Raw genomic sequence first — 72089 nt, 5'->3', positions numbered from 1 at the left:
CATGGGCTTCCCTAGTGGCTCAGCAGGTAAAGAACCCACCTCCCAGGGCATGAGACATAGGGGACGCAGGTTCAATCCCTGAGTCAGGAAGATCCCCTGCTGAAGGAAATGGCAACCTGCTCCAGTGTTCTTGCCTGGGAAATCCCGTGGACAGAAGAGCCTGGCAGGTTGCAGTCTATGGAGTCTCACAGAGTTAGACACAACTGAGCAACTGAGTGTACACACACACTCCATGCCACCCACTGCAACTAGCAAGCCAGAGTAGTGCCAGTGTTTCATTCCAGCCTGAGTGGGGGTACTTGGAGGCTCCAGTTTCTTCCGTAGTTGTCCAGAGGGACCTGGAGACCAAGATGGAATTGTTGAGGAAGTTAAAGCCCAAAGGAGAAAGTTAAAGCTCAAAAGAGATTGGTTATCTCTTTGACCAATAAGAGATGGAAGACATGATCCAAAGAAAATCTGCTCACCCATCCTCTTGCATAGATTCCACCTAGTGGGGCTTTCATTCTGTCTTGTGGAAAGGAGAAGCACCAGGATTTCCTTGAGAAGCTGTGCCAGTTCCGAAGCAGATCATCTTGTACTTCCTTCTTCCCTGTCTCAATTATTTTGCCCCTCTCCTCTCCCCTCAATATTCAGTGTTAGCACTTTGGCTTTGCCTTCTATTCTGATGTTTTAGAAACCTGGCCTGAAATATTGCACTTGAGGCATGTTGAAGACTTGAACTACCTGAGTCACAGTGCAGAAGGTAAGGAGGGGTAGATGGTTGAGTTAATTCAAGAGAAGAACTGTCTGCATTTGCTATTGCTCTGGACTGGAACTGAAGAGCTGAGGAAGAGAGGCAATTATAAAACCTTTGAAGTTGATGGTATTGGCAACTGCTGAAATGATGTGTTAACGAAGATTTCAAATATTAAATGTTTGGAGAGAAGGTAATGAGCCGAATTTTGAATATATCCTGCTTGAGGTGCTAGGAGGGCAACATCCAGGTGTTGAAGTCTAGGAGAAAGTTGGAAAAGCATTCTTGCAGTTAAGGTGGTGGCTTTGGTAAATGCAAGGTTGAGGTCAGCTTGCTACAGTGTAAATTTTTTATACACACAGATTTTTATGGCCACATTTCTGGCAGACATGGAGGTGTGTTTCAGCAGTGAATATAATACCTTTTGGAAAATAAATCATCCAATAGCATTTATTTGAATGTCCCCTGCCCTAAAACATTTTAACACTCCTGTCATTTATTTCTTCCAAATCATCTATCATTTATCCTTTCCTGGCTAAGGCCACATTTATCCACAGGGCTGGCTATGATGTGCTATCAGAGGTACCAGTAAGGCTGCTCTGTTTCAGGAAGTATCTCTTTACTGCCTTGCTCAAGCTGGATTTTCACAATTAGTGGTTCTACTATTGAGATGAAGGATGTAATCTGTCAAAATTTGGTAGGTCATTAGTGGATTTGGAGAGACTGAAATTAATAGATTCTCTCTGAGGGAAGATTGTGTGCGTGTGAGAGAGAGAAAGGTGGTGTCATCAATGGTGTAAAATAGTGGTTCTATTAAGATTCTTGTGTCAGTCACTTGGGTTTCATCCTAGACCTGTTGTCTTTGGCTCTTGGAAAAATTACTTCGCTAAGATTCAGTTACACCATATCTATAAAATTGAGCATAATCATAATAAATACCTAAAGGGCTGTTATGTGATTTAAATGGAAACATGAATGAAGGGTACTTCATTTATGCTGCTGCTGCTAAGTCGCTTCAGTCGTGTCCGACTCTGTGCAACCCCATAGACGGCAGCCCACCAGGCTCCTCCGTCCCTGGGATTCTCCAGGCAAGAACACTGGAGAGGGTTGCCATTTCCTTCTCCAACGCATGAAAGTGAAAAGTGAAAGTGAAGCCGCTCAGTCGTGTCCGACTCTTAGCGACCCCATGGACTGCAGCCTTCCAGGCTCCTCTGTCCATGGGATTTTCCAGGCAAGAGTACTGGAGTGGGGTGCCACTGCCTTTTCCATCATTTATGCTAAGCTCTCAAAAATTATTAATAATATTTTTAAAAGTATGAATTGGAAAGCCAAAGACAAACATTACCTAATTAATAATTCAGTTCAGAAAAGGGCTTTTGGATAATGGATGATCATTGTTAGTAAATTTAGATTTGGGATACATTTTTTTCTCTTAACTCGTATTATTCATAATTTAAATAAACTGAATGATTCCAAGTGACCCCTCACCCCCACCCCTGTGGAAGTGCCATTCTCCTGCCTTGCTTTTTAGCTCTCTGAGAAAGTGGCTTTTCAGTGTTAAAGTCTTACTCATTCACTTGGAGGTGGATGGTCTGCCTTACCTCCAAAACACACCTTAGATTGTCCATCTCTCACCATCGATTAATACATGGCTTTGACAGTGGCAGTGACCTTCTGATGGGGCTCATTTTCATTTTTTCCCCTACAATCTGTTCTCCCCTTAACACAGAGATGGCATTGAGAACAGTTCAATTGATTCCTGTTTTAGTTCATTGGTGTTAGTTAATGTTAGTTGCTCAGTCGTGTCTGACTCTTTGTGACCCCATGGACTGTAGCCTGCCAGGCTCCCCTGTCCATGGAATTCTCCAGGCAAGAATACTGGAGTGGGTTAGCCATTCCCTTCTCCAGGGGATCTTCCTGACTCAGGGATCGAACCCGGGTCTCCTGCATTGCAGGTAGTTTACCGTCTGAGCAACCAAGGAAGCCCTTGTTTTGATTAGAGTAAAATTGAAACTAATCATGACTTCCAATGTCTCCCATTAGTAGATTTCTGTTACATTGATATCATTAAAAGCAGCCACAGATCTTATTCTGTTTTTCAAAATATCAAGCCCTTTTTGTTTCTTTCTTGGTTGCTTTCTTATTCGGGGCCTTTTCACTGGTCTCATCTCTCCCAGCTCATGACAAGTCACAAATTTGTGCTCAAAATGATCACCCCTTTCTTTTTCTTTATAGACTTATATCACAATTTTATTATCTTATTTCTCTATTATTTCATTTGCATAAGCCTCTCTCTTCTATAAGAGCTACATGAAGCCAGAAGCCTTATTTCTATCTTGTTTAGCATTGTATCTGCAATGTTAAATGAGCCTGGCATGGAACAAGTACTCAGTAAATATTTGTTTGGTGAGCAAATGAGTGAACAAATGAACACGAGGCAGTATTATTGACCATCCATGTTTCCATGACTAAGAGAGTTAGAAAATGAAGTGATGATGACCACCCACAATGATGATAATATGCAAGATGTCTCTGTGCCTGCGGGTAGTTGAAAAGAAGTAAATGTGAAAGTTTTAACAGTTGAGAAAGTAGTGCATAATAATTGCAAACATATTGTTTTTGTTTGTCAGGCATTGTTCTAAGAAAAGGAAGCATATTAATTCTTTAAGTCTCACTATAACCCCACCAAATAGAAGCTGTTATTAGCACCCATATTTTATAGATGAGGAAATAGTTGCAAAGGAGTTGAGTAAACTGATGCTCAAGATCACACAGTTAGCAAACGTGAGGGGAGGATGTGAATCCAACAATCTTGTCCACATAGCTACCCCACTCTATGACTCTCTAAAGTAGTCTAACAGGCTCATCAACATGATACGGATACTGAATGATGCAAGCAAGGATCATAGCTCATAACTGTTCATATCCACTTAGCAGTTAATTCTCTACCTTACATGTGCTGGTCATATATCAGGTTGAATCGGAATTCAGCAGGGTAAGTGAGGAAAGAAAAGTCTTAAGCTAGACCTTAAAAATCAACACGTTAGTTGAAAGAATATTCTAGAGGTCATCGGGAAAAAAAGATGATAAATAAAAACAGGGAACATTTTGATAATACAGATTATAAGATTTTTATAGAATCCAAAAAAAGTAGGATAAATGAATGTGTTTCCAGGGAAAGAACAGCATCCCAAAGAAAGAGGGTAGCTTGACTAGACAACACAAATACATGATGAAATTGGCAAACAGAACCCTTCAGTGGAGAGGAATGATTCATGAGGCTTCATAGCTTGATGAAAATATCGTCTCTAGGGGCCATGCAATTTTTAATTCACTGATTCCATACAGTGACTTCTTGGTATCCACGGGAGATTGGTTCCAGGACAACTTCACAGCCCTGTGTGTGTGTGCTAAGTTGCTTCAGTTGTGTCCAACTCTTTGTGACCCCATGGACTATTGCCTGCCAGGTTCCTCTGTCCACGAAATTCTCCAGGCAAGAATACTGGAGTGGGTTGTAATAATGCCCTCCTCCAAGGGATCTTCCTGACTTACCCCATGATACCAACAATTTCCAGATGCTCAAGTCCCTTATATAAAATGGAAAAATATTAACACATAACCTATGCACACCCTTCTGTATATATTACATTATCTCTAGATTACTTATGAAACCTAATACAATGTAAATGCTATGTAAATAGTAATAAATACAATGTAAATGTCACACTGTGAATTGTTGCCAGTTTGCAGCAAATTCCAATTTTGCTTTTTGGAACTTTCTGAAATTTTTTTCCAATTATTTTCAATCTGCAATTAGTTGAATCTGTAGATGTGGATCCTGTGGGTACAGAGGGCCAGCTGTATTTACCAAGCAACCTTCAAATTTAAATTCAATTTCTCAATGTTTCCTGACCTGGAAAAGAAAGGTCCAAGATCATAGGCAGACTTGTTGTTGCCAATAGGGATGTGGGTATGGAAGGGATGGATTGGAAGTTTGGGATTTGCAGATACAAACTATTACATACAGAATGGATAAACAGCAAGGTCTTACTGGGAACTATGTTCAGTATGGTTCTGTAATAAACCATAATGGATAAGAATATGAAAAAGAATATATACATGTATGCCTGAATCATTTTGCTATAAGCAGAAACAAACACAACATTATGGTAAAGAATCTGCCTGCAATGCGAGTGGCCTTGATTGGATCCCTGGGTTGGGAAGATCCCCTGCAGAAGGGAATAGCTACCTGCTCCAGGATTCTTGCCTGGAGAATTCCATGGACAGAGGCTAACTGTCCATGGGGTCACAAAGAGTCGGACACAGCTGACCAGCTAACACACACTATACTTTTGCAGGAGTAGAGACTCAGATATAGAGAACAGACAAATGGATACAGAGGGGGAAGGATAGGGTGGGACAAATTGAGAGAGTAGCATGGAAATATATACATTACCATATGTAAAACAGATAGCTGGTGGGAAATTGCTGTGTAACACAGGGAGCTCAACCTGGTGCTGTGTTATGACCTAGAGGCATGAGATATGGGGGCCGGGGACTGATAAGATAAGAGGGAGGTTCAAGGAGGGGGGTCGTATGGGTGCCTATGACTGATTCATGCTGATGTATGGCAGAAACAAACACAACATTGTAAAGCAATTATTGTCCAATTAAAAATAAATCAATTTTAAAAAGAGTTTGTTTTCAATCAAGAATTATGTATCTTGATCTCTCTAGTACACACACAGACACGCATGTGAGCATACACACTGCCTTCTCCCAGCATACAGTTATATACTATTCTAATATTATCATCCCCCTGACACAGACCACACCCATAGACATCATAAGGGGTGAGAACTGGGAAAAGGAGCATGGGGTGACACTGATTGAAAAGACTTGAATGAATTTGTTTATCCAACATGGTCTGATTTTCAGCATTATCCCAAGAGTTTTGTTGCCTGGGTCCCTCCCAAGGCTAACATTAATCAGTTGACATAAAAACACTCATAATTACATAGATCTTAGATAAAAACTGGGGATACAGATAAAACACATTCTAAAATAAAGGCAGTGCAGTTCATCACAGAAGGGCTCTGTTCAGTGGATAGGAAATACAGGCTGGATGGCTGTAACATTACTGTATACTCTTGGAAATATGACCTTGACACCCTGGACTGTGTGGCAAGGCCTCCAGTCTTTCTCCAGTCTTAATTGAAATCAAACTAAACTAAATGTAAGGCTTTTCCTTCCCTCCCCCCTTTTCTCCTTCATTCCATTACTTTTTCATAGTTAATGTCTATGTGGAACTAACTGGCTGCACTGTTTTTCAATTCATTCTCCCCAAAGCCTCCTCTGGAGCCATAAAACCATGAATAAGAGGAATTAGCAAACAGAAAGCCTATGATTTTAGAGTATCTGGGGTAAATGGGAATATAATTAGGCTGGTGCTGGTTTACAATTAGGAGAGGGATTATATCTGCCTTTGCTCACTGTCTACCAAGGTAACCTGGAGAAATACGACTAATTTGGAGGAGAATTATCGCGTTAGCCCATAGCTGTCGTTCAGCGTCTCTCTCCCCAGCTGCGGTAACTCCACCAGCCCCTTCTTGCAGAGAAAGCCCCCTCTACCACCCCTGCTGCTTTATAAATGCTCTCTTCAACCCAAAGGGATTGTGCTCACAGCACAGTGCAATTTTCATTTAGAAATGGACTTCCAATCGTGTTGACACACCTCATTAGCTAAGACCGACCTCTTAAGTCAGGGAGTTTCATACAGGTGTTAAGTACTGGAGGAAAAAAAAAAAAAAACCCTAATAAGTCAACGAAGAAAAGCTTTATTCTTCACCCAAATAAATAAGGGAAGACAGCGTTTCTTACTCCAAGTCCCTTGTACCGTGTAATTCTAAGCTTAATCATCTTCGCTGTTGCTATTGTTTTATTTTATTTTCTTTTTCTCCACTCTAGGGTGGAAAGTCGCATTATTTGTAGATGATGCGGGTGCGGTTACACACGAGTTTGGCTTTCTAGAATTATAGAAAAATGGCGCAATATTGTTTCTCTCTCCATGGCTTCCGCCCATGTGCGCTCTCCTCATTGTCAGGTGTGCCATTTGGAAGTATTCAGTTAAATTTATTTAAATGTTTAATTTTATCAGCCTCTGCTGAGCGTGCATTTGGCACTTTATTTTACTTATTGGTTTATCCGATGAGCTGTTTCTCAGTTGTCTAAGGGAGTATGTGTACTGATAACTGTGGCAGGTGTTTAAGCGTTTGGCAGGATTTGTCACTTGGAAGAGAACCAACCCAGCTTGGGCCCTGTCCTGTGGTAGTAAATTTCAGCTCCGCTGTAGGTTTCTCCCGCTCATCGATGATTTACTTGTCAGGGAAGAGCCTCTAAGAGGTTCTATTGAGTTAGATGACTCTGCCATCCTCAGAAATATTTAATGAATCAGTTCCCATTATAAGAGTAGGCTGGAGACAATCGCTTGTCTATTTTGCTCTTTTTCTTCCTGTTTCTTTCTAAGCCTTTTCCTGACAAAGAAAATTGCATCCTAAACCTGCCCTATGCAATTAATGTGTGATCTTTGTCTTTTTTTTTTTTTGGACATCATTTTATGTTTCATGATGAGCGTTTGCTAACAGCAGAAATGGGATGGAGGATGTCAGGAGAGAGAAACTACTCGAAAGGCTTTATGTGATGAACCACATTGTCAAGCATTACTGGAAAAAATACGACCGCAGAACAATGACAAAACGCAGGGGAGAGACACCAATGACACCCACAGATAACCATGTGCATTTAAGTTCCTCTAACTTCCTTATTCACAGGTAGACCTTCTGCAAAGCAGATTCTGGAATGCTATTGGGGTAAATTGATAGCTTTTAGAACCAGGATGCTTTTCTTAGTAAACTTGGTGTCCCCTCTCCAGGTTTCATGGAATCATTTTTGTTTTAACTCTCCTTCTAAGTCTTTTTCACTTAACCTATCTGTAATCTTGCTTCATTCTAACTATAGACTATCTCTAATGATATTTCCAGAGATGTGAAACAATGACACTTTGGGGAGCTTTTGTTTTTAAAATTTTATTTCTTTTAAATTAATTTTTTACTTCGTTTTTAAACTTTTGGCTTTGTATTGGAGTATTAACAATGTTGTGATAGTTTCAGGCAAACAGCAAAGGGACTCAGGCATACATATACATGTATCTATTCTCTCCCAAACTCACCTCCCATCCAGGCTGCCACATAACATTGAGCAGAGTTCCACTTGCTATACAGTGGATTGTACCACCTCACTTAAAACAAGCAGCGACTAGCCCACTTCCTGAATCACATACCCTGTTCTGTTCAGAAACATTTTCTGTGATTCAGGATTGGTGGCTCAGTCGCTCAGCTGTATCTGAATCTTGTGATCCCATGGACTGTGGCCTGCCAGGCTCCTCTGTTCATGGGATTTCCCAGGCAAGAATACTAGGGTGGGTTGCCATTTCCTTCTGCAGGGATGTAACCCACATCTCCTGCACTGCAGGCAGATTCTTTACCACTGAGTCACCAGGGAAGTAGTGATGTTAAAGTTTTTATTTGCTCACTTAAGACGCTCAGATATCATCACAATTCTAGTTGGTTTCAGATTGTGTTCTGGAAAGAAATGCTCTAGTGCTTTGTTACTGAAGCTCTAATAACTCTAAGAGTGATGCTGCTGCTGCTAAGTCGCTTCAGTCGTGTCCGACTCTGTGCAACCCCATAGACGGCAGCCCACCAGGCTCCCCCATCCCTGGGATTCTCCAGGCAAGAACACTGGAGTGGGTTGCCATTTCCTTCTCCAATGCATGAAAGTGAAAAGTGAAAGTGAAGCCGCTCAGTCGTGTCCGACTCTTAGCGACCCCATGGACTGCAGCCTACCAGGCTCCTCCGTCCATGGGATTTTCCAGGCAAGAGTACTGGAGTGGGGTGCCAGTGCCTTCTCCAACTGTAAGAATAACCTTCTTGAAGAATGTAGATTCTAGCCAGAAACTAGATTGACTTGGATCAGAATCTACAGAGGGAGGAGCCCAGGAATCTATAACTTTGACAAAGGCTTACTTTTACTATCAGACAATTTTGGGAAACATTGCTGTGTGTGTGTGAGCTGTTGGTCTAGGGGAAAGAAAATGGTCTATGAAGACGTGGACTTGAGTCTCGGCTTTCTCATTTCCTAATTATGTGGCCTGGCAAGTAAACTTCTCTGATCCTCATTTTTCTAATCATTAGATTAAGGATAATACTAATAGAGGCTGATATTAAAAATATTTGACAGCCTGGTGGCATGGCAGCCACTGATTAGAGTCAATACTAGCCAGAGCTGTGTGCCAGGCATCGATTTCTTTTTTAAGTCTTTATTGACTTTGTTCAATAAAAACTTGGACTTTATTGCAAGTCCAAGGGTCCAATAAAGAAGATCCAACCAGTCCATCCTAAAGGAGATCAGTCCTGGGTGTTCATTGGAAGGATTCATGTTGAAGCTGAAACTCCAATACTTGGCCAGCTCATGCGAAGAGTTGACCCATTGGAAAAGACCCTAATGCTGGGAAGGATTGGGGGCAGGAGAGAAGGGGACGACAGAGGATGAGATGGCTGGATGGCATCACTGACTCGATGGACATGAGTTTGAGTAAACTCTGTGAGTTGGTGATGGACAGGGAGGCCAGGCGTGCTGGGATTCATGGGGTTGAAAAGAGTCAGGCAGGACTGAGCAACTGAACTGAACTGAACTGAATTTGTTACACCTGTTTCTGTTTTGTGTTTTGGTTTTTGGCCATGAGGTATGTTGAATCATAGCTCCCTGAGTAGGGATCACACCTGCACCCCCTGAACTGGAAGATGTAGTCTTAACCAATGGACCATCAGAGAAGTCCCCAGGCATCAACTTTTCAGTTCTCATTCATGGGGAGAGCAGTTGATGGCAAGAGAGCCTGGGAGTTGAGTCAGGTGGGGAGCACTTGGAAGACTAAGGCCGTGGGTATTTACTAACCCATGAGAAAATATTATAGTATTCCCATAATTGGGAAGGCGATGTCTATGCCTATCAGTAGGCTAGCAGCTCTCAATAAATTCAGATGGTTGGGAATATTAAAATAATGCTTAACATTGCAGTGCCTAGAATCCTGTAGGTATTCAAAAAGTAAAAGTTACTATTAGCGTTCATGCTTTTAATTACTTATTACATATATTATTGTGGAACTGAACCAGACCAGAGAAGATCAGGTCCAAGAGTCCATAGACACTCCCAAAATCTCTAGAATAGGATTATAATCAAGTTATTGATCTAGCCTTGGGAGGGCAAGGATGTGAGTACAGAAAGGGGACTTGAAATTGGGAAATGATTCCAAGTGTGGAAAAACAGCTAAGATATGAATGAGGGTTAGAGGGAACCTCATGTGTCACCTTAAGCAGAGACAGAGCAGATAGGTACAGGGTCCACCGAGACCCCAACCCTGTAGAGAGAGCTACCAAGAATCTAAAGAGACATGTATTCAGATACTCAGTAGTAGATGCCAAGAGCCTAGCTGCAGGGATGGGGTGCAAATTAGGTGAAAGACTAGATGGTAAAGGTGACGCAGCAACTAGAATCCAGCCTTGAGGAGACTTGGCTGCACAAGTCACAGGGTCATAGTAGCAAAAGAAATTGATGTAATGTGGTGATAAAGCTTCTTAAAAAGGAACACGTCGTCCTCTGCCTAAGGACTGGGCTGATTTTGCCCTATGGGTCAAATTGTAGCCTACAGAGGAAGGCTAAGTGGACAATTATCCAAGCAATAACTCTGATCTATGTGATGATGGAGAAGCCCAGTGTTGCAAATTCCAGCGAGAGACTGAGAAAGGAGTGGGTGAGAGAGGATGGCGGTGATTTGCAGAGGTGGGGGCAGGGAAAGAGAAAAGAGGAGAGCTCAGCAGGCAAGGAGATGTCCTTCAGAGACCTGTCAGTCTTTTTCCTCCCATACTCACCGGCTGTCTCTGCCTTTAGACTGTTTTCCTCTCATCCATTGACATTTGCTCCCCAAATAATGTAATTGTGGAAGCCAATCTCTATTGCCCTAGGAAAGCATTATACACATTTATTAAATGGAAACAGAGCTATTTGTAGAGAGCTTAACTTAAAAAAAAAAAAAAAGAAACTACTACTCTTCAGGTGATGACCACAGTGCAGCCTGCAATCCTGTCATTGAGCCACTGCTGGAAGGAAGAACCCAGCTGTTGGCACTTCTGTGGGGCTAGGAGAAGCCCAAATTGAGAAAACTTCATGTTTTGTAACCCACAGCAGTATTGATTATTCTCTGCTGCCTTCTGTGGGAATCAGAAATGATTTTAGCAAGAAGGCTGGCTGGGGGCAAATAGAAAAACAGGTTTCTGAGTAGTTCAAGAAGCACCAGAGAGGGAGCACTGCCAAGTGGGACTTCTGGTTCTCCCGCTGCCTTTCACAACCACCATTTCCTCCGTTTACCTCTGGCCAATGTTGATGTGGAGCCATTGGGAACATTAGCAAACCCCAAAAGGAAGAGTTACCAAACTGCTTCTTGGTTGCCCTCATTTCTAAATGTTGACACTGTTGACTTAGAGTGATTTCCAAGATGGGGACCTGGTCCTTCAGGACTTAAATAATGCATATTTATTTATATCTTTAAATAAGTTTCTTTAGGCACCTCCTATTCTCAGAACTGTCACAGTTAAGCTGAAGGGGGTGAGTTTGGGCTGGAAAGACAGTTTCTTTCTCTGGAGTTTAAATTAAATCCTTGACATTATGAAACATTACAGATCCATTACCATTGTCGATTGTGTACTCTTCCTATGTTTTTCCTATTGCATTATTCAGAATTAAGTTAAGAATTCTTTTTATTGTGTCTTAATGTTTCTGGGATGTGGACAGATCAATATTTCCAGCCTGTGCACACTCTACCTAAGGGCTGTGAGTCATATCTGCTTTGAAAGAAATAGCACTTAAGGACTGTCAGTCAAGTCAGTTGTAAGAAACATAGAACTCTTTAAGAATTACTCTGCCTCCTCCTCACATCTAAATATAGCCAACTAGTTGGAGTGTCTAAGGCAGATAGCTAAGCTGTATTTTTAAAATGGTACAATTGCAATTAATCTACACAAACAAAAAGCTCAATGTCTTATTACCTATGTATAGCAAATATATAATCTTTGTTAAACTAAAAACTATATAACAATATGAGTAAGGAATATAGGTAACAAAATGACCCGGTTTCCTAAAGTCTTTTGGACGTCAATATTAACAGTATATTGTTTTACTAGGTCCTTGTGCCTGGGTTGGAAAAGCACTGGGGCAGGGTATGTGAAGATGAGATTCCTAGTCTCTGTTTGGTCACTGCTTAACTGCATGACCTTTATAAACTACTGCCGTCGACGCTTCCTTAACAAGGTCTGAGTCTCCTTTCAGACTGCAGGTTAAGGACTACATATTAAGAATGGACTGTGTATTTTCAGATTCACTTGCTGCTTCTTTGTGAGAACTTGGAGTTCATATCAATCAGCTTGATATAGAAGAAATCCCCCTTTAACACTCAAACCGGCTTGCCTTATTAGAATTTGCTCATTGTTCCTGGAAGTAAATAAAAGCAAAATTGTTCCTCTGGTATCTAATATACTAATAACATAACAAGTATTTATTCAGTGATGACTTACCTTAAGCTCATCTCTGTGCTAGGTCTGTAGTTAATTGTCTCTCTGTATGAGCTTCCACTTACTGACCACATAATTTATATTTGCAAAGTGATATTTGGATTCTTCCGGCACATTATTGCCAAGAGCACCGATAAAGGAATCATACTATGCCCTAATATCCCTGATTATATTTGTATCAGTGTCATAGAGGTTGTATCAGCAGACAGAACAATGGACTGTACCATTAAATTAGCACAATTTTGCAGCACCGTCTGGCAGAAGCTCACACTTAATCCAAGAGGTTATTCAACCCTATCCAATATGATTACTCTATAAATATTTGCCCAAGCTCAGCACCAGCCGTTGTATCACTAATCACACACAGGTTGGTTATAGCGAAGACCCCCAGTGTCAGCAATTTGAAAAACAAAGCTAATTAGTTTTGATTTAGGGATGGGAAGACTTATTAAGTTGAAAGTGGGGAGTTCGCACAGTATAGTGGCTATTTAGAGCACATAGGAATATGAAAGAGATTTGCTCTTATTTGCATAGGATTTTGAGAAGGAATGGAAGGACTGCCAGGCTAAGAATACAGGCATGTGTGACAATAAGTGGGCTCAGTGTAGTGATGGCTGGGGGGTTGGGGTGAGCAATAGAACAACCCTATTAAAATAGAACAACCCCCTAAAAATATGATCCCAAATGAATATTCATTAAGTAATCAGTGTGTTTCTATATATACCAACTTTAAGACAAGTCCTTGGTTTCCATTTCCAAACAGAGTACTGATCCTAACACTTCAACAGAGAATCCTGGTACCAACTACAGCGTTGACCCATGAGGGTTGATATGGAGGGTGGCAAAGGAATCCCTTCTGCCTGCATCCTTGAACCACCAGTCTACTGTGGTATTTGGGTTTATTATTATTATAGTCTTTCCATCCTCTAAGAATATTTTGAGTTGGAAAAATTTTACTTAGTGACATTTTTTACTTAGCCCTAAACAATGCAGAGCTATTAGCTATTTATTTCACTTTTTGAAAGGCTATTGTTTAACAGAAAGACCTCCTTATTTTTTTTTTTTTTTGTTTTTTTTGTTTTTTTTTAGAAAGACCTCCTTAGACACTAAACCCTGGATAAGGGAGCCACTAGAGGCAAGCACTCCAGTGCTCTTGCCTGGAGAATTCCATGGGCAGAGGCACCTGGTGGGCTACATTCCCTGGAGTCACAAAGAGTCAGACAGGACTGAGACGTTAGCAGTCACACACAGACACTAAAGGAAGAGAAGGAACATTAATCAGCCCTTAAATGGGACCAAGCTGGGACTTCCCTGGCAGTCCAGTGGCTAGGACTTCATCTTCCAAAGCAGGGAATACAGATTTGACCCCTGGTCAGGGAGCTAGGGTCTCACATATCTTGGGGTCAAAACACCAAAAAACATAATACAGAAGCAATATTGTAACAAATTCCACAAGACTTTAAAAACAGTCCACACCATTCTTAGGTGTTTAGGTGTTTTTAGGTGTTTAGGCCAAAAATTGGAGTAAACACTGTATTACCCTCTTTAAATATTCTCTCATTTAATTTAAAACTCATTACAATTTTCTTTTTAAGGTTCTTAATTTCCCCTTTAAAGATGAGGAAACTGAGACCCAGTGGGGTTAAATAATTTGGCTTGGGGCACTTCATACTCTTCCACTGATTACCAGATTTTTCTACTCACAGTTGAGATCTTGGGAAAGTCTTTCCTTTCTTTGGTGTCACTTGCCTCCTCGGTGAAGTAACAGGAATAGCTAAGATCATCAGTCTCTCAACTTTTTTGATTATACTATCTTATTAATTTAAAAAAATCTTGGAGCATTTATAGACAAATACGTATTTACAGTAAGTCACATGTATAGTAGTGTGAATCCATTCATTAATTAATGAGCTTATGGCTTTCTTAATTTTACACTGAAAATATAAATCTTTGTATTTTCCCCTCAGGATTGAATCAAGATATCAAGATCATATGCACCCTACTTTGTAAACTCCAGGACTCAATGATCTCCACCAGCTTTCAAAATCTACGATTCCAGGCTGTCCATTCAGCTTTGTAAATTATAGAAAGAATACTTTGATGAAAATCTTGGCATGAGTAAATTATGATTGAAGAGGCAGAAGCAACTGAAAAAACTAGGCCAGGAATGCTCAGTTGAAAGCCCTGGGCAATGTAATGTAGAAAAACTGGAAACTCAATAAATGGTGAGGAAGAAGAAGAGATGGGAGGAGATGATGATGATAATAACAACACAGTAGAATACTTGCTATGTTTTGGCCCTAAGTCATTTTACAAATATTTCTTTATTTTTGTAATCACCACCACAACACTGCGAGGTAGGAGCTACTGTCTTTAAATGGGGAATGGAGGAGATGGAAGTGAGGAACAGAGAAGTCAGGTATCCTCATTGATTGTATATCTAATAAAAAGCTGAGCTGAGATTCAAAGGCAGTCTCTGAGTCTCAGAAATGAGACCATTGTAGAAAATTGCAAAGTATTAGTGGACATTTCTTCATTGCCTTATTATGAGCAACTCAGTGATTGTTTTAGTCAGAGTTCTCTAAGAGAGAAGGGTAGATAAGTAGACAGATAGATAGATGATAGATAGAGTTATTATTAAAAAAACCTGGTTCGTGTGATGATAGAAGCTGGGAAGTCTGTAATCTTCAGTGTGGGCTGGCAGCTTGAAGACCCGGGAGACCAATCGTGCAGATGAAGACCAGAAGCAATTGGCTGAAAAAGTCCTTCTTAATCTGGGAGGCCAACTTATTTTGTTCTATTTAGGTCTTCAACTGATTAGATGCAGCCCACCCATATTATGGAGGACAATATTCTTATTTGGTATTCATCAATTTTAAAATTAATCTCATTCAAAAATATCTCCCAAGTTGACCTTACCACCTCATCAGTGTAAGCCATTCAGTGTATTTCATCTACACTATTTCTGAGATTACAAGGTAAGGAGAGTGGCTGTGCTTTGCTGGAGCAGCCGTGAAGAGATACCCCATGCCCAAGATAGGAGAAACCCAAGTAAGATGGTAGGTGTTGCAAGAGGGCAGACACACTGAAACCATAATCACAGAAAACTAGTTAATCTAATCACACTAGGACCACAGCCTTGTCTAACTCAATGAAACTAAGCCATGCCCTATGGGGCCACCCAAGATGGGAGGGCATGGTGGAGAGGTCTGACACAATGTGGTCCACTGGAGAAGGGAATGGCAAACCACTTCAGTATTCTTGCCTTGATAACCCCATGAACAGTATGAAAAGGCAAAATGATAGGATACTGAAAGAGGAACTCCCCAGGTCAGTAGGTGCCCAATATGCTACTGGAGATCAGTGGAGAAATAACTCCAGAAAGAATGAAGGGATGGAGCGAAAGCAAAAATAATACCCAGTTGTGGATGTGACTGGTGATAGAAGCAAGGTCCAATGCTGTAAAGAGCAATATTGCATAGGAACCTGGAATGTCAGGTCCATGAATCAAGGTAAATAGGAAGTGGTCAAACAGGAGATGGGAAGAGCCTCGACATTCTAGGAATCAGCAAACTAAAATGGACTGGAATGGGTGAATTTCACTCAGATGACCATTATATCTACTACTGCAGACAGGAATCCCTTAGAAGAAATGGAGTAGCCATCATGGGCAACACAAGAGTCCAAAATGCAGTACTTGGATGCAATCTCAAAAACGACAGATTGATCTCTGTTCATTTTAATCAAGTCTATACCCCAACCAGCAATGCTGAAGAAGCTGAAGTTGAACGGTTCTATGAAGACCTACAGGACCTTTTAGAACTAACTCCCCCAAAAGATGTCCTTTTCATTATAGGGGACTGGAATGCAAAAGTAGGAAGTCAAGAAATACCTGGAGTAACAGGCAAATTTGGCCTTGGAATGCGGAATGAAGCAGGGCAAAGACTAATAGAGTTTTGCCAAGAAAATGCACTGGTCATAGCAAATACCCTCTTCCAACAACACAAGAGAAGACTCTACATGTGCACATCACCAGATGGTCAACACCGAAATCAGATTGATTATATTCTTTGCAGCCAAAGATGGAGAAACTCTATACAGTCAACAAAAACAAGACCAGGAGCTGACTGTGGCTCAGATCATGAACTCCTTATTGCCAAATTCAGACTCCAATTGAAGAAAGCAGGGAAAACCACTAGACCATTCAGGTATGACCTATATCAAATCCCTTATGTTTATACAGTAGAAGTGAGAAATAGATTTAAGGGACTAGATCTGATAGATAGAGTGCCTGATGCACTATGAAATGAGGTTCATGACATTGTACAGGAGACAAGGATCAAGACCATCTCCATGGAAAAGAAATGCAAAAAAGCAAAATGGCTGTCTGGGGAAGCCTTACAAATAGCTGTGAAAAGAAGAGAAACAAAAAGCAAAAGAGAAAAGGAAACATACAAGCATCTGAATGCAGAGTTCCAAAGAATAGCAAGAAGAGATAAGAAAACTTTCTTCAGTGATCAATGCAAAGAAATAGAGGAAAGCAACAGAATGGGAAAGACTAGAGATCTCTTCAAGAAAATTAGAGACACCAAGGGAACATTTCATATGAAAATGGGCTTGATAAAGGACAGAAATGGTAGGGACCTAACAGAAGCAGAAGATATTAAGAAGAGGTGGCAAGAATACACAGAAGAACTATACAAAAAAGACCTTCACAACCATGATGATCAAGATGTTGTGATCACTCACCTAGAGTCAGACATCTTGGAATGTGAAATCAAGTGGGCCTTAGAAAGCATCACTATGAACAAATCTAGTGGAGGTGATGGAATTCCAGCTGAGCTATTTCAAATCCTAAAAGATGATGCTGTGAAAGTGCTGCACTCAATATGCCAGCAAATTTGGAAAACTCAGCAGTGGCCACAGGACTGCAAAAGGTCAGTTTTCATTCCAATTCCAAAGAAAGGCAATGCCAAAGAATGCTCAAACTACCACATAATTGCACTCATCTCACATGCTAGTAAAGTAATGCTCAAAATTCTCCAAGCCAGGCTTCAGCAATACATGAGCCGTGAACTCCCTGATGTTCAAGCTGGATTTAGAAAAGGCAGAGGAACCAGAGATCAAATTGCTAACATCTGTTGGATCATGGAAAAAGCAAAAGAGTTCCAGAAAAACATCTATTTTTGCTTTATTGACTATGCCAAAGCCTTTGGACTGTGTGGATCACAATAAACTGTGGAAAATTCTGAAAGAGATGGGAATACCAGACCACCTGACCTGCCTCTTGAGAAACCTATATGCAGGTCAGGAAGCAACAGTTAGAACTGGACATGGAACAACAGACTGGTTCCAAAGAGGAAAAGGAGTACGTCAAGGCTGTATATTCTCGCCCTGCTTATTGAACTTCTATGCAGAGTACATCATGAGAAATGCTGGGCTGGAAGAACCACAAGCTGGAATCAAGATTGCTGGGAGAAATATCAATAACCTCAGATATGCAGATGACACCATCCTTATGCAGAAAGTGAAGAGGAAGTAAAAAGCCTCTTATGAAAGTGAAAGAGGAGAGTGAAAAAGTTGGCTTAAAGCTCAACATTCAGAAAACAAAGATCATGGCATCTGTTCCCATCACTTCATGGGAAATAGATGGGGAAACAGTGGAAACAGTGTCAGACTTTATTTTGGGGGGCTCCAAAATCACTGCAGATGGTGACTGCAGCCATGAAATTAAAAGACGCTTACTCCTTGGAAGAAAAGTTATGACTAACCTAGATAGCATATTGAAAAGCAGAGACGTTACTTTGCCAACAAAGGTCCGTCTAGTCAAGGCTATGGTTTTTCTAGTGGTCATGTATGGATGTGAGAACTGGACTGTGAAGAAAGCTGAGTGCCAAAGAATTGCTGCTTTTGAACTGTGGTGTTGGAGGAGACTCTTGAGAGTCCCTTGGACTGCAAGCAGATCCAACCAGTCCATCCTAAAGGAAATCAGCCCTGGGATTTCTTTGGAAGGAATGATGCTAAAGCTCAAACTCTAGTACTCTGGCCACCTCATGTGAAGACCTGACTGATTGGAAAAGATTGATGCTGGGAGGGACTGGGGGCAGGAGGAGAAGGGGACGACAGAGGGTGAGATGGCTGGATGGCATCACTGACACAATGGACGTGAGTCTGAGTGAACTCCAGGAGTTGGTGATGGGCAGGGAGGCCTGGCATGCTGCTATTCATGGGGTCGCAAAGGGTCGGACACAACTGAGCGACTGAACTGAACTGATTTCTGAGATGGATTCTTGAACTGATTAAAACCAATTAAGGCCAAGAAAGCTTATCTCTGTGATTTAATGTGTTTCCAGAGACAGGACTCTCTTGCAAATACGAGGGAAGAGGTTGCCTGGAGCGCAGCCAGCACCAAGGAAGCAGAGCAGAGTGGCAGAGAGACATCCCAATTTTATCTTAAGAAACTTGATACAAGCATTGTAGAAGCTAGATATACCTGTGGACTATCCAATTATGAGACTTGATAAATCTTTTCTAATTGAATTTGAGTTGAGCATTCTGATACTTGCAACATAAAAAGTTCTAACAAATATATAGAGAGAAGTTTGGCAGGGAATGATCCCAAAGGTGTTTAGATCAACTTCAGGTTATAGGCAGCTACCATGATTTATTGGGCTTCCCAGATGGTGTAGTGGTAAAGAATCTGCTAGGAGATGTAAGAGACGCAAGTTCAATCCCTGTGTTGGGAAGATCCCCTGGAGGAGGAAATGGCACTCCGCTCCAATATTCTTGCCTGGAGAATTCCATGGGAAGAGGAGCCTGGTGGGCAATAGTCCATGGAGTCCCAAAGTGTGGGACATGACTGAGTGACTGAACATACCCCCCACCTCCACACACACACACCATCAAAAAGACTGTGGCAGCTGACTATTAGACAGGTCCAAGAAAGCATTGCAGGCAGTTTTGTGTATTTCTAGGTTCAAGGAAAAGCCAGGCTGACCTTTTCTGCCAGATGAACTATTGCCTGCTTCATGGTTTCACCTAAGACTCACTTAATGACAACAAATAAAGAGAAGGATGTGGCCATACATCAATAAAATAAAACCAGAATTTTTTGAAGACTTGGTGACTAAAATTACTTTAATGTACTCTAGAAAACAATTCTTCTTAAGCTGCAGCAAAAATAATCTTTCACAAGTCCCTTTTACAAACATTTTCCCTTTTTTCTCAATCCTGGTCAATCTCACTGTATTTCAGACTTTTCTTTTGCTCACATTGTCTCCCTGCTAACTGTCTATCTGATGGTACCAAAAAGTGCTGTCCTCTTCAAGAGCATTTTCCTGTTTGTTTTCACTCAGATTGATCTTTTTCTAAAACCATCAAGGTTGGTATTGCCTTTTCTACTCATCTGAGCACTTAGTCATGTCTTGTATGATTACTTTGTGGACTCGTGTCCATGAAAGAAAAAGAGAGATGAACCACTCCAATTCATTCTTAGAAGACCAAATTAGAATGCACTCAAGGATTTGCCCTATAGGTCAGGCAAGAAAGAAAACAGAACGGGGAAAGATCTAGATGTATTGCTTAACCTTAACTTAGAGATAGGCACATGGAGACTGGAATGCTTTCAATTGCAAAATCAGACCATATTAGACAAAAAGGATGTCAGTCCCTTCAGGTTCAAACGTATCATCAGTCTCTCAAAGGAGGAGCAATGTAGTGATGAGCACGTGATGACAAACCAACAAATCAGGCATGGAGAACAAGCCCAGAAGTCAGGAAATAGCCAGAGTGACAGAAATTTTTGGCAAAGAAGACTTACGTGGAGTCTGAAATGAAACCAAGACTTTAGGCATTGAGATTAGGGGCATAAGCAGAGGGTAAGTACTCTCTGATTTAAATTAGATATAGGTCTTAATCTGGAGTTAGGTCAGAGAAATAGAATGCTCTAAAATAATCCTTCCCCCCCTCCCAAATAAAATAAAATAATCCCAAACAAGAATCATGACTGCACAACATAAAAGCTGGAAACTTAGCCTTAGAAAATGTAGGATCTAGTTTACAGCTGAGTGATCTTGAACAGGCATTATAACCTCTCTGTGACTCAGTTTCCTCTCTGGTAAAATGAGAGGGTTGGGCCAAAGGAACCCAAGGTTCTAAGGGGGTGATTCAGGGTTCATATTTGTTCCAACCAGTAAAGATTTTAGACCATCTAAGAATCCGCACCTTGCTGAAAATTATTTTAAATATTAAGGTTCTGTGTAAGAGTTCGTTTGAAAATAGAACTCTACTGAAAAAAAAAAAAAGTTTGAAAACCACTTGAACAGATGCTACTAGAGTCTGATTTTATGCTATAAGCTAGAATTATTTATCCTTCCACCAAATAACCCTAGATGATAAGTGATTTGTGTTTTATTTATATCATTTGAGAATGTCTTGTGAAGAAAAGGGCCTAAAGTACCTTTGGCAAAGGAAGAAATCAGATATTTGGATTTCTGATCATATATATTTACAATCGTATTTTACATTAAAAAGTAGGACACATTCTGATGTATTACATATAATACATTTTTTTTAACAGTAAAGAGAAATATAAGGAAGAAGATGGAAATTATGTGGATGCTTTTAAGCTGGAGAAAATAATCATCACCATTTCATTTATTTTCTTCCTGTCTTTTTTGTGTCTGTGTGTGTGCATGCCCACACCACAATGTTTTTCAACAAACTTAAGGCCCTTTATTTATATTCTGTACATTTTAAGGTGAGTAGGAATAGTGTGGTAGGAGTGTTAAAATATTACAAAAGTAACCAAATTACAAGACCATGTCAACATGCCATAAAAGAGAGAAATATAAGCTGCTACAAAAGTTAAGCAGAAGGCTTCTCTGGTAGTCCAGTGGTTAAGAATCTGCCTTGCAATGCAGGGGACACAGGTTTGATCCCCGGCCTGGGAAGACTAGAGATCAAAGGTCCTCCATGTGGAGGAGCAACTAAGCCCAAGCACCACAACTACTGAGCCCACACTTTAGAGCCCGTAAGCTGTAACTGCTGAGACCATGAGTGACAACCGAAACCCAGGTGCCCTAGAGCCTGTGCTCTGCAACAAGAGAAGCCATGGCAATGAGAAGCCTGCACAGTGCAATGAAGAGTAACCCCCACTCGCTGCAACTAGAGAAAGCCCAAGTGCAGCAATGAAGAGCCACTATAGCCAAAAAATAAAAATAAACCTTTTTTAACAAAAAAAGTTCAGCAAAAATGAGATCACTTTAAAGAAAAGCAATATTTTATTTTTTGGCTGCATCATAAGGCATGCAGAACTTCCTCCTTGTCCAGGAGTTGAACCCATGAACCCACTGGAAGCATGGAGTCTTCCCTACTGGACCACCAGGGAAGTCCCTGAGATCACGTTTAACTGGGTAGAAGTTTCAGAATTAAGAGAAAAGAAGCCCAGTGGGTTTTAGATAGACTGATGTGAGAGAGAAGATATTATCAGATAAGAGGAGAGGTTATCGAAATGGAAATGAGGGGAACATGTGTTGATTGATCAATTCCAGAGTGAGAAATCCATCTAGGCTATCTCCCTAGTCTCTGCTTTCTGTTCCTGGCTTGGCATTTCACACACAGTCAGGCCTTGTCTTATTGTGCTTCACAGATGCTGCACTTTTTACAGATTAAAGGTTTGTGGCAACCCTGCACTGAGCAAGTCTATCAGTTCAATTTTCCATCAGCATTTACTCATTTCATGTCTTTGTGTCACAATTTGATAATTCTCACAATATTTTAAAGCCTCCACCAGCAAAAAGATTACAGTTCATTGAAGGCTCACATGATGGTTAGAATTTTTAGCAATAAAGTGCTTTTTATTTGAGGTGTGTACATGATTTTTTTTAGACATAATGCTATTGCACATTGAAGAGGCTACATATAATCCAAATATAACTTTTATATGCACTGAGAAACCAAAATATTCCTGTGACTTGCTTTATTGTGATATTCAGTTTATAGTGGAAGTCTGGAACTGAACCTTCAATATCTCCAAATTATATCTCTATAGCTAAAATAGCAGCATTATTTATAATTGCCAACATATGGAAGCAACCTAGATGTCCATCAACACATGAATGGATAACGATGTACAATATATATACAACTTATGTACTGTATATATACACAATATATGCATACAATATACACAATGGAATATTACTCAGCCATAAAAAATAATGAAATTTTGCCATTTGCAACTACATGGATGGACTCAGAGGGTATTATGCTAAGTGAAATACATCAGACAAAGACAAATACCATATGATATGTGGAACTTAACAAACAAGACAAACTAGTGAATATAACAAGAAACAAGCAGACTCAGAGAACTAACTAGTGGTTACCAGTGGTGAGTGGGAAGAGGGGAGGGGCATAATAGGGGTAGGGCATTAAGAAGTAGAAACTACTATGTATAAAATAAATAATCTATAAGGATATACAGCCAACACAAGGAATATAGTTAATATTTTATAATAACTATAAGTGCAATATAACTTTTAAAATTGTGAATCATTATGTTGCACACCTGAAACATATAATATTGCACATCAACTATATCTCAATAAGAAATAATTTGTATACTGGTCCCATAACTGTTAACATATTTTGGCTTTCCTAAGCCACTGCTGACATAGAATAGAAGATTCACAGTTGACACAAAGAGCCCTGCCAATGTCAATGCAGGGCACCTCTTCACAGCTGCTCCAGCAAAGCGCAGTCGCTTCTCCTGACCTTGGACACGGCGTATCTCCTCTCACGCTCCAGCACCACTCAGTGCCACTTCAATATCATGGTTATCCAAGTCTATGCCCCAACCAGTAATGCTGAAGAAGCTGAAGTAGAACGGTTCTATGAAGACCTATAAGACCTTCTAGAACTAAGGCCCAGAAAAGATGTCCTTTTCACTATAGGGGACTGGAATGCAAAAGTGGGAAATCAAGAAACACCTGGAGTAACTGGCAAGTTTGGCCTTGGAGTACAGAATGAAGCAGGGCAAAGGCTAATAGAGTTTTGCCAAGAGAACGCACTGGTCATAGCAAACACCCTCTTCCAACAACATAAGAGAAGACTCTACCCAAGAACATCACCAGATGGTCAACACCAAAATCAGATTGATTATATCTTTGCAGCCAAAGATGGAGAAGCTCTATACTGTCAGCAAAAACAAGACCAGGAGCTGACTGTGGTCCAGATCATATATCCCTTATTGTCAAATTCAGACTTAAATTGAAGTAAGTAGAGAAAACCACTAGATAATTCAGGTATGACTTAAATCAAATCCCTAATGATTATACAGTAGAAGTGAGAAATAGATTTAAGGGACTAGATCTGACAGAGTGCCTGATGAACTATGGATGGAGGTTCGTGACATTGTACAGGAGACAGGGATCAAGACCATCCCCAAGAAAAAGAAATGCAAAAAAGAAAAATGGCTGTCTGTGGAGGCCTTACAAATAGCTGTGAAAAGAAGAGAGGTGAAAAGAAAAAGGAGAAAAGGAAAGATATACCCATTTGAATGAAGAGTTCCAAAGAATAGCAAGAAGAGATAAGAAAGCCTTCCTCAGTGATCAATGCAAAGAAATAGAGGAAAAAACAGAATGGGAAAGACTAGAGATCTCTTTAAGAAAATTAGAGATACCAAAGGAACATTTCATGAAAAGATGGGCACAATAAAGGACAGAAATGATATGGACCTAACAGAAGCGGAAGATATTAAGAAGAGGTGGCAAGAATACACAGAACTTTACAAAAAAGATCTTCACGACCCAGATAATCACGATGGTGTGATCACTCACCTAGAGCCAGACATCCTGGAATGTGAAGTCAAGTGGGCCTTTAGGAAGCATCACTACGAACAAAGCTAGTGGAGGTGATGGAATTCCAGTTGAGCTATTTCAAATCCTGAAAGATGATGCTATGAAAGTGCTGCACTCAATATGCCAGCAAATTTGGAAAACTCAGCAGTGGCCACAGGACTGGAAAAGTCAGTTTTCATTCCAATCCCAAAGAAGAAGTGAATTCGCTCAGTTGTGTCCGACTCTTTGTGGCCCCACAGACTGTAGCCTCCTAGGCTCTTCCATCCACGGGATTTTCCAGGCAAGAGTACTGGAGTGGGTTGCCATTTCCTTCTCCAGAGGATCTTCCCGACCCAGGGATCGAACCCAGGTCTCCCGCATTGTAGGCAGATGCTTTACTGTCTGAGCCACCAGGGAAGTCAGTGGCCACAGGACTGGAAAAGTCAGTTTTCATTCCAATCCCAAAAGAAAGGCAATGCCAAAGAATGCTCAAACCACTGCACAATTGCACTCATCTCACATGCTAGTAAAGTAATGCTCAAAATTCTCCATGCCCAGGCTTCAACAATATGCGAACTGTGAACTTCTAGATGTTAAAGCTGAATTTAGAAAAGGCAGAGGAACCAGAGATCAAATTGCCAACATCCGCTGGATCATCAAAAAAGCAAGAGAGTTCCAGAAAAACATCTATTTCTGCTTTATTGACTATGCCAAAGCCTTTGATTGTGAATCACAAGAAACTAGAAAATTCTGAAAGAGACAGAAATATCAGACCACCTGACCTGCCTCCTGAGAAATCTGTATGCAGGTCAAGAAGCAACAGTTAGAACTGGATATGGAACAACAGACTGGTTCCAAATTGGGAAAGGAGTATGTCAAGGCTGTATATTGTCATCCTGTTTATTTAACTTATATGCAGAGTACATCATGAGAAGTGCTGGATTGGATGAAGCACAGGCTGGAATCAAGATTGCCAGGAGAAGTATCAATAACCTCAGATATGCAGATGACACCACCCTATGGCAGAAAACGATGAAGAACTAAAGAGCCTCTTGTGAAAGTGAAAGAGGAGAGTGAAAAAGTTGGCTTAAAGCTCAACATTCAGAAAACTAAGACCATGGCATCTGGTCCCATCACTTCATGGCAAATAGATGGGGAAAAAATGGAAACAGGGGCAGAATTTATTTTGGGGGGCTCCAAAATCACTGCTGATGGTAACTGCAGCCATGAAATTAAAAGACGCTTACTCCTTGGAAGGAGGGTTATGACCAACCTAGATAGCATATTAAATAGCAAAGACATTACTTTGTCAACAAATGTCCATCTAGTCAAGGCTATGGTTTTTCTAGTAGTCATGTATGGATGTGAAAGTTGGACTATAAGGAAAGCTGAGTGCCGAAGAATTGATGCTTTTGAACTGTGGTGTTGGAGAAGACTCTTGAGAGTCCCTTGGACTGCAAGGATATTCAGCTAGTCCATCTGAAAGGAAATCAGTCCTGAATATTCATTGGAAGGACTGGTGTTGAAGCTGAAACTCCAATACTTTGGCCACTTGATGTGAAGAGCTGACTTATTTGAAAAGACCCTGATGCTGGGAGAGATTGAAGGTGGGAGGAGGAGATGACAGAGAATGAGATGGTTGGATAGCATCACCAACTCAATGGATATGAGTTTGGGTAAACTCTGGGAGTTGGTGATGGACAGGGAAGCCTGGCCTGCTGCAGTCCATAGGGGTGGGGACATGACTGAGTGACTGACCAGAATTGAACTGAATGTCAATGTAGAGCAATCTATTTTCAGATACTGTGTGAGGTAAGAAGCAGCTATTTTTATCATAATGGGAGTATAAACCCCACCCCTATCTCTCTTAAGCCATGTGAGTACCAGAATAGAACATCATTGATCTTACAGAGATGGCAACATGAAGATCATCCTTGTCTGTAGTCAGTCAGCAATTTCCATACAGACTTTCATACATATATGTGCTGTACTATGAGCAAGTAACCAGGTAAAGACTGATACATCACCTAAGGTTTCCAAAACAAGATGAAGCATAGGTTTTGCTGGACAAAACAGAGTAGAACATGTAGGCAGAAAATTCAGTCTGAATCAAGTTATTGCTGGTTACTGAGCCACTGAATCCGGTGACTGCCAGGTTCTTTCCAAGGAAGAACTGACACTGGGATCAGAGCCTGCTGCGAGTTCCTTGTGTATTAGTTGTTTGATGAAGACATGGCTATGCTTCAAGGGGATTTACATTCTGAACCTGTTTGGTAGAGCCCAGCTCAGCACCTCTCATGAGTCCTTAAAGAAAAACCAACTCCCTAAGTCTTTAGAGAGTTGGATTCTTTATTGAAGACTAATGGGAAAAGAAAAGGAGGGTTATATTACCTACGATGCTTGAAATCCTCATGAAAATCCTCTTTAGCTGTATCTCTCCTCCCTCTGAAGTTCCTCTTTTTTACCAGCCACTTCATCTCTTTCTCAATACTTCCGTTAGCTGCTCCTGCTGATCTACTGGCCTTGGTTTGTCAGGTATCTGCTCTAGTAACCCTCTCTCCTTATCTCTTTTCTATCTTATACAGAGCTATTTAAAACTTCTCTCTTTTTTTTCAACTGTTTTTCCCTCAGTTTTTAAAAAATTATAAAAAAATTTTTCATATTACTTTATTTTTTGCCAACTTCTTTTGAAGGTGCCAGAGAATTGTAAAATTGCAAACTTTCCCTATTTTGAATTTCACAATTTTATATGTGTACTAACATGTATTGTCTGCTTTCAGAATGTCTGTTTAGCAATTTTCAACAAATCTTTCATACTCTTTCAACAGAAAGAAATTTGAGTTACAAATAAGCACTCTTTTGGTTACTGTTATAACTGGTTACATGTCCAGTTGACCTCACTATCAGTGCCAAGGTTTTAATGTCCCAGGAGTTGACTGAACCTGATAATAAGACCATCCCATGTCCCGAGTACTTAACCTTTTCTGCCCTCCAATTCATCCCACTGATGAGAATGGCAAGACAGATCAGTTGAAATCATTGTTGCTTAAATTCTACTGCAAGTTTCTAGAAGAGTGACTTAATTGGTGCTGTAGCAATGCTGGGTAGGCCATGTTGGGGAAAGAGGCTAAAATTGGAGAATCCAGTTTAAAATTCTGTTATTTCTGTGGCCACTGGAAAGGTGTCCCCTGAAAGGAACCTAAAATAATTCTCCCAGTTCTGCTATAGGCTGGGTGAGGTATCTTTTTGTTCTGGACAATTTATTATTTTCCATTTGCTTTTCCACCTAGGAAAGGAGTACTTCTTCTTTGTAAAGAAGATTTGACTAATCTGGTCAGAAGAAAGCCTTTTTAACCTATTTTTTAACCTAATAAAATTCTAGTTTTATAAATCAGCAATACTAAATATACAAGTATGAATTCATTTTGGAGAGACTGAATACTCATCTGGGCCAATAAAAGGGAATTTCAAATATCTTAATATGAAATTACATACTTCTATGTAAAATAGTAAGACAGAGGAATCCGTGTCTCATCTTAGTCAGTTTTGTCCCTACCTTCCCCTATACTTTTTAATTTCTTTTCTTCCCTTTTCTTCCCCTTTTTCTTTTTCTTTTTTTTTTTTAATTCTTTCTTTTTAATTGCTGTATTTCTTTCAAGGTCATTTATATCTGTTCTTCAGTTTCCTAATATATGTAAGGAAGATAATACTTTTTCTAAAGTATTCTTTTAAGAATCAAATTATCGTACCATGGAATATTACTCAGCCATAAAAAGGAACACATTTGAGTCAGTTCTAATGAGGTGGATGAACCTAGAACCTACTACACAGAGGGAAGTAAGTCAGAAAGAGAAACACAAATATCATATATTATTGCATATATATGGAATCAAGAAAGATGGTACTGATGAACCTGTATGCAGGGCAGCTATGGAGACACAGACATAGAGTACAGACTTGTGGACAGAGTAGGGGAAGGAGAGAGAGGGACAAATTGAAAGAGTAACATTGAGACATCCACATTCAGTTCAGTCGCTCAGTCGTGTCTGACTCTTTGTGACCCCATGAACAGCAGCACGCCAGGCCTACCTGTTTATCACCATCTCCCAGAGTTCACTCAGACTCATGTCCATCGAGTCCGTGATGCCATCCAGCCAACTCATCCTCGGTTGTCCCTTTCTCCTCCTGCCCCCAATACCTGCCAGCATCAGAGTCTTTTCCAATGAGTCAGGTCTTTGCATGAGGTGGCCAAAGTACTGGAGTTTCAGCTTTAGCCTCATTCTTTCCAAAGAAATCCCAGGGCTGATCTCCTTCAGAATGGACTGGTTGGATCTCCTTGCAGTCCAAGGGACTCTCAAGAGTCTTCTCCAACACCACAGTTCCAAAGCATCAATTCTTTGGTGCTCAGCCTTCTTCACAGTCCAACTCTCACATCCATACATGACCACAGGAAAAACTATAGCCTTGACTAGATGGACCTTAGTCGACAAAGTAATGTCTCTGCTTTTGAATATATTATCTAGATTGCTCATAACTTTTCTTCCAAGGAGTAAGCGTCTCTTAATTTCATGGCTGCAGTCACCATCTGCAGTGATTTTGGAGCCCCCCAAAATAAAGTCTGACACTGTTTCCACTGTTTCCCCATCTATTTCCCATGAAGTGATGGGACTGGATGCCATGATCTTTGTTTTCTGAATGTTGAGCTTTAAGCCAACTTTTTCGCTCTCCTCTTTCACTTTCATCAAGAGGCTTTTTAGCTCCACTTTCTGCCATAAGGGTGGTGTCATCTGCATATCTGAGGTTATTGATATTTCTCCTAGCAATCTTGATTCCAGCTTCTGTTTCTTCCAGTCCAGTGTTTCTCATGATGTACTCTGCATGTAAGTTAAATAAGCAGAGTGACAATATACAGCCTTGACGTACTCCTTTTCCTATTTGGAACCAGTCTGTTGTTCCATGTCCAGTTCTAACTGTTGCTTCCTGGCCTGCATACAGATTTCTCAAGAGGCAGATTAGGTGGTCTGGTATTCCCATCTCTCTCAGAATTTTCCACAGTTTATTGTGATTCACACAGTCAAAGGCTTTGGCATAGTCAATAAAGCAAAAATAGATGTTTTTCTGGAACTCTCTTGCTTTTTCCATGATCCAGCGGATGTTGGCAATTTGATCTCTGGTTCCTCTGCCTTTTCTAAAACCAGCTTGAACATCAAGGAGTTCACGGTTCATGTATTGCTGAAGCCTGGCTTGGAGAATTTTGAGCATTACTTTACTAGCATGTGAGATAAGTGCAATTGTGCGGTAGTTTGAGCATTCTTTTGCATTGCGTTTCTTTGGAATTGGAATGAAAACTGACCTTTTGCAGTCCTGTGGCCACTGCTGAGTTTTCCAAAATTGCTGGCATATTGAGTGCAGCACTTTGACAGCATCACCTTTCAGGATTTGAAACGACTGGAATTCCATCACCTCCATTAGCTTTGTTTGTAGTGATGCTTTCTAAGGCCCACTTGACTTCACATTCCAAGATGTCTGGCTCTAGATTAGTGATCACATCATCATGATTATCTGGGTCATGAATATCTTTTTTGTACAGTTCTTCCGTGTATTCTTGCCACCTCTTCTTAATATCTTCTGCTTCTGTTAGGTTCATGACATTGTACTTGAGACAGGGATGAAGACCATCTCCTTGGAAAAGTAATGCAAAAAAGCAAAATGGCTGTCTGGGGAGGCCTTACAAATAGCTGTGAAAAGAAGAGAGGCAAAAAGCAAAGGAGAAAAAGAAGGATATAAACATCTGAATGCAGAGTTCCAAAGAATAGCAAGAAGAGATAAGAGAAAGCCTTCTTCAGTGATCAATGCAAAGAAATAGAGGAAAACAACAGAATGGGAAAGACTAGAGACCTCTTCGAGAAAATTAGAGATACCAAAGGAACATTTCATGCAAAGGTGCGCTCGATAAAGGACAGAATTGTTATGGAGACATCCACATTACCATATGTAAATTAGATAGCCAGTGAGCATTTGCTGTATGATGCTGGGAGCTCAAACCCAGAGACCTGTGACAGCCCAGAGGAGTAGGGTGGGGCAGGAGGTGGGAGGAAAGTTCAACAGGGAGGGGATAAATGGATATCTATGGTGGATTCATGTTGATGTATGGCAAAAACTAACACAATATTGTAGAGCAACTGATCTCCAATTGAATTATTTTTAATTAAAAAAAGGAATAAGAAGAATCAAATTATCAGTAGAAGAAAAGACACTAGGAAAAGAATGAGGTGTTACAAAAATTTAAAGTGATTAAAATTAAATTTATGACAGGAAATTATTTGGCCATATGCTCCTATCAGCCATACCTGGCTGTACTGAAAGGGTTGTTGTTGTTGTTTAGTCGCTCAGTTGTTTCCAACCCTTTGCGACCCCATAGACTGCAGCACACCAGGTTTCCCTGTGCTTCACCATCTCCTGGAGCTTACTCAAACTCAAGACCATTGAGTCAGTGAGGCTGTCCAACCATCTCACCCTCTGTCATCCCCTTCTCCTCCTGCCCTCAATCTTTCCTAGCATCAGGATCTTTTCTAATGAGTCAGCTGTTTTCATCAGGTGGCCAAAGTACTGGAGCTTCAGGCTCAGCATCAGTCTTTCCAATGAATAATCAGGACTGATTTCCTTTAGGATTGACTGGGTTGATCTCCTTGCAGTCCAAGAGACTCTGAAGAGTCTTCTCCAATACCACAGTTCAAAAGCATCAATTCTTCAGCACTCAGCCTTCTTTATGGCCCAACTCAAAATATGTTAATTTATATAAAATGTATGCCCTTGTCTATGAATATTTACTGTCACAAGCTTAATTCTTGAAAGTGACAAGTCTGTCAGTCATGTCTGACTTTTTGCAACCCTATGGACTGTAGCCCTCAGGCTCCTCTGTCCATGGGATTCTCCAAGTAAGAATACTGGAATGGGTTGCTGTTCCCTTCTCCAGGGGATATTCTCAACCCAGGGATTGAACCCAGGTCTCCTGCATTGCAGGCAGATTCTTTACTACATTCCTGGGAAAACAATGTAAAATGTCAAGAAACATTTGAATTATGCACATTATTTCCAAGGATAAAAAGTTTTAGTGGGTTTACATTGATAAGTCCATAAAAGTTTCCTGGAATGATTAGAAAAATGTCCACTGAAGCGAACCAAATCAGATATTCTCAGTTCAGGATAAACTGTTCTCTGCTCACCATAAAACTAATACTTCTTAATAACATTGAGTAATCTCAGTGCGGAAGTCTCCCTTTTCTTGCACTCATGCCATTCCTCAGCCCTGCTTGAAAATTTGTACTCTTGCTACCACTGATATATCTGTTCTAGAAAGGAACAGGCTGTCGTTTCCAGGACTGTCAAATCAGGAGCTTTCAGGAGAACGCAAAGATTCACTCTATTATTGCACATCATAGAACTCATGCTTGTAGCTTGAAAATAGAAGTCTTTGGTGTAGGCATTTGCTTGTTTGACAGTTCTGTCCTAAATTTTGAAACCAGTGGTACTGTAAAGTGCCTGTCTGACAATGGTGTACCAGTGCTCATTCATGCAAAATAATTATTGTTCACGGTTCCTTAGCTGAAGTCAATAGCTCTGTGCAAAACACAACATAATGCAGAGATCTAAAGTTACTAAATCAAAACTGAGAAAAAGAATTTTAAATGGGCTTGGCAGAAAAAAAAAAAAAAACTTTTCTCAACACAGTGGAAGCTTCTAATATTTTTAAAAGAGCCTCCACAATAAGAAAATAACTTTTATTAGCGTGTCCTGGTAATTGTTATCACAGAATTTCTATGATGTCAAAGAGATAAAAGCAATTATGGACATAGCAAGTGGTGCCCATTGCTTGGTCTCTAAACTTGAGACTATTTTCAGGTTTGCTTCTGTGAATTCAGGTTTTTGTTTTATTTTAATATCTATATCTAACATATTATCTACCCTGAAGGGCTTGATTTAATTAACCTAATTATGTATATGATTACTAACACACATATGGAATGTTGAACTAGCAAATTTTGGGTTGGCCCTGGTGGCCCAGACAGTTAAGAATCTGCCTGCAATGTGGGAGGCCTGGGTTGGAAGATCCCCTGGAGAAGGATATGGTAGTCCACTCCAGTATTCTTGCCTGGAGAATCCCATAGACAGAGGAGCCTGGCAGGCTACAGTCCATAGGGTCGCAAAGAGTTGACACGACTGAAGTGACTTAGCACAGATTTTTTATCCACACATAACACAATTTGTTTTCCCATTCTTCTTCTGATGGGCATTTAGGTTTTTCCAGTTTGGGACAATTATAAACAAAGCAGTGAAGACATTCTTAAGCAATCCCTTTTGTGTCTAAATGTCCTCATTTCTCTTGAGTGATACCTTAGAGTGGAAATGTTGCGTTAGGTCCTACTATAGGTCCAGAGAAAGAATTCCAGCAACTCCAGTCACAAAATTCAATCATATACATGTGTGCGCATGTTAGTTGCTCAGTAATGTCCAACTCTTTGCGACCCCGTGGACTGTAGCCTGCCAGGCTCCTCTGTCCATGGAATTCTCCAGGCAAGAATACTGGAGTGGGCTGCCATTTCCTTCTCCAGGGGATCTTCCTGACCCAGGTATCAATTCCAGGTCTCCCACCTGGATTAGGACCATAGCCTAGGCCTATGTTTGTTTGTTTTTTTTTTATAGGAACCTACAAGATGGTTTTCCTAGTGTGGATACCCCATTTTTACACTCACAGGCAACATATGAGAATCTCAGTTGCTTCACACCCTCATCAGTATTTTACCTGTCTTTTTAACTGTTGGCATTTTAATGTTAGGGAAGAAATATCTCATTGTGGTTTGACTGCATATCTCTTAAGACTAATGCCATTGGACACTTTTGCATATGTTTCTTAACCATTCATATATCTTCTTTTGTGACGTGTCTGTTCAAAACTTTTGCAATTTCTCTGTTTTTAATTATATGTTTTATCTCCTAATTACTGCTCTCTAGCAGTAATAGTCTTTATATAGTCTTTATATATTTTGCATACATGTTCTTTGTTAGATAAATGTATTGACACTATTTTTTCCCAGACTGCGGCTTGCCTACTCATTTTTTTTTTAAGTCTTTATTAAATTTGTTACAACACTGCTTCTGTTTTATGTCTTGCTTTTTTGGCTGCAAGTCATGTGGGATCTTAGCTCCCTGACCAGGAATCAAATTCAAATCCCCTACATTGGAAGGTGAAGTCTTAACCACTGGATCACCAGGGAAGTCCCCTATTCATTTCCTTAATGATATCATTTGATGAGCAGAATTCTTAATTTTTATGAACTCCAGTGTATCAATTTTTTTCTCTTACAAAGAATGCTTTTTGTATCTAGCCTAAGAAATCTTTGTCAACTCCTAGGTCATGAAGATATTTTCCTATGTCTTATTTCAGAAGTTTTATAGTATAGTATTAGCTTTTAAGTCTATGATCCATATTGAATTATTTTTATATGTATGGTGTGAGCTGGGGGTTGAAGTTCCTTTTTTCCCATATGGCTATCCAGTTGTTCCAGCTCCATTTATTGAAAACTTTCCTTTCTCTATTTCATTGCTTTGCTGAAATTCTAGCGCTAGTGGTAAAGAACCCACCTGCCAATGCAGGAGACTCAAGAGATGTGGGTTCCATTCCTGGGTTGGGCAGATACCCTGGAGGAGGACATGGCAATCCACTCCAGTATTCTTGCCTGGAGAATCCCATGGACAGAGGAGCCACAATCCCATGGACAGTGAGCTACAGTCCATAGGATCACAAAGAGTCAGACTCGACTGAAGAACTTGGCACAGTGCACAATGTCCTGAAAGTCAACTGACCAGCTAAGTGTGATTCTATTTCTAGATTTCTTTCTGATCTTTTGACCCACTTGTTTATCCTAAACCTTTACCATATTCTCTTGATTACCTTCATGAGTTTTATCATTTTTTAGTTCTGTTTTTGTGGCTACTTTTAACTCCAGCAGATGTTAGGTTCAGATTTTATTTTAAAAGTTAACACAATATTCAAAGTCCTCTGGACCTCAGTGACTGTAAAATAGGAAAAATAAAAACTCTTACAGGGTTGCTGGGAGAGATGAACAATCTAGAATACCTTTAAAAGGGGCTTTCCTGGTGGCTCAGTGGCAGAGAACATGCCTGGCAATGCAGGAGATGTGGCTTCCATCCCTGGGTAGGGAAGATCCCCTGTAAAAGGAAATGGCAACTCACTCCAGTATTCCTTCTTGGGAAGTGCCAGGGACAGAGGAGTCTGGTAGGCTAGAGTCCATGGGGTCTCAAAAGAGTTGGACATGACTTAGTGATTAAACAACAACAACACAATACATTTAAAAAGTGTATTATAATTCTAAAATTATCTTTGTAAGATTAGAATGCTGCTTATTTTTCTTTCACTTTTTGCTTGCCTTCATCTTAAGACATGTTCTCACATATATTTACTGAAATATCCAAGAACGGTCTATATCCTTAGTTTCCGATTTGCAGAGGCAGGTACTGTATGGATTAGAGAATAAGCAAAGTTCCAAGAGAATAAAAAGGAGTGATGGGCACCTGATTCCTTCCCACTTATGCGAAACCTAGTGTAGCGGTGATAGCAATACTTTCTGACATTTTTCATTTGTCTATTTTTTTTGTTTTTTAAGGCAAGAACTATTAGATTTCTAATGCTTTATTCTTCCAAATCGTTCTGACTTGATCTCCCTTTTCTTTGTCGTAGCAGCTACTCTTTGCTGAATGACTTTTGCTCTCCCCACCCCATATCAGTGACCTTTTAAACTGTTTTAATATTTACTGTGGAATTACTTGTCCTGAACCTTGGATTGAGTTTCCCTGAAAGATCTCATTATAGGCTTAAAATGGTGGTGAGCAGAAGAGTTCAGAGTTTGAACCCTTCCCTTTACCTAAACTAAAACAAGCTGAAAAATAACTCTTTCTCTTCCTCACTCATCTAAGGGCATGCAACAGAGATGAGTAGAAGTGTAAATTCTTTCATAAACTTTTTCCTATTACTACCCTAGTGAGTAAGTGAGTGAAAGTCTTTCAGCCGTGTCCGACTCTTTGTGACACCATGAACTATACAGTCCACGGAATTCTCCAGGCCAGAATACTGGAGTGGGTAGTCTTTTCCTTCTCCAGGGGATCTTCCCAACCCAGGGATCAAACCCAGGTCTCCTGCATTGTAGGTGGATTCTTTATCAGCTGAGCCACAAGGGAAACTATTACCACCTTAGATCATACCCCAATTATCATTCTCATATTTAAATTGAAATTCCTCTTCCTTTGGTTTAGTAGCAGCTTCTTACTTTTGGCTACTGTTTTTACTCAATTGCAAACTCCTGGAGCACAATTATTTGATGTCATTTATTTTAGTTTCATGGGCCTTCCCTGGTAGCTCAGATGGTAAAGAATCTTCCTGTAATGCAGGAGACCCAAGTTTGATGCTTGGGTCAGGAAGATGACCTGGAGAAGAGAATAGCTACCCACTCCAGTATTCTTGCCTGGAGAATTCCATGGACAAAGGAATCTGGCAGGCTATGGTCCATGGGCTCGCAAAGAGTCAGACATGACTGAGCAACTAATACAAACATCTTAGTTCCAAATCTTAGCATCAAACCAAGTGCCCTGTATTCACTTCATAACTATCTATTAAATTAATTCTTTATAGTCAGTAGCTGATTATTGTAGACAATGTCATATATGTAATAGATAGGCAATAATTGTACATGGTTTATTGATGGCAGGAACTCAGTACTTATTCACTGATTGATTAATAGTTTGAATTCATTTTATAATTAGAGCACCAGATGAGTCTGGTGATCATTTCAAAAACTTGTTAGAACCACTCAACTGGAATTCTGCATATCGAATTATTTAAATAATAGCTGTCTGTACCTTTTTCTGTAATGTTATCCATAAGATTAAAGCCATTTTACCTCATAATAAATGAAAAGAGTCTTCTAAATACTTGTAGTATTAAAATCCCTTGACAAGAATTCAGAATTATCTCAAATTCTTATTCCAGTGAGTGTCACAGCCAACTTCCAGTGTATTTGACTGAGACGGAATAAATATATGTAGTTTTCAAAAGACTCAGACAACGAAAGTGAAGCACTAATGCCCGCTGATGCTAGACTTTCTAATTCTTCTACTGACATAGTGCTGTAGAAAGTGTTCCAGGGCCTGTGATTAATTTCTGCTTCCTAGAGCAAACTGGGAAATCTTACTTCCTTTTTTGATAGAATATGGATTTGTCCATCAAATCTTAGACAGCTAGTCCTGGAGGCACCTTTTAAAGCCAAAAGGAGGTAAAATGAGGACAAAAAAAGGAAGTACGCTATATACTGCTACTGCTGCTGCTGCTAAGTCGCTTCAGTCGTGTCCAACTCTGTTCGACCCTATAAATGGCGGCCCACCAGGCTCCCCCGTCCCTGGGATTCTCCAGGCAAGAACACTGGAGTGCCGTTGCTATTTCCTTCTCCAATGCATGAAAGTGAAAAGCGAAAGTGAAGTCGCTCAGTCGTGTCCAACTCTTCTCGACCCCGTGGATGCTGCCTACCAAGGCTCCTCCGACCATGGGACAGCAGGTGGTAAATGTGTAAGAGGTAGGAGCACATGAGAAATAACATAGATGGAAAACATAAATCCTTAAACGTGTTTCAATAAAGCCACGGAAGTGTTGAATTAAAAAAAAATAGCAGAATGTGAGAGTTATGAGTTATATTTTATCTGGGGAAAAATAAGGACTGCAGCCTGGGAAAACAGCACTTCAGATAGTTCTAAGAAACTGTTGTAAAGAAGCAGGGGGAAAGGTCAATATACACGTGATTTGGTGAAGCGGGAGTACATGCAATCAATCACATTTTTTTTTTGCAGAAATTTTCTTAGTCATAAGGAGCAGATGTCATCATGAAGGATTTTCGTGTTTTTCTAGATATGAAAAGATACAAGAATTGGGCTCATAAAATCACCTCCTGAAAATACATATCTGAAGACCTGTTCTGCCAGTTCTTCCTGCCCTGCCTCGACCTGTCCCCACATCCAGCCAGAGTGCCTCATTTCTGCTCCACTTTGAATTCTTCTCGGCAGGTGTTGAAAATCAGCAGCTGCAGTAGCACATATTTAATTCTTAATAGAGATAGATGATAAGTGCCAATGGCAAGTGCCAATTTGTAGTTGACTGAAGTTACATCCATAAATACTGTTGTGGGACAAGGAGGCTTGAGATGTTGTTGTCATTCACTCGCTAAGTTGTGTCAGACTCTGCAACCCCATGGACGGCAGCACAACAGGCTCTTCTGTCCTCCACTCTCTCCTGGAGTTAGCTCAAACTCATGTCCTTTGAGTCGGTGATGACATCCAGCCATCTCACCGTACGTTGTCCCCTTCTACTCTTGCCCTCAATCTTTCCCAGCATCAGGGTCTTTTCCAATGAGTGGACTCTTCACATCAGGTGGCCAAAGTATTACAGCTTCAGCTTTAGCATCAGTCCTTCCAATGAATATTCAGGACTGTGATCTGCTTTAGGATTGACTGATGTGATCTACGTGCAGCCTAGATACTGGTATTGGAATAACTACACCTTTCTTAAACACTCCCCTTAAGTCCTTACAAAAGCTATACTAAGCTGATTGTGTAAGAATTGACCCATTTTAATTTCTTCCTCTCAACCCTTTCTGTTCAGAGTGGGGAAGCAAATTGTCCAGGATCACTGATTTGGAAGACTTTTAGGTAATCTACGCCAAAGGTTACATTGTTGTCAGTGCCAGCCTTTCGAAGCAGGGAAAGCAAAGTTCGACAGAAGTATCAGCGACTTCTAATCAGGTCCCTTCCTTACCCCGCCCCCTAGATTTAAACCTTCTCTAAAGCATTCAGTGGTTTCAACACTGAGACCTTTAAAAATTGTTTGCAACTACATAAACTTGAAAGGTCCCCAGCCGCTGCAGCGGGCAAGTAGCCTTTGGGGTTGAGAGCTTCAGCCCGCGCGGAAAAGAAAGAGTTCAGAAAGCGCAACTGGTGGGCGGAGGTTACTCCGGGAGAGAAAAATCAGGCGAGTTAGGGGAGGGGTTTGGCGAGGTCGGCCCGTGTGCTTTCAGCGACCCGGAGCCAAAAGCGGAGGAAATTAACCAGAGGAGGCGTGGCCTCTGTGTCCCGCCAGCCCCGCGCATTGAAAGTCCCACAGCTCCCGCGCGACCCGCTTCTGGGACCGGCTCGTGATCTTTCTCCTGCTCGGATTCACACCACCTGCTCGCGAGAGGTGTGTAAGCAGAGGGTAAGAAGAGAGAGGGTGGCGGCGGGAAGGGGGCCGGGGTGGCAGGTGCAGACTTGGGGTGTCTCTGCCGACCTGAAACTTGTTTGCACAGAGTAACTGCTAAAAGTTTGCTTTTCAATCCATTACTTTTAAAAGGGAGTTTCCTTCCTTTACGCTCCCACCCAACCCCGTAGATAAACTGTCAGACTCCAGGAATAAAACTTGAGAGAATAATTCTTTTTGTGTTTAAGTGATGATTTACCCACTTAAAATTCTCAAGCCAAGGGAGCATCCACTTGGAAAGGGCGCCCGTTGAGCTTTGGGGGAGTAAAACGTGAGCTCATGTAACAGCAGTCGAGGAATGGCTGCAGTTTAAGAAACTTCTGTTCATCCTAAGGGGGTAAAATCTTGCAGAACTTCTGAGATCCAGGACAAACTGGCCTTTGCGTCGCCTGAAAGATAGAACTTGCTTTTCTTGGTTCACTGTGACAGGCCAGAGAAACATCAGCAAGGTAGAAATAACAGTAATAATGAACAAAGTGCAGCATGACCTGAATCAGATCCTATTTGATGAATTAGGTACCACAGAGTCGGAAACGACTGGAGCAACTTAGCAGCAGCAGCAGCAGCGGAGTCAGTTGATTGGAAAGCTAAGGATCAAACCCCTTGGGAGGGTTCTTGACTGTGGCGGTGGGTGGGGGGAGCCCAGTCTGGAGGTGGAAGCCGTGTGGAAGGAGTAAAGGAGAGAGGAGCCCTTCTCTGGCAGTTAAGGCCTCATCTGTGACTGCCATTGCTGGACTTGGGCGGTGGGGGGCCAGGGCGCCTGCAGATTCTATCTCCCTGCTGCGGCCTTCTTTGAAATAGTCACAAGCCCTTTGGGTAGTCCTGACACCACTTTTTATTTTCTCCTTTTCCCTCTGCTGTTTACAGTCTAAGAAAGTGCCAAGTGGGCTGTCATCAAACATTATTGAATAGCCTTTGGCAACTTGTCCAGGCCCCCAGCTAACAGGCTTTAAACCAGGCCAGCCCAGTGTTCTGAGAGCCCTAGCCTGCTGTGAATACCAAAGAAGACACACCTTTTATGTTCTCTGGGAATTAGGCTGGTATTGAGTTTTGCTGTCTTCTGAGGTTTCCAAAGTAAGAGGCCTGTGTGCGTTGACCATCTTTGGCCATCTTGAAAAATAGCAAATCGGTCCAAATTTGAATATTACTTTCTGTGGCAAGGGCGGTTTTTCTGAGGGTTTGTTTGAGAGTGGAGTTTCTTAAATGCTGAGACTAGAAAAGGAGGTCAGCATAGTTTCCTGAGCATAGTCCCCCTCCCCGCACAACCCAGCAGCATTCCCCCCGCCCCACCCCAACACCTGGGCCCTGAAGCATAGGGGGCCCTGTCTGCAGTCAGTCTTTTCAGTAAATTCTAGAACTCACAAACAGCGAGGAGACCACTGACTTGTCTTTTCTCTTTATCTCACAGGCAGCGTTCTGTTGCTTTAAGAAGGTCTGAAATTGCAGAGTCATGACCATGGGAATGTGTGCTCACATTTTCTATGTGTTGCACAATATTGATGGAGAAAGGCCGCCATAAATAAGAACTTTGCTCTTTTTGGCCAAGAGCCTATAAAGAGAAGAGGACTATTTCTCAGTTAGTAGTATCTGTCACTAAACTGTGATAGACAATAAGGGGGTGGGGGTGGGATTCTGGGGGGAGGGTGAGGGGGATAAGACAGGAAGGGGATTTGACAGAATTTCCCAGAAGACCAGGGTAGTCCAGAATTCTCCTTGATGGGGGATAGCCTACAGGTTCAATATTAGAGAAAACTGGGTTCCAGTCTTGGGCCCTCCACTGTGAATTTGGGTCAGATTACTAATTCTACCTCTCTGGGTCTCAGTTTCATTATATGTTGAAGGTAGAGACAAATATTATTTGCTCTGACTACTTGAATTTCTCCAAGTTCTCAAGAGAGATAATGCTATGGTCTTTGAAAACTCTGAAATTGTATCCTCAATGCCTAGAACAGTGCCAAGGTAAGAGCTTATTTATTCACCAAATACTTACCTAGCACTTACCAGATCCCACTGCCTTTCTTTTTTCTTTTTATTTTTTTATTTCAAACTTTTTATTTTGTACTGGGGCATAGCCAATTAACAATGCTGTGAGAGTTCCAGGCAAATAGCGAAGGGACCCAGCCACTCATAGGCATGCCTCCACTTTTTCCCAGACTCCCCACTTTATGCTTTATTCACTTAATGCTCCCAAGAGTTTTGTGAGGTAGTAGGTTTTATTAGCCTCATGTTGCAGGTAAGATTCGTTAATCACAGCTAGTAAATGGCAGAACTAGACCCACTACGTCTGGTTTTGGAGTCTGTCTTTGTCCTTTGTAAAGGCACCCCCTCCGCATTAGGTGACTGAGTCCCCCTCTCCGGAGAGAGAGGTAGATATATTCTCTATTATGCCAACCAGTGTTGGACAATGAAAGGGACAACACACTGTCCCAAATAGAATTCATCACTGGAATAATTTCTGTAACTCATCACCAAGGTTCATGTTTTGCTCTGCTTACTTTTCTTAGATAATTTCTACTGCATTCCTTGACTACTCAAATCACTGAGCACTTTAACCTCTGAATTATTATTACTGCTCTACCGCTCTCCTCTCTCTTGATGGCCTTTCATGAACAAAGCTTCTAGTAACTTCTTTTTGGAGTGCAGTGCAATGGCATGATGCAAGTTCAAGGCAGCTTACCAACAAATAAATCTTGAAAAAAAAAAGTCCAGATTAGCATCGCCTAATTTCATGTTATAAACGACTCCTGTTTCTTAATGTCTTACCTTTAGCTCTGCTTACCCCACCCTCAGATGTGCTGGGAGTGGACCACATCCATCCTGAGAAGCGATTTATGGGCCCACAGAGTGCGGTGTCAGGAGCTCAGTATTGGCCATCTCCCAAAACCACAGACTGGAGGAGCTAAGCCACATTCTTGGTGATTGAGAAATTCTCTCCGTGAAGTACACTTTGTGCATTGTTCACATTTAGAGAGAAAAAAAAAAAACTCCTGCCGTTGACCTTTGTCCTCAACTGCTCAAGATTTTGTGTTCTTTCCCCAGCAACAGTCTGAAAGTCTTCCATCTTTTCTCTACTCTTTCAATACCCATGTTTACTGAGAGAAAACCATCTTCTCAACTTTGCTTTCACTGCTAAATGCATTTCATTCTGAGAACATTGGTGAAGACCTACAGAAACCTGTTGACTTTTAAAACTAAGGTTGGATAGTAGCACCTCCTACTTGATAAACTTTTCTTAAGTTGTTTTTGTTTTTTGTTTTTTGTTTTTTTTTTTTTTTTTGATTAACCTCCCTGCTGTGTCTGTCCAGAGGCATAGAATTTAGGGATTCCTTATTAAGCTAATTACTCCAAGTGCACTGTGAAGTCGGAGAGGGCAATGGCACCCCACTTTAGTACTCTTGCCTGGAAAATCCCATGGACAGAGGAGCCTGGAAGGCTGCAGTCCATGGGGTCGCTGAGGGTCGGACATGACTAAGCGACTTCACTTTCACTTTTCACTTTCATGCATTGGAGAAGCAAATGGCAACCCACTCCAGTGTTCTTGCCTGGAGAATCCCAGGGACGGGGGAGCCTGGTGGGCTGCCGTCTATGAGGTCACACAGGGTCGGACAAGACTGAAGTGATTTAGCAGTAGCAGCACTGTGAAGAAGAATGCAGTTTATTGGTGACTTCTCCCCACCCCCATTCTAGAACAATAGTAGATACATTAAATGTTGCAAAAAGCAAGGGGTGGAGGCTTCCTGGCAGTCTAGAAGTTGAGACTTTCCCATGTAGGCAGGTGTGGGTTTGATCCCTGTTGGGGGTGGGGCACTAAGATCTCATATGCCTTGGTGGCCAAAAAAAAAAAAAAAAAAAAAAGCTCCATAAAACAGAACCAGTGTTTTAACAGCTGGTTCTTTGCCCAGCAACAGTTGAGGGGGAAATCCACATCAAAAAAAAAAAAAAATCTTTAAAAATGTTACTAGAAGTATAATATTATCTTGCACTGAGAAATGTGGACTGAAAAAAACATAATGTGAGAGCTATGAGTTCAGTTTTTGTTGAGGCTTACTGAGGACTGTAGCCCAGGAGACAGCCCCTCAGCTAGCTTCTCTAAAGCTGAGGAACTTCTCTAAAGAGGTAGATGGGGAAGTCAGTATATAAATGATTTTGGTAAAGGGGGTATGTGCAGTCAAACCCAGATCTTGGTAGAAGGTTGCTGCTCGTTATGAGGAATAGGTATCTCCATTAATGATTTTAGTGCTTTTCTAGGTATAAGAAGATGCAAGAAATCTGGCTCATAAAAGTTTCTCCTGGAAAATGTCTTAACTATCTGAAAGCCAGTTTTGCCAGTTTTCCTAGAACACAGGGTGCCTACTTTCTGATAAACTCTGAACTCCTTTCAGGGCATGATAAAGATTCTCATAGAATCAGATGGCAAGTGACAGTCTTTAGCTGGCAGAATCTATCATACTTGCTTTTAAGACTACTGACCTGTGGAGGTGGATTAATTTGCTACTGTGTGTGTGAGAGAGTGTTTAAGCTAAAGGCAGCTGATCCTTGAATATCATGGGGGTTGGGAACCTATCCTCTGGGTAGGTGAGAATCCACATGTAACTTACAGTCACCTCCTCCTTATACACAGTTCCTTTATATCCATGGCTCTGCATCTGCAGATTCAACCAACTACTGATTGTGTACCACTCTGGTATTTAGTATCAAAAAAAAATCCAAATATAAGTAGATCCACATGGTTCAGATCTGTGTTGTTTAAGGGTTAACTGTACATTTCTATTTGCCTGAACCCAAGGAGGCTTTTTTTAGCCTACCTTTCAAAACAGAGATTGCTTAGGAAGCTTTGGGTTTTTATTTCCAAAATGGGACTAATACTTACCTTGGAGCATAATTGGAAGAAGAAGGAAGATAACTGGTAGAATGGGTGCTGGCACTGGTGCAGGTGTAGGCTAGGTGCAGGGTAGGCTTTATCCATTGTTCGTTGAATCAGAATTAAGCAGTTTGCAGTCTCTTGAAGGAGACAGTGCAGTGTGGTTGGTATATGAGATGTGAGATCAGAGACTTGGGTTCCTCTCCCAGTGTGGCTGCTCAGTATCTCTAATTTCCATTTTTTTCATCTGTCGAATAGTTATACTCATGCGGATTATAGTCTTATAGAAATTATGTTAGGTAATGCACATAAAGTACATGGTATAATATAGCCAAGTCTTATAAAATTAAATATATATGTACTATAGACATGTCACATTCAACAGTAACATACAGACAACTGGATGACCAGTAGCAGAGTCTGGAAAGATATATAGGTTTATAGATTATTGGTAGATGGATAAAATGATTAGAATAATTGCTCTAAATAGGTTGCATGCAGGGGTTGAGTTTTGAAGGCAGGAACAGATATGTCTACAAGAGACAACACTCCATGCTAAGCCAGTAAAATGGTGTTTACGCTTGGGTATGAGAAAAGATGGGCTTCTCAGGTGGCACTCGTAGCAAAGAACCCAACTTGCCAACGCAGGAGACGTAAGAGATGCAGGTTTGATCCCTGGGTCAGGAAGATCCCCTGGAGAAGGGCACAACATCCCACTCCAGTATTCTTGCCTGGAGAATCCCATGAACAGTGGAGCCTGGCGGGCTATAGTCCATAGGGTTGCAGAGAATTGGACATGACTGAAGCGACTTAGCATGCATGCACACATACACTCATGATAAAAGATGTGTGTTTATGTGGAAGAAAGAGAAGGTGTAGGTAGCGGGGCTGATGATAGAACAGAGGAGGTTAAAAAGAATGTCAGATAGGGCGGACTTTCAGCTTTTTCCTAAATTCTTACCCACTCGGATGTGAGTATCATTTGTGTCCCTCTTCTTCCTCCTCCTCAGCACTTCTCCAGTTACTCTTCCAACTCTGGATTCAAGGAGTTACGTTCCATTTACTCTTGACAGCTTTTCGATGGGCATAAATATAGAATGTGAAGTGACCTGAAGAGTTTTGTAAAGCTAATCCTCCTCCCCACGTCCCTTCTACGAAAGTATCATAAATGCCTATTTCTCCCCCCACGTTTGCAAGCCTTTTATTTTATGTTTCCATTATCCTGTTTCACCCTCTTCACTTGTGTTGGTGTGAATGAGGACGCTGGTCATGGTGATAGTGATGGTCATGATAAAGAGATAATAAGCTTTATTGAGGGTTTTCATGGACCTGGCACTGTGCTAGGTCATGTTATCTCACTTAAATCCTGACAATAACCCACTAAGTTGGGAGATGCCGACTCATTGGAAAAGACCCTGATGCTGAGAAAGACTGAGGGCAGGAGGAAAATGGGGGTGACAGAGGATGAGATGGTTGGATAGCATCACCGATGCAATATACCTGAGTTTGAGCGAACTCCCAGGGATGGTGAAGGACTGGGAAGCCTGGCATGCTGTAGTCCATGGGGTTGCAGAGTTGGACATGGCTTAGTAACTGAACAACAACTATTCCTATCTTACCAACGAAGAAATCCAGTTTCACAGAGGCTAAATCTCTCAATCAAAGACAATAACCAAATGATGTGACTGGAATTCAAATTCTGGAGTCTGAGATCTTGATTACCACTGAAATGACAAAAGGTTGTGAACTGGATTTATAAAGGAGGGCATGTATTAGAACTTAGGCATTTCTACTCAAACATTAACGGTACTACTATGTACATAGTTTGATGTTTTGAAAGAGATTCATGGATTCTGGTTTGTGTCCAATTTGTGGCTCATCATGATGCAAAATATGGTTTTATTCTAGCTTTAGCGAAGTTTACCTATGTATATTTGCTTATGATAACCCCTATATTTTCATTTTCACATAGTGCTTGTTTGATATGTTCAAGCTTAATGATATAGAACCAGAAAAAACCAGGGATGGGGGTGAGATGAATTGGGAGATTAGGATTGACATATATACACTATTGATACTTTGTATAAAATAGATAACTAATGAATGAGAACACTCTATAGCACAGGGAACTCTATTTAGTGCTTAGTTGTGACCTAAGTGGGAAGGGAATCCAAAAAAGAGTGGCTATATGAATAGGTATAGCTGATTCACTTTGCTGTACACTAGAAATTAATACCAGAGAAGGCAATGACAACCCACTCCAGTGTTCTCGCCTGGAGAATCCGGGGGAGCCTGGTGGGCTGCTGTCTATGGGGTTGCAGAGAGTTGGACATGACTGAAGTGCCTTAGCAGCAGCAGCAGCAGAAATTAATGCAATGTTGTAAAGCAGCTATACTCTAATAACAACAAATTAAAAAAAAAGAAAACCATGGATAAGAGCAAAGACTATTACATGTATTCTTGACTTACATAAAAAGAGTAACAAATAAATGATTAAAATAGAAAAAGAACGAGAAAAAAACATGATACTAGGCATTAAAAAAAAATCCAAATGATTATTTCTTCTTCAAATAACCCAAAATATCTTTAAGAACAATATGGTTCATACTGTAGAATAAGGACACCAAGTGACCGTCAAATTATTGGGGGGTATTTATGTCTGTTTTTTCCTATTTTATCTAAAATCTTTTTTAACATTCCAGACCAAAGTCAAAAAAAATGGTCAACCTTTCGCACCTAATGGAGAATGAAGTATTCATGGCCTTTGCCTCTTACGCGACAATTGTGCTTTCAAAAATGATGTTTATGAGCATTGCAACTGCCTTCTATAGACTGACAAGAAAGGTAAGACGTGGGAGGCAGTATTTTAACAGTTGGGATTCTGGAAAGCAATTTTCTAATTTTTTTTTTTTTTGTGAAGCCCAAAGGCATATTGTTTTATACTGTAAATGAATATGCAGTCATTTAGTTCAGGTGGTTCTGATATATTTACAGAATAGGTAGTTAAATGGTTTTTTGTTTGTTTATTTTTATTGTTCAGTTAGCATATGAGATTTCTGAAGTATCAGATTTTTCAAGGAAACTTTGTGATTTTGAAGTTGATTTTGCTAACTAGAGCTTAGAAAATAGTCACTTTCTAGACAGTGAATTGATGTTTTCAGCTCTATTACAGATCAGGGATATACCTTAGGGCACAGAATTAAGTTCTTATTGTTATCAATAGAGTCTCTATTATTGGGGCAAGGCATTTGAATTTTGTGTGGTTATGATTTCTTAAGTGAATAGTATTTCTACCCAGCATTATAACAATTTTTATCTTTTTTCAAATGGAGGCTTGGGGAAGGTGGTAGAAAGTTTTGAAACACATAACCCATATACAGAGGAAGGGCTTCTTGATGGCTCAGTAGAAAAGAATCCGCCTGCAGTGCAGGAGATGCAAGAGACATGGATTCAGTCCCTGGTCTGGGAAGATCACTGGAGGAGAAAATAGCAACCCACTCCAGTATTCTAGCCTACAGAATCCCATGGACAGAAGAACCTGGCAGGCTCCGGTCCATGGGATCGCAAAAAAGTCGGACACGACTGAGTGACTGAGCAGGCAACCTGTAAGCAAGTTGGTTTTGTGACAACAGTGACAAGGGAAAAGCAAAGCTACACAGTTAGATGATTTTTACTGGTGTGACTCCTGGGCCTGTTCACCAGCTTCTTTCTGTAAATATTTCTCCCTCTTGGTCCCGGTCCTGAGTTTCTGTCCTCCAGAGCCTTACTTTTATTTAGAAGTCATAGGCCTCCCTAAGGTATTTTCTTATTACTATCTTGAGGTATCATTCCTTCCCAATGATGTTTGCGTTTTAATGGGGCACATATCCACATGGGTAAACCTCTAACAGGGCAAGGTGTTTGAGCCTCTGGCTATAAAGTGGCTGCTACTACCAGGTCTTAACTCAGTGGTAAAGAACCCACCTGCCAGTGCAGGAGACACAAGAAATGAGGGATTTGATCCCTGAGTCAGGAAGATCCCGTGGAGCAGGAAATGGCAACCCACTCCAGTATTCTTGCCTGGGAAATCCCATGGACAGAGGAGCCTGGTGGGCTATGGTACATGAGGTTACAAGAGAGTCAGACACAGCTGAGAGACTAAACAAGCAACCACCAGATCCTCACTATCCTCTAGAAATACTGTGGCATCAAGGATAGCAGAAATGTTGCTTGTCTTAGAAAAAAGTGAAAGGAAAGTTGCGCAGTTGTGTCTGACTCTCTGCGACCCCATGGACTGTAGCCTACCAGGCTCCTCCGTCCATGGGATTTTCCAGGCAAGAGTACTGGAGTGGGTTGCCATTTCCTTCTCCAGGGGATCTTTCCAACTCTGGGATCGAACCCAGGTCTCCCGCATTGCAAGCAGACACTTTACCGTCGAAACCACCAGGGAAGCCCAAGGGGCTTAGAAGAAAAGGGGAAGGGAATTCAAATTTGTGAAGTGCCAGTTGATCTGTGCTAGGCACCATGACACTCTGTTTGTGTGTCAGGTCATGGAAGCATTTTACATAATTGTCAGCATTATCCTGTGAGATGAGCATTACTCTTCCCATTTTATGGATGAGGAAATCAAAATCAGAGCGGTTCAGTAGCTTTCCCAAGATTACACACCAACCAAGGCTGAGGCTGAGATTCAAATTCAGATTGGCTTAAGCTCCTATTTCAAGCACTTTGTGTTGTAATACATTATTTGCTTATTCAAAATCTCTTTATTGAACATCCAGTATGTGCCCTACACTTATTTCAGAACCAGACAGCAGATCTGCCCTCAGGAGCTGATCAGTTCTCCTCAACATCTTTATCTGAAATAAATGCTCATGTCGTATTAAGAAAAATGCTATCGTATTTATGAAGTTTCTCCACTTAAATTAAGGCTAATTTTATAGTTCATGTTTTTCTTAATTATAATTCATTAAATAGTGGAACATAAGTATTTTTAAATGCATGTTTCAAGTTTCAGGGAATGGGGAAATCATTTCAAAGAGCCTAATAATGACAGGAAGGACTATGTGGAAATATGCCCGGGAACATGTGCTTAGTGTTTATAGGAATACAGTTCAGCTTCTTATATTTCACTGGATTGTTCAACCTAAAGTTTTAGTTAATTCGGAGGAAAAAGAGGCACACATATCCTAACAAAGTACAAAGCACTTTTCCTGCCGCCACTCTTTCATGCTGCCTATCTGTTCTTCTGGTATCTTTGGCAAATAAACTTATGACTTTTGTATGAGCCAATCAGTTGGAAATAATGTTCTTCAGGAGAAGTGCATCAACATTACTGTTAAAAAACGCCAGTTCACCATAATAATAACTTTTTATTATTTTAATGAGGACTCAGAATTATGCTTTTTTCTGATTTTGCTGCCTTGTCACTGTTTTTATATATTGGTTTATAAAGTTCTTATTTATGCTTCTCTTTAAAAATCTTTTTACACTGTTATTAGAAATTCAGGTTTTAAGAAGAGATGCGTTCTTCTGTGTGTATGTGCTGAGTTGTGTCCAACTCTTTGCTGCCTTATGGGCTGTAGCCCGCCAGGCTCCTCTGTCCATGGGATTTCCCAGGCAAGAATTCTGGAGTGGGTTGCCATTTCCTACTCCAGGGGATCTTCTGGACCCAGGGATCAAACCTGCATTTTCTGTGTCTCTTATGTTGGCAGGCAGATTCTTTATCACTAAGCTACCTGAGAATCCACATTCTTTCTCCTACCCCTAGGTTTGATCTATAGCTCCCAAATGTTTTTTTTCATGATGACCAAATGACCAACTTGGATGCCTGTATTTCTTCTGATGAAATATGAATATCAGGTAGAGTACCCCCCCCCATGTTATTTGGTATTTAAAATTTTTTTTTTCCTCGGTATTTGGAATAGGTTTTCGTTAATCCAGAAGACTGCGCAGGCTTTGGCAAAGGAGAAAACGCCAAGAAGTATCTTCGGACAGATGACAGGGTGGAACGTGTTCGAAGGTAAACCAGTGTCTCCTGAAATGACTCATTTGATCACAGGATGTTGGTCTCAGAGTCAAGTGAGGATGTTGGGGTCTGAAGAAAAAGAAAAGTCAATCATTCTACCTACTCTGTATAATTATAGAAAATTAGCCATCTAGAAGTCTCCAACTATCACTGTGATTGCATGTATTTCCAAGTTAGCTTTTCTGTGCACTTTGTTAGGGTTAATGACTTTGTTCTGTGTAGGGATTGATCAAAAGTAATGACAGGTAGGAGGTGAAATGAGGATGGTAGATTCTTGCAGTTTTTGTCTTCTTTCTCCAGAGGTGAGACTGTCAGCTTGGGTAAAAGGTTGAAGAACTAGGTATTTTTGCATAAAATGGAAAGTATGAACTTGAGAAATCTCTACCTATCTTCTCTCTCACTCCCTCCTTTGTAGATATTATATTTAATGTACAGAGAATTCAGTAAACAATGAAAAGCAATAAGCCAAGATACCATCTACCCAGCTTCCTAATGATACCATTAATAAACTTATTTTAAAAGCACATTCAGTTCTAGTTCTGAAGGTATATTTCTTAATCCTTGTCATAAAGTGATGTAAATTACAAACTTTTTATTTCATCTTTACTGAAGCTTAATTGACAAAATTGTAAGTGTACAATTTGCAGCGTACAATGTCATTTAATACACATATATGTTTCTAAGGAGTCCTCCCATTGAATTAGTTGACATTAATGAATGAATTTCATTAATTAACACATCCATCACCTCTCAGATTTCATCTCTCCTCCCCTCTTCTTTGGTGGGAACATTTAAATTCTACTCTCATAGCGACTTTCAGTTATATGTGCTATGTGTTCAGTTGCTCAGTAATAACTGACTCTTTTGTGGCCCCTGGACTCTAAACCCGCCAGCCTCTGTCCATGGAATTTTCCAGTCAAGAATGCTGGAGTGGGTTGCCATTTCCTTCTCCAGGGGATCTTCCCGACCCAGGTATTACAGTCCCATCGCTCGCAGTTCCTGCATTGGCAGGCCGTTTCTTTACCACAGTGCCGCCCGGGAAGCCCCAGCTTTCAGTTACACGGTTACACAATACAGTGTTATCTGCTGTAGTCAGTGTGTTATCCTTTAGATCCTCAGACCTTGTTCATCTTATAACTGACAGTTAGTACTATTTTATTAACCTCTTCAGATTTCTCCCAACCCCTATCCCCTGGCAACGACTACTTTCTGTTCTTATGAGTTCAGCCTTTTTTCCTTTTGGTAGATTCCATTTATAAATGATACCTTGCAATGTTTGTCTTTCTCTCTCTTAGTTATTTCATTCACCATAATGTCCTCTAGGTTCATTCAAATGACAAGACTTCCTTTTTTTATTTTAAAGACTGAATAATAGTCTAATCTTTTTGGAATAATGGTAGGTAAGTTCTGTGCTATGCTCTGCTGTGCTTAGTTGCTCAGTTGTGTCCAACTCTTTGTGACCCCATGGACTGTGGCCCACGAGGCACCTCTGTCCATGGGGATTCACTAGTCAAGAATACTGGAGTGGGCTGCCATGCTCTCCTCCAGGTATCTTCCCAACCCAGGGGTGGAATGCAAGGCTCCCACATTGTAGGCAGATTCTTTTAACATCTGAACCACCATGGAGGACCTTCCAAACTGTTCTCCATAGTGGCTGTACCGGTTTATATTCCTGGCAGCAATGTAAAGAGTTCTCTTTTCTCCATATTCTGGCAAGTATTTGCTACCTCTTGTCTTTTCCACAGTAGCCATCCTAATAGGTGTAATGTAATAACTCATTTTAGTTTTGATTTGCATTTACCCAGCTGATTGGTGATGGTGAGTACCGTTTCATTACCTCTTGTCCATTTAGATGTCTTCTTTAGAAAAATGGTTATTTGGGTCTCCCTTTTTCAATTGGATTATTTTATTTGTTTATCTATTAATTTGAGGCTATGAAATTGTGAGATCCTTATATGTTTTTAATATTAACTGCTTATCAGATATGGGGTTTGCAGATTTTTTTCCCATTCCATAACTTGCCTTTCAATTTTGTTGATGGCTTCTTTTGCTGAGCAGGAGCTTTTTGATTTGATGTAGTCCCACTTGTTTATTTTTGCCTTTTTTTTTTTTTGCTTTTGGTGTCAAATCCAAAGATATCATTGCCAAGACTAGTGTCAAAGAGCTTACAACCTTTATATTACCTCTAGAAATTTTATGGTTTCAGGTCTTATATTCAAGTCTTTAATTCATTTTGAGTTGATTTTTGTGTACGGTATAAGATAGGGTTCAGTTTCTTTTGCATGTGGAAATCTAGTTTTCCTGACACAATTTACTGCAGAGGCTGCCCTTTCCTACTGTGTGTTCTTGGCTTCTGTGTAAAAAATTGAGTATACATGCATGAGTTTATTTCTGGGTTCTCTATTCTGTTCCATTGATCTGTGAGTCTGCTTTTATGCCAAAAAAATACTGACTTGATTTCTATAGCTTTGTAATGTAGTTTGAAATCAGGAAGTATGAAGTCTCCAGCTTTGTTTTTATTGCTCAAGATTCCTTGGATATTCAGGATCATTTGTGGTTTCACACAAATTTGGGGACTTTTTAAAAAAATTTCTCAAAAAATGCCATTGGGATTTTGAGAGGGAGTACATTACTCTGGGTTGTGTGGACATTTTAACAGTGTTAACATTAATTTTTCCAGTCCATGAGGAGAGAATATCTTTCCATTTATTTATATTTCATTTCTTTCATCAGTATCTTATGGTTTTCAGTATATAAATCTTTCCTCTCTTTGGTTAAGTTTATTCCTAAGCATTTTATTCTTTTTGATGCTATTTTAAAGTTCGTCTTCCCCAGGTGACTCAGTGGAAAAGAATCCATTTGCCAAGCAGGAGACACATTCAATCCCTGGGTCAGGAAGATACCCTGGAGAAGGAAATGGCAATCCACTCCAGTATTCTTCCCTTGGAGATCCCATGGACAGAGGAGCCCGGTGGGCTACAGTCCACGGGGACTCAAAGAGTCAGGTATAACTCAGTGACTAAACAGCAACAGCAGTAAAGTCAGTCTATTTTATCCTTCCAAAAAATCAGCTCTTACTTTCATTGATTTTTTTCTATTGTGTTTTTAGTTTCTATTTCATTTATGTCTATTCTGATCTTTGTTATTTCTTTCCTTTACTAATTTTGGGCTTAGTTTGCTTCTCTTTTTTTACTTTCTTGATACGTCAGGTTAGGTTGTTCATTTGAGATTTTTTTCTTAAATGTGGCGTTTATCTCTATAAACTTCCTTCTTAGATTGCCTTTGCTGAGTCCCCATGAGTTTGATATGTTCTGTTTCTATCTGTATCTGTCTCAAGATATTATTGATTTCTCTTGAGTTTTTTCTTTGACCCGTTTGTGAATTTTCCAATTTTCTTTTCGTAATTGATTTCTAGTTTCATATTGTTGTGGTTGGAATGAATGCTTCATTTTGCACTTCTTAAATTTATTAAGACTTACTTTTTGGCTTAAGATATGATCTGTCTTGAAGAATGTTCCATTTGTGCCTGGGAAGAATGTATATTCTGTTGCTGTTGGATGTAAAGTTCTGTAAATGTCTTTTAGGTCCATCTGAGCTAAGTGGTCTTTCTAGATGCTCTATCCATTGTTGAAAATGAGATCTTGAAGTCCTCTATAATTATGGTATCGTTATTTCTCTTTCAGATCTGTTACTTTATATATTAAAGTTTCCTGTGTTGGGTGCATATATATTTACCAATGTTATGTCCTCTTAATGCCTTGATCCCCTTTATCATTATATAATGAACTTTTTCGTCTCTTGTTACAGTTTCTTTTGATATAAGTATAGCTTTTTCAGCTTTCTTTTGGCGTCTATTTGCATGGAATATCTTTTTCTACACCTTCACCTTGTGTCTATGTATGACCTTAAGTCTTCATAGGCAGCATGTTGTTAGGTCTATTTTTATCTGTTCACTCATTCTTGTTTGATTGGAGAAGGTAGCCCATTTTGATTTAAAGTAATTTCTGATGCTTCCCTGGTGGCCCAGATGGTAAAGAATCTGCATGCAGTGCAGGGGTCCTGAGTTTGATCCCTAAGTTGGGAAGATCCCCTGGAGAAGAGAATGGCTACCCACTCCAGTGTTCTTGCCTGCAGAATTCCATGGACAGAGGGGCCTGGCAGGCTACAGTCCGTGGGGTCACAAAGAGTCAGACATGACTGAGTGACTAACACTTCCACTTCACTTCTTGTACTTATTGCCATTTTGTTAATTTTCTTCTTAGTTGTTTTGGAATTCCTTTGTTCCTTTCTCTTTCATTGTGATTTGGTGATTTTTCTCTAAGGGTAAGCTTTGATTGCTTTCCTTTTATCTTTTGTATATCTACTATGAGTTTTTACTTGGTGGTTACCCTGAGTCTTATGTAAAACATTTTGTTTTATATTAATAATAGTCTATTTTAAGTTGATAACAGCTTAGCTTTTAATGCATGCAAATGACTTAATGACTAAACAACAACAACAACAAATCTTAATCCACATTTTCTAACTGATTTATTGAGTAAGTTGAAGAAAGAGCCAAGTTTATATCAAAATGAAGAATATGAAGATGTGCACAAATGCAGGATTAAAGACTAAGTTAATCTTGAGACTATATAGCATAAGGGAATCTGTAGAAATCTTTGGAGGGGCTTCAGACTTTCCAGAAAATCAAAAGTGATAAGGCAAATATGATCTTGATTCTAAAGGGATTAGATGCTGCAGCTGATACCTGAATTAGAGAAGTAAATTTTTTTTTCAGTCTCCATTTCATTATCTATTTACACTCACCAAATTTTAGAAGTGTAGTCAAATATATTCATGGTGTTTCCTATCTTAACTATTCATCAGAAAACTAAATATCTAAATGATTAAGTATGACTTTGAAAACTCCTCAGTGCTTCTTTAATTTTATATAATTTTGCTTATCCTGTGAAATGTATCTAGAATTATACCACAGTGTAGATATGCATTAGAAAATACTAAATGAAGATGGTACATAACTTCAGTGTTTCACATGTTAGAAAAGTGGATTGGCAATAGAATCTCAATAGAACAAATTTTTCAGTGGGGAGGTCAGTCAAGATGGTGACATAGGGGGCTCCTGAACTTCTCTCTTTACACTCATGTTGTTGTTGTTCAGGTTGTGCAGTGGCTAAGTTGTGTCTGACTTTGTGGCTCCATGGACCTCAGTATGCCCATTAAAGCTTAGCTAAAGAGATTTTATTTGGGGATTTTTAGATGCCTTCCACTCTCCCTTCTCAGCGCCTACTTCTGTCTCTCCTTACCCATGGGATGGTATTTCTAAAGGAGAAAGCCATTATCTAAGCTGATCTTCTAATCAGATTGTGAACAACAAATAAAATTTAGTGAGAATTGCCTTTAGTTGTGAAAGGAGTGTGTCCTTGAGGAGGTGCAGGGACTGTGTGTACAGCGCCCCCTGGTGATCAGACACTGGCTTTTCAATGTGGCAAGAAAGAATCTCCAGGAAAGAGAAGCTTCTAGATTCCAGGTGTATTTTTTGAGATCAGATCAGTTCTGTTAACAAAGTGATTTACTAAATCAATTTTGGAGATACTTTTCAGAATAAAAGTTCCCACAATCTCCCCTCTCCATTTTTAACCTAGAATTTTTCTTTTTCATTATTTCTACTTGTAATTATCAAGTTGTTTCTATGAGCATATTTTGGTGACAGGGACTGAATTTGGCTACAAAGGATGTGAAAGTTACGCTTTTAGGCATACAATATTGAGAAAATATACACTGCACATATAGAAACTTTAATTAAAAATATAAAGTAATATGTGTTGAAATGTCAAGATAAGTAGCCTAAAGGAAGTTATTTATATTCTGGGCATATGGAAATCAATGATGATTAGAAAGCCTTTTACATTATGCATTTATTTAATCCTATCCCATATTGTTCTAGGAAGAATTCAAGACTATATACATTCCCTGTGTGTGTGTGTGTGTGTGTGTGTGCACATGCATGCACACACTTGGTTGCTCAGTCATGTCCAACTCTTTGCAACCCCATGGGCTGCAGCCTATCAGGGTCCTCTGTCCATGGGTTTTTCCAGGCAAGAATACTGGAGTGGGTTGCCATTTTCTGCTCCTGGGATCTTCCTGACCCAGGGATCAAACCCACGTCTTTTGCATCTCCTGCGTTGACAGGCGAATTCTTTACCACTGAGCTACTGGGGAAGTCCCATGTACATTCCTTACAACAAGATAAAGTTGTAAGGTAACCAGGACAGCTGAAGAAATAAGGTGAAACATTTAAAAGAGAGAAAAAAATGGTTTTAGTACTTAGAAAGAGATGTTTAGAATAAGCTACCTTCAATGAAATTTTATTTGGGGATTTTAGATGCCTTCCACTCCCCCTTCTCAGCCCCTACTTCTGTCTCTCAATAGAAAATACCTCTTTATTGAGACTCTTCAGTGGGGTCCAGTTGACACTCACTGGGAATTCTTCAAGGAAGTGGAGGATGGGATTAAACTTAAAGCTAGATGATTCCTTTCTGGTCGCAATGCATGAATGAAGCATTTATTGAGAGGTTACTGTGTGTCTCACTGTCACTCCTTTTATTGGAATGCTGTAAAATGGCTTGAAGACTGACTTCCTGCCCTTGAGGGGTTTATAACTCCCACTGAAAAGCAGACTAGCGTGCATGTAGTACTTAAAGAACGATATACAGCTATCTCTCACTAGATGTTCAGTAGTAGGATACAAGTATAACTTCCTAGGGTTTTGGGAATATTTCATAAGGGAAGAAGTTGAAGAATGTTAGGATTTGGAAGGAAAAAAGGAGAAGAGAGAACATGGCAGTTTGGAAAAATTTCTTTGCAGGAACTTGAACACACTGCTACATGCTGAGCATAAAGACCTTTGGGTAAGAGAAAGGAGTCATCTGGTCTGGTGTGAAGTTCCTTTTGTGGTTGGCCACCCCCTGACAGTTCTCAGTGACATATAGCAACTCTGGTTTAGGTCAGGGCGATGCTGAGATCCGAGTGGTTCTGATCTGATTGAAGCATCTTGAGCATAGAGCAGGGCTGGAGTTAAGGTCAGTCCAGAACAAGCTTGCACCAAGGGGCATCTGCCCAAAAGAGAAAGGACATGGGAACATGGGATGATGGAGAGGAAGTAATAGACCATGGTAGAAAGTGCCCTACTCCAGTACTTTTGCCTGGAAAATCCCATGGACAGAGGAGCCTGGTAGGCTGCAGTCCATGGGGTCACTAAGAGTTGGACACAACTTCACTTTCACTTTCACTTTTCCCTTTCATGCATTGGAGAAGGAAATGGCAACCCACTCCAGTGTTCTTGCCTGGAGAATCCCAGGACCAGGGGAGCCTGGCGGGCTGCCATCTATGGGGTCACACAGAGTCGGACACGACTGAAGTGACTTAGCAGCAGCAGCACCAGAAAGTGCTCTTAAAGATGGATGTCCATCTGCTACTAGATTTTGGTAGCCATCTAGGAATGACACAGAAATGAAGGAAACTTCCCCTTTAGGGTGCTTTCTGTTGTTTGAGTAGAGAAAGCGTTACAGTGGGAAGGTGAGGCTGAACTACAGCAGATGCTCACTGGGAGAGGGTGTGTCTGCAGTGGGGTCTAAAAGGAAGAGTATACGCACTGTTATATTTAGAAAGGATAACCAGCAAGGACCTGCTGTAGAGCACAGGGAACTCTGCTCGATGTTATGTGGCAGCCTGGATGGGAGGGGAGTCTGGGGGAGAATGGATACACGTATATGTATGGCTGAGTCCCTTTGCTGTCCGCCTGAAACTATCACAACATTGTAAATCGGCTATATTCAGATATAAAATAAAAAGTTAAAAAATAAAAGTAAAAAAAGAAGAGCATGTAAGATGGCATAAATTAACAGTGTGAGGCTCTGTTGAAAACTGGCCTTACTAGAACAGTGAGGAATTCTGTGAGACCATTTTGAGGGTTGAGGACAAGGAAGAAGCACTGAATGAAAGAGATAGAGGAAGGCCAGAAAAAATGGAGAGGCCAGTAAGTTCCAAGGAATGCCTGCCCTTGAATTTCTTCCCCCAAACCCCCACTGCCGGAGCTCTTTACCCCTAATTTTCCTTGACTTTCTTCTCTGTTTTCACACTGTATTCTATTTGTCAATTGCTTAATATAGACTTGGGGCTTCCCAGGTAGTGCAGTGGTAAAGAATCTGCCTGCCAGTGCAGGAGACATAAGAGACACAGGTTCGATCCCTGGGTCAGGAAGATCCCTTGGAGGAGGAAATGGCAACCCACTCCAGTATTCTTGGCTGGAGAATCCCATGGACAGTAGATCCATGGACAGGCTGCAGTCCATGGGATCACAAAGGGTTGGACACAACTGAGCAACTGAGCGCAAACATATTTCTACATGGTCTCATCATTATAGGCTCTTTCTCAACTTTAAAAATGTCTGTCCTCTTAGAATGTAGTAAAGGAGAAAAGTAACATGGCCTAGATGGAAGGTGAAGAAATGTCTGTGGTCCAGCAGGAGAATTCAAAGGATCCAAAGAAATACCCTTGATGTAATTGGTGATGTGAGCTCATCTTTAGTAGAAAATAGTGTTTCTGCCCTTTCTTGCCCACCTCGCTTTCAGTAACCTTTGGGTTGTTCCATGCAACAGAGGGAATAAGAACGCTCATACCCTTTCTGTCTTGGCTTTATTTAGGAACATGTGGTTGTTTATTTAAATCTTTCAAAATTGTTACATATCTAAGTTACTGTTACCTTCTGCATGCCTCTGTGTTGTTATTCTGTTTGTCAGGAGAATTTAGAGATAATCTACAGAAAACAGGAGAAAGGAAAAGATTATTTAGTAATTACATATTTTTTTGACTAAAAGAAAAAAGTGAAAGTGAAATTCACTCCGTTGGATTGACTCTTTGCGACCCCATGGACTGCATAGTCTATGGAATTCTCCAGGCCAGAATACTGGAGTGGGTAGCTTTTCCCTTCTCCAGGAGATCTTCCCAACCCAGGGATTGAACCCAGGTGTCTATCTTTCATTTTGAAACATGTATCAGTAGCTTACAAATTCTATCAAAATCTCAATTTATAGTCTAGTAGTTTTTCTTAAGCAGTTTTTAACTGTGGAAACTAGAATAGGGTTACCAGATTTGAGAATTAAGCGCTTTATAAATATATTTATAAAAATATAATTTTTTTATAAATACACACTTTATGTTATTAAAAAAAGATCTCGTCAGTAATTGACGTGTCTTGTGTTCACAATCCTAGCCAGAGGTGCCATGAATTGGAGAAAAAGTTGTGTCTAAGCCATGCCTTCTGTTTTCTCCTAGCTGTGGTATGAAATTCAGATCTAAATGCATGACTTTCCCTTTATTATTGTCTATCATGTTTGTGTATATTTTGCCCCATCACTACTAATTCCTTTTGCAATTTTAGGATAGGTTGGCTGATATTCTTCCCATGTTTGAAAGGCTAGTTATATATTCTGTAATCTGTATGTGGAGAAAATGAAATTCTTGATATTAAGATTGGTAAATTGATTTCTGGTAACCTAGTGGCTTGAGTGAATGGGCAAGGGTGGTATCAGTGACCATTTTGCATCGTAGCACAAGTGAGGAGGGGAGTCTCAAGAAAGATACTAACCCAAAGGATTTTCTGCTTTTGGGAAGAAGAATTTTTATAAGAGGAATCTTGAATTGCTATTGTACAGACCTCAGAAGAAAAAATATTTTATATGTATAAAAGTGATGGGAGTTTTATTATGTAGATGCACTTTTGATATTTTTGGAAGTGCAAAAAGTCTTCTTTCTTATATATTGAGATACACTGAAAATAAAAGAAACAAAATAATGAGCCATTCTAAATAACAGCCAAGTGGATAGGGAAGCAAGGGAATTTGAGAGAAATAAAATGAATCTTACTCTGCATGTTTAAGATCCATTAACACTTCTATTTAGTTTCAGAAGAGAGGGAAAAGTGGATGTATTTCTGCTGATTTTGAAATTAGGGTTTTACAAGTTATCTTTTTTCCCACAGAGCCCACTTGAATGACCTTGAAAACATCGTGCCATTTCTTGGTATTGGCCTTCTGTATTCCTTAAGTGGTCCAGACCTCTCTACAGCCATCCTGCACTTCAGACTCTTTGTCGGAGCACGAATCTACCACACGATTGCGTATTTGACACCCCTTCCCCAGCCAAATCGCGCTTTGGCTTTTTTCATTGGCTATGGAGTTACACTTTCAATGGCTTACAGATTGCTGAAGAGTAAACTGTACCTGTAAAGAGAATCATACAACTCATCATCCAATGATTTTCTAAAAATTCTGTACTTCCAATTTGTAATGAATCCTTTCATGATTTTAAGCAGGAGGGGAGCAGAGAAATTAAGATAGAGAAAACCCAGTCTGCATATTAATACCGCCAATTGCCTTTATTCTTGTTTTGTATTTATACAGGACATTTAACATAATTTTTAATTCCTTTGTCTTAGTCATAAAGTACTTTGTTGTAAATTTTGATTATAATTTGTAACATTTGTTCAACATTTCATATTTTGAATCTTTAAAGAGTAAGTATGTGTATGTTAAACCTGTATTTCAATATTGATGAGGTGGGCATATGAAATAAAGAATTCAAAGGATAATTTCATTTGGTTTTATCTTTCTCAAAATATTTTCAAAAGTTTCAAGCTACAGAAAAGTAGTACCATGAACTTTTATATGTTTCACCTAGATTTACCACTTGTTAACATTTCCCCATATTTGCTTTAGCTCCATCACTCAATGTTTTTTTCTGAACAGTTTGAAAGTTGTTCAATTGCTAAGTCATGTCTGAATCTTTTTGGTCTCATGGACTGTAGCACACCAGGCTTTCCTGTCCTTCACTATCTCTCGAAGTTTGCTCAAACTCCTGTCCATCGAGTCAGTGATGCCATCCAACCATTTTGAAAGTGAGCTACTCGTAAGACACTTCACTCTAAATACTTCAACATATATCTCCTATGTACAAAACAGTCTCCAAATAACCATATCATTATCACACCAAAGAAATTTAACTAAGATGGTATAGATGAACCTATTTGTAGGGAAGAAATAGAGATCTCACTTGGTGCTCTGTGATGACCCAGATGGATGGGATGGGGATGGGAGGGAGGTCCAAGAGGTAGGGGATATTTATGTATACATATTGCTGATTCACTTCTTTGAACAGCAGAAACTAATGAGACACTTTAAAGCAATTATACTCCAATTTAAAAAAGAAATCTAACTCTAATACAATACCATTATTTAACATATATGGTGAGTAGTGAAAGTTGCTCAGTCGTGTCCAACTCTGCGACCCCATGGACTATACAGTCCATGAAATTCTCTAGTGAGAATACTAGAGTGGGTAGCCGTTCCCTTCTCCAGGGGATCTTCCCAACCCAGGGATCGAACCCAGGTCTCCTGCATTGCAGGCAGATTCTTTATCGGCTGAGCCACCAGGGAAGCCCATTTTAACATATATATTGAACATACATAGTTCATATTTAAATTTTCCCTAATTTTCCCAATCATGTCCTTTATACTACTTCATTTTTGATCTAGGAATCAGACAAGGACCTCACTGGTTTTTGTTATCATTTCTATTTACTGTTCAATAAAATGGATGAGTTCTTTTTTTTTTTGTCTTTTATGACTAGCATTTTTTGATGAGTTTGAGGCTGGTTTTACAGAGTGATCCTTAATCTGATTTGATTTTGTCTATTACTTTCTAATTCTTGGATGCAGATTAAACATTTCTGGTGATGTTGTGTTCTTCAGATTACAGTACATTAATATACATATGTCAGTTTGTGCCATTAGTGGTGATCAATTTAGTAAGGTAGTATTGACCAGATTTATTCATTGTAAAGCTGTCTTTTTAACTTTATAATCATATTTGGGTGATAAATTGAGACTGTGCAAATCCTGTCTTCCTATAAACTTTTACCCAATGGATTTAGCATCAAAAATGTTCAGTTTTGTTTCCATGTAAAAATATATAATCATAAAACATAAATGTTTACAAGCCTATAAAACACTATATATCTATACGCATTTAGATTTTTTGATCTTGAATTATGTGTACTTAAACCTTTTTAATAAATGATGAGCATTTAAAATAATATTTTTTATACTTGACATTTATATTATTAGTTTTTCTATCTCTTGATTGATCTTAATTCTAAATACATATTTCTTAAATAGTGCTTTTAGTGGCTCTCATAATCGTTCATTTAAGTTTACCGCACAAAAGAAAAGTTACTGAGTTGTATTATAAGTTTCATAATTTGAGCAGCTCTTAAGTTCATAAAACGTTTTGGACAGTTGAAGAGTTAGGTCCAAGTTTCATTTTGCTTCTCTTCCTAATGTTAAAAGCAGCTTTGCTTATCAGGAAAGCTTTGTGCTGTAAATAATGGGAAAGACCATGAATTCGGAAGTGAAAAGTTCAAAATTTAAAGACTATCTCTACCTGCATAAACACACACACATGCACACACCCAACCCTCTGGATTTGGGTAACCTATTACCCTGTCCAATATGTAGTTCCCTTATACTTTTGAGAATTTTTAAGGTCAAATGATCTATGTACATGAAACATATGAGAAAAGGATATTCTAAACAATAAAGTGTCCTCCATATGTAAATTACTTGGGTAATCTATCAAGCACAAAGATTTAGTTAGCTGAGTTCTATATGAGATACTTGTTTAACCATCATCATCTCTATAATTGTTTTAATAAATTTTCTAATTCCCTGGTATTGTTTCTCAGAGTAGCATCAGAATGCACTGCGGTTATTATAATGGGTATGCACTCAGCTGCTAACATTTGATAGCCATTACTTAATGACTATCAGGAAAAAGAAAGGACATTTAAGTTACATATTTGGAGAGGTATAAGAACTATGTATATGTCCAGAACATGCCTAAGAAGAAATGAAAACGTCTAGACATTACTAACTTCCATTTCCAAGTCTGAATAATGGTTTTAAAGATAATTTAAAGTGGTTTCTAACTGTATATTCACTCAGAAGAGAAGCTGTAAGTGTTGGAGAATTTATTAGTGAAGTTTTTAATGGGAGAGAGTGGATGAAGGGTAAGAATATTTACTGGTTCAGTGTCCCCTGCACCAAAGAATCCCCCCCGATGACACGATGCAGTGGGCTCTGGGGGGGAGTCTGTGCCATAAATGGCTTTGCCTTGTGATGGGACAGTGGTGGAGAAGAGATTGCACAACTTGTATTAACACTGTTAACCTGTGAGGGATGCGATGAACATGCTCACATTTCTACCACTTAATTAGAATTCTTTGAAAGCAACAATTGTGTTTCTTTATCTTTGTATATATATTTTGATTCATGTACATGGACATACACATCTGTATTCACATACCCCATTCTCGGACTCCACACAGACACATACGCACAGTTAACATTATACCACCACCATCACCAGTATTAAATTAACCATTATGGGTATACTTAGTAATTAGGTAACAAGTTACTTTTTCAAATTTCATCAATCCCTTCAATCACACCTTGGTGTCTTGTTACAGACCCTAAACAAACTGTAATAAGTAAGTCAAGATCTTTCTGCAGAAATCAAAAGGTATTTATCTGTAATTCTTATAGTGATGGAAGTTTTAAGGGAGAGGGTGCTGCTGCTGCTGCTGCTGCTGCTAAGTCACTTCAGTTGTGTCCGACTCTGTGCGACCCCATAGACGGCAGCCTACTGGGCTCCCCCGTCCCTGGGGTTCTCCAGGCAAGAACACTGGAGTGGGTTGCCATTTCCTTCTTCAATGCATGAAAGTAAAAAGTGAAAGTGAAGTCGCTCAGTCGTGTCCGACCCTCAGTGACCTCATGGACTGCAGCCTTCCAAGCTCCTCCGTCCATGAGATTTTCCAGGCAATAGTACTGGAGTGGGGTGCCATTGCCTTCTCCGAGGGAGAGGGTGAGTGACTCTCTAATGGGGCTGGAGGATAAGGCAGGTTTTATCAGAATCTTTACAGCTAGCATCTACACACACAAGATATATATATAATCTATGTTATTTAGGACATATTCCCTATGGTTATTTCATGTAGTATTATATAGAGTAGAATCTTCTTAGCAGGTAGGGACATCTACCTCTATGATATACTTCTTTGGCTTGGACATATTGAAAGCTGGTTGTGGGACATCAGAATTTTATATATATTAAAAGGCTCTCTGGTTTCAAAAGACTGAGCAAACCTTATCTAATCAATGCCAAGTGGGTGAGTCCCTCTGTTTTGAAAACTCATTACTTTATCAGGGTATCAACGTGGCTAGGCCCTGAGAGGTAGGCTCATGAATGAAACTTGAGTGTAAGCCATAATAGCAAAGAATTCATAGAAACTCAGTCTTGTAACTTCCTCATGATCAAGTGGTCTGAAACCCAGGGATTAGTCCATTCTGGCATTGTGGTTAAGCTGCTTTGGAAATTAAATTATGATCAGAAATAACCTGTTTGAGTTTCTCTGGGGGAGCATTGCCAGAGGTACCAAAGTTATTCCATGACCTAGTGCTCTACAAATTGAAAGTAGGCTTATGTGGCAAAAAAAAAAAAAAAAAAAAAAAAGTTTGTGTGGCCTGGTGAGCATGGATTTAGACCAGAGTTGGATGAGTCAAATATTCAATGACATAAGATTAGGCAATCTGATACATCCATTTCAAATGGATCTTCACATACATAGATCCATTTCATAAAGATGATGTCATGAGTGGTACTAAAAATATTCATAGTCCATTGGCTACAGTACCGCATATTCGTCTCCACACCTGGACCAGTTTTGTGAGTGGGATTGAAAGACCAAGTCTAAAAACACACATTCCTCACCATTGTGGGCACGTAAGTACAGTCAACACTTATCTTTGCATTCTTCTTTTTGTCTGTTTCCTTGGCTGTCTAATCCTTCTTCCGAGTGAAATAGTTCTCTTTGCACCACACTAAAAGTCAGAGTCTACTCCTTGGGTCTTCTTAACCTGAAAGTGAGCAACTGCCCTTATCTATGCTGTGTTGGCCTAAGTGCTTATCAAAGGTCAAATGTACAACTTCTGATTCCTATTTTTTAAGGGAACCTGGTCTTCCCTGGTGGCTCAGAGGTTAAAGCGTCTGCCTGGAATGCAGGAGACCCTGGTTCGATCCCTGAGTTGGGAAGATCCCCTGGAGAAGGAAATGGCAACCCACTCCAGTACTCTTGCCTGGAGAATCCCATGGAGGGAGGAGCCTGGTAGGCTATAGTCCATGGGGTCACAGAGTCGAACACGACTGAGTGACTTTACTTACTTACTTACTCGGATGGTAAAGCATCTGCCTGCAATGTGGGAGACCCGGGTTCTATCCCTGGGTTGGGAAGATCTCCTGGAGAAGGAAATGGCAACCCACTCCAGTACTCTTGCCTGGAGAATCCCACGGATGGAGGAGCCTGGTAGGCTACAGTCCATGGGGTCGCAAACAGTCGGACATGACTGAGCGACTTCACTTTCACTTTTCAAGAAACACATAGGTGGTTCAATGGCAAAGAATCTGCCTGCCGGTGAAGGAAATGTGGGTTCAGTTCCTGGGTTGGGAAGATCCCTTGGAGTAGGAAACAGCAGTCCACTCTGGTATTCTTGCCTGAGAAATCCCACAGACAGAGGAGTCTGGTGGGCTGTACAAAGAGCTGGACACAACTGAGCGGTGGCACATTCCTGCAAGCAACACCTAAGCACTACTAACAGCTCGGTGTAATATTCAGTGATTCCAAGGCCAGATAATTCTCTAGGCATTGAGAAGAAGGGAATAGCGATTCTGGTGCCCAAAGCATTCAACTTTCACGTAGAGAGGCTCAAGCCTAAGGAATTCAGGATAACCTAAGTTCTAGAAACCATGCACCTGAGGGTTCTCCTTTATAACTACCCCCCCCCCCCAAATTTTTTTTGCAAAGTTGCTTCACACTGAGTCTTCTTGGAGGCAGGTGGTGAGAAGCGAGGCAATTTGCCTTGAAAGTCTCTACAATCCATTTAGAAACAGCAGCACAAAAATCCTATGATCATCTCCCCCCTGCTAGCCTGAAATGTCAGCCCTGTGGGAAGCTGATAGGTGTTCCTGCTATCAGTGGAAGCACCACCTCTACATTCGTATCTTTCAGAGCACTTTATTCACCATACATCCTATGTAAACTGTTGGATTTGACAAGGAGGGGTTGTCAAAGGCAGACTACTGGGAAGGGGCTATGTTGGCTTGAATTTGGCACCAATCTCTCACGCTTGACAGCTCAAGTACAAGATTGTGGATGAGCTATAGGACCTATGAGCCTCCTCAGTCAGCAAGCGCAGGCCCTAAGTCACATTTAATTCAGAAAGCCCTGACAGCCCGGCATAAAACGGAAGCAGTAAAATGGAGAGGTAGGGGCTGCGTGCAAGAGGAGCCATTTAAGTTATTTCCTCCTTACTGGAGTTCCGGAAAATAAGAACCAGGGTGATATAGACTGGGGTACATCATGAAGAGATCTGCGCTAGCAATTTAAAGAAAATTGTCTAAATGTTAAGCCTGGGTGACATGATTTTTTTATAGCTAAAAGGGGAGTTAGTGGAGTCAGAGCTGTCTAAAATCCTTCATCTTTTACCCTAAATTATACATATCTGTGGAGAAAGAAATGGCAACCCACTCCAGTATTCTTGCCTGGAGAATTCCATGGACAGAGGAGCCTGGCGGGCTGCAGTTCATGGGGTGGTTGCAAAGTGTCGGACACGGCTGAGCGACTTTCACTCACTATGCCTATCTATATCTATTTGTTGCTTCTGTTTAGTCACTCAGTTGTGTCTGACTCTTTTGCAACCCCATGGATTGTAGCCTGCCAGGCTCCTTTGTCCATGGAATTTTCCAGGCAAGAATACTGGAGTGGGTTGCCATTTTCTCCTCCAGGGGATCTTCCCAACCCAGGGATCAAACCGGTGTCTCCTATGTCTCCTGTATTGGCAGGCGGATTCTTTGCCACTGAGACACCAGGGAAGCTCATCTATATCTGCATTGCTATATAAACAAAACCATCTAAAATAAAGAGAAAAGTAAAGAATTGGAGCAGTTTTATATAGTGAATAGAACATTAGATTTGGAAGCACTGATATTTGAATCTTGACTCTGACACTTTCTGGCTGCCTGAGATAATGACTAAGGTATTTAACTTTCTTAAATCCCATCTTTAATTCTAAAATGGCAAAATTAAGCCTTTACCTATGGTATTAATAATCTTTGGCCATAATAATTCTACATAACAAATCATCCATGACTCAGGGGCTTTGCAAATGATTTTTCAGGGTTCAACTGACGTTGGTCGTTTGCTCATGTGTCTTCTGTGAGCTGCAAGCTGGCTGAGTGGTTTTCCTGGCCATGTGTCTGACTCTCTCATGTACCTGCCAAATGGCTGGAGCTTGGCTGATTCTAAATGATCTCAACTAGGGTTACTCAACTCTTCTCCGTGTGTCTCATCTTCTAGTGTGGGGGTCAGCAAACTATGGCTCATTGGCCAAATCCAGTCTATGGGTTGTTTATATAAATAACAAACATTATTATAAATATTTCCATAAATGTGTTCGTTGGAATGCAATTGTGCTCATTCATTTCCATATTTTTTTGTGGCCACTTTCAGGCCACAATGGCAGCTTTGAGTAGTTGAATAGTCACACTAGAGGCCATGTGGCCAACAAAACCAAAAAGTCTGGTCTTTTACAGAAAAATTGTGCTGACTCTTGCTCCTGTAGGCTAGCCTCGATGTGTCATCATGGCCATGGCAAAGAGTAAAAAATAAAATGGAAATGTGTAAACACCTTTTCAAGATTCTGCAAATATCAGATCGGCTAATATGCTATTGGCCAAAGAAAGTCATATGTGTGACTGCAAAATGAAAGTGCTAGGACACAGACTCAGTCTATTAGAAGAATAGCAACATCATGTGGCCCAAGGACCTGGATGCCTGAAGAGATGAGGAATTTAGTCTATTTATGCAACCAATCTACCACACCTGCCCACTTTAGGATATTATTATGAGAGGTTCAAGTCAGACACATGTAAAACATATTAACTCTACAAAACTATGTGATTAAACAGCATTCATTCTAATGCATCCTAATTTTATCATATTAGTGGTTATAACCCGTTATATACTTGGTGTGATAGGAATAGTTGTAGCTAACTATGTGGTATGTGAACTTGGCCTTCTTGCTCTCATTTGCAATGTACTCCTTGAGGGGACAGATGGGACAAGGAACAAATATTTGGATAGCCTTATCGCCTCTATAATCAAGTTGGTTCCCAAACGGTGCCCAGTCTGTTCTCTTGAAATTATCATCTGCACCCTGCTCCCAACCAAGTGTTTCATCAAAATTAATCAAGTTCTGATTATTGGTGCATTGAGTATAGCACAGGCAACACTACTGGCATGAATTTTTGTGTTGGTATTTGCTGGAATCATTGTATTTTATCTTTCTATGGATAGAATTAATCATGAAAATAAAGGCTGTACTAAATCCTTGTCTGAACTATGTCTATAACTTGATAGCTGAAGGAACGTAATTTACTTTTTCTTTATAACTCATCTTTCATGACAATACAGTGTTGAGAACCAAGAACTGGTTCTAATCATAGCTTCCCATCGGTTTGCACGAGACACGGGCAAATCACCTACTCTTTCCCTCTCCATGTCATCACATTTAAAATCAAGGGATTAAGTTAAAAAAATATTTAGAACAGTCTCTGAGTCTAGAAATTCTGTTTGTTCTCGAGGCAGGTGTTGGTCTCCTCCTTTTCCAGTGATAAAACATGAATAGAAAGTTGTGGGAATAATTATGGTAGGAAGCTTGTAGCCTCTATTAATGGGGTCAAAGCTAGATTTGTGTGTTAAATAGCATTTTGTGGTTAGCGTCTTAGGATAATAATCTTTAAATTAATTTTCTCTGAATCATGATTGTGATGCTACCAAATTCAAAGGGTTGTGTGTTAATTTCAGAAGTAAAGAAATGCACTGAGTTACCCCCAATTTAGGGCTTCCCTGCTGGCTCAGATGGTAAAGAATCTGACTGCAATGTGGGAGATCCGGGTTTGATCTCTGGGTCGGGAAGATCCCCTGGAGAAGGAAATGGCAACCCACTCCAGTATTTTTGCCTGGAGAATCCCATGGACAGAGGAGCCTGGTGGGCTACAGTCTTTGGGCTCGCAAAGAGTTGGACATGCTGAGTCACTAATGCACACACACATCCTTTCTTTAAGACTTCCTTCCATTAAATCTTCTTCAGACACTGAACGTGCTGCCACTCACGTGGATCAGCCACCGATGGTAGTGACTGTGGAACAAACAAATAGAATGCAAGAAGAAAGTGAAGCAGGGTTCCTTGGTCTTTTTCACCCTGGGCTCCCAGAATCTTGACTCTAAGAGTTATTTTCTACTGAGTCCAAATATTTATATGCAAAATAGATATATTACTTAATTTTTTGTGAAAGAAATATATACTGAGGGCCTCCTATGTGCCCGGTTCTGTTCTAAGCATTTCCTATACATCAGTGAATAGACACACAGTTTGCCTTCTAGTAGGAATTCTTTACTTTAGGGATTGTAAAGCAAGTGAAAGGATTTATTGAACTGATTGAACCCATACTAGTATAAGAATTTTCTATGCCAGTGGTAGTCCACTAGGGCCTGTGGGCCCAATCTGGTCTTCTACTTGTTTTTTTGGCTTACAAGCTAAATTTTTTTTTTTTTCTAATGAACATTTGCAATAAATCTGATGATAAGGAACATTAACCTTGAATTCCACTTTGGCAAAATGTTATCCTCTGAATAAAATTTCCTTCTCACTAGTAAATCTGAATTACAAAAACGAAGTTGTTTTCTACCATTATTTTTTTAATTTCATTTTTATTTTTTGAATAAAAGATGTGGAAATTTATTTTCTTATTTGTTATATAAGTTCCTAAGTTCCTACATAGCATGATTGATTTTGCCTTTTAACTCAGAAAGTCTAGTATTTACTATCTGGCCTTTTACAGAAAAAGTTTCTCAATGTCTGATCTATACAATTGAATACAAAGAATATGAATGGATACAGGAATTTTTCTAGTTCTCTTTCACTAAATAACTGAATTTAATCAAAACAACTTAAAAAACTTTATTTCAGCATCATTTTATTTTTAGATTATTATCTATCTTTGTTCTAAATTATTATGTCCTATATGGTATGGTATATCTAGGATATTTGGTAATCTTATAAGCAATTGTTTTCTCATTTGTTAAAGGATTGAGATATTGTTAACTGACCTCTGTGAAAACAAAGTTTTTCATTTTGTGTATGGTTTCCTTTGCTGTCCAACGCTTTTAAGTTTCAGTCTCACTTGTTTATTTTTCTTTTAATCTTCATTACTCTAGGAGGTGGATCCAAAAAGATACTGCTGTGATTTATGTCAAAGAGTGTTCTGCCTATGTTTCCTTCTAAGAGTTTTATAGTATCTGGTCTTACATTTAGGTCTTTAATCTATTTTTCAAAAAAACAAAAAGACAACCCACAGAACAGCAGAAAATATGTATAAATGAAGTGACTGACAAGGGATTAATCTCCAAAATATAAGAACATCTCGTACAGCTCAATACTAAAATCAAACCAATCAAAAAATGCTGCTGCTAAATCGCTTCAGTCGTGTCCTACTCTGTGCGATCCCATAGATGGAAGCCAGCCAGGCTCCCCCATCCCTGGGATTCTCCAGGCAAGAGTACTGGAGTGGGGTGCCATTGCCTTCTCTGATGGGCAGATCTAAATAGACATTTCTTCAAAGAAGACATTTGTGGTTGTTGTTCAGTCGCTAAGTTGTGTCTAACTCTCTGCAACCCCATGGACTACAGCACACCAGTCTTCCCTGTCCTTCAGTATCTCCTGGAGTTTGTTCAAACTCATTTCCATTGAATCAGTGACGCTATCCACACATCTCATCCTCTGTCATCCCCTCCTCCTCCAGCCCTTGATCTTTTCCAGCATCAGGGTCATTTCCAGTGAGTCAGCTCTTTGCATCAAGTGACTGAAGTATTGGAGCTTCAGCTGCAGCATCAGTCCTTCCAGTGAATAGGGAATGGCAAACCACTCCTGTATTCTTGTCTTGAGAACCCCATGAACAGTACGAAAAGAAGACATATAGATTACCAAAAAGCACATGAAAAGATGCACAACATTGCCAATTATTAGAGACATGCAAATCAAAACTACAATGAGGTATCATTTCACACCAGTTGGAATGGCCATCACCAAAAAGTCTACAAACGATAAATGCTGGAGAAGGTATGGGGAAACAGAAACCTCCCACATCATTGGTGGAAATGAAAAGCGGTACAGTCACTATGGAGAACAGTTCTTTAAAAAATTGAAAATATATGATCCAGCAATCTCACTCCTGGGCACATATCTGAAGAAAACCACAATTTGAAAAGATACATGTACTGCAGTGTTCATTGCAGCACTATTTATAATAGCCAAGATATAGAAGCAACCTAAATGTCCATTAACAGAGAGATGAGTAAGGAAGATGTGATACATATACATAAAGGAATATTAGCAACAAAAAAGAATGAAATAATGCCATTTGTAGCAACAAGGATGGACCTAAGGATTATCATACTAAGTGAAGTAAATCAGAGAAAAAACAGATATCATATGATATCACTTACATGTGGTATCTAAAAAAATGATACAAATGAACTTATTTATAAAACAGATTCATCTACTTTGAAAACAACCTTGTGGTTGACAAAGGGGAAAGGTAGGGGAAAGGATAAATTCAGTTCAGTTCAGTTCAGTCTATTAGTCTTGTCCAACTCTTTTTGACCCCATGAACTGGAGCACACCAGGCCTCCCTGTCCATCACCAACTCCCGGAGTCCACCCAAACCCATGTCCATTGAGCCAGTGATGCCATTCAACTATCTCATCCTCTGTTGTCCCATTCTCCTCCTGCCCTCAATGTTTCCCAGCATCAGGATCTTTTCCAATGAGTCAGCTCTTCACATCAGGTGGCTAAAGTATTCGCATTTCAGCTTCAACATCAGTCCTTCCAGTGAACACCCAGGACTGATCTCCTTTAGGATGGACGGTTGGATCTCCTTGCAGTCCAAGGGACTCTCAAGAGTCTTCTCCAACATCACAGTTCAAAAGCATCAATTCTTTGGCACTCAGCTTTCTTTATAGTCCAACTCTCACATCCATAAATGACCACTGGAAAAACCATAGCCTTGACTAGACGGACCTTTGTTGGCAAAGTAATGTCTCTGCTTTTTAATATGCTATCAAGGTGGGTCATAACTTTTCTTCCAAGGAGTAAGCGTCTTTTAGTTTCATGGCTGCAATCACCATCTGCAGTGATTTTGGAGCTCCGAAAAATAAAGTCTGACACTGTTTCCACTGTTTCCCCATCTATTTCCCATGAAGTGATGGGACTAGATGCCATGATCTTAGTTTTATAAATGTTGAGCTTTAAGCCAACTTTTTCACTCTCCTCTTTCACTTCCATCAAGAGGCTCTTCAGTTCTTCACTTTCTGCCATAAGGGTGATA

General features: G+C 40.2%; 1 protein-coding gene across 2 annotated transcripts; it reads left to right on the top strand.

Annotated features, from left to right (window-relative positions):
• MGST1 (microsomal glutathione S-transferase 1) lies at nucleotides 38244-60128 on the top strand. Of its 2 annotated transcripts, none has more exons than XM_018048425.1 (4): nucleotides 38244-38550; nucleotides 46171-46312; nucleotides 49375-49469; nucleotides 59515-60128. In XM_018048425.1, the coding sequence occupies exons 2-4, from the start codon at nucleotides 46187-46189 to the stop codon at nucleotides 59759-59761; spliced, it is 468 nt and encodes a 155-aa protein (XP_017903914.1). In that variant the 5' UTR covers nucleotides 38244-38550; nucleotides 46171-46186; the 3' UTR covers nucleotides 59762-60128. The 2 variants fall into 2 exon arrangements, with proteins under 2 accessions (XP_017903914.1, XP_017903915.1); XM_018048426.1 differs by having other exon boundaries at nucleotides 38429-38565.

The sequence above is a fragment of the Capra hircus genome, chromosome 5 (genome assembly GCF_001704415.2).
Source record: "Capra hircus breed San Clemente chromosome 5, ASM170441v1, whole genome shotgun sequence".
NCBI lineage: Eukaryota > Metazoa > Chordata > Mammalia > Artiodactyla > Bovidae > Capra > Capra hircus.
Note: the sequence above shows the minus strand (reverse complement) of the source record. Positions and strands in the feature narration are given on the sequence as shown.

Excerpts from the sequence above, each read along its gene's own strand:
- MGST1 (XM_018048425.1), top strand. The coding sequence starts at position 46,187 with ATGGTCAACCTTTCGCACCTAATGGAGAATGAAGTATTCATGGCCTTT. Across the intron at positions 46,313-49,374 it reads TCTATAGACTGACAAGAAAG|GTTTTCGTTAATCCAGAAGA; the intron begins GTAAGACGTGGG and ends TATTTGGAATAG. Across the intron at positions 49,470-59,514 it reads AGGGTGGAACGTGTTCGAAG|AGCCCACTTGAATGACCTTG; the intron begins GTAAACCAGTGT and ends TTTTTCCCACAG.